This window comes from Ambystoma mexicanum, chromosome 3p, assembly GCF_040938575.1.
Source record: "Ambystoma mexicanum isolate Mex_15411 chromosome 3p, UKY_AmexF1_1, whole genome shotgun sequence".
In the NCBI taxonomy this organism is placed as follows: domain Eukaryota; kingdom Metazoa; phylum Chordata; class Amphibia; order Caudata; family Ambystomatidae; genus Ambystoma; species Ambystoma mexicanum.
Window position 1 is genome coordinate 175,831,656 of NC_090925.1, and position 72,089 is coordinate 175,903,744.

Here is a 72,089-nt window from a genome sequence, read left to right on the forward strand (position 1 = left end):
ATTCAACCCTTGATTATATATTTATAGATCATTTTCCATTGAATGCATGCTCTGTCTTTGAAAATAACTGGAGCAACCCCAATATGATAAAAATTAAGATTGATGTGATTTATGCCAGGGCTGCCACACATGGTCCTACTAATCTCAATGTTAATAATATAGGCAATATGTTGCGTTGGTCTCATAATACCTCAAATAAACTAAATAAAGACCTTAATGTCCTGTTGCAACAAACTACATACGGAGCGAAACGTACTTGCATTGGAGTCGATAACTATGCAAAGACCATATTACGATCTTTCTCTAAAAGCTTATCAGATGGGCACAGAACGATTAATATCAAGCCAGGTGACCACTTACATTAGTATAACGAACATCTTGCTATAGAAAAAGGAGACTTCAGAAGAGCGATTAGATCAGTTAAGATTTCCCAGAGTAAACAAGCCATCAAGACCTGCAACATAAGATTTATAAAGCAGAAAATACAGTAACTTGTGCAAGCAAATTAAAGCTAGACTACTACAGAAAGATGCTGAAATAATGCCAATATCTTAAAGGGGAAAGACTCTCGTCTCTTTTGGGAAACTGTGAACGCAGCAACTAACCCCCAATCTCATTACCAGGTCTATGCTGTCTCTGAATCTGCCTGGGTTTCCCATTTCAAGTCTCTGCACGCAAGTTACTCTCTTGCGATGAAAAACACTTATGAGACACAGAGCACCCTTGTTTCTGCTCTGCTAATCCCAAAACCAGATCCTGCAGAGATCTTGATATTGATAAAGAAAGCAAAATCCTCAGGGGCTCCTACCTCAAATGGCCTTTCCATAAATCTATTAAAAGAATACCAATTTCTCTGGTCCATTATTCTAAAAATTACTTTTGCAACTATTATTGGCATGCCAGTGATTCCTTTCTCTTTGGGCCGGTCGTACATTGTTTCCATTTACAAGCTAGGCGAGAGGACTGCTTCCAGAAGGGCTTCAGATGCTTCCACTCCACCAATATAAGTGGAGCTGTGCTGCGGGAATTACAAGAATCAGACTGGGGTACTCAAAATAAAAATATTTATGTCACGTTGATAGACCTGTCTGGAGCATTTGACAAAGTAGACCGTAAGGCTGCGCTCCAAATTAACGAAATGGGGGGTTCCTGAAGGCCTTCTGCGCTTAATCATCTGTCTATATTCTAATACAGCAATATGCATTAAACTAAATCAAGATGAACATCTTTCACACAGTATCCCAACTAATCAAGGCCTCAGACAAGGATGCGTGTTAGCTGCTAACCTTTTCAATCTTTATGTCTCTGATGTCAGTGAATCCTTTAAGCCTGCCACACTAAATCACCCCCAGGGTGGCACCTTAAAAACATTGTGGATCACCCATGCTGATGATTTTTTGCTCTTCGACCAGGCCAAGATCGGCATGCGCAAGCTACTTCTAGCATTTATCAACTATGCAAAGGGTAATGCCTTAGTGATTAATCCACAAAAGACAAAAATGATGGTGCTTTCCAGGGCTAGAAAACACAACTATGATAAATGGCTCTTGCAGTCTAAGGAATTGGAAGTGGTCCCGAGCCTGACATACCTAGGTTTCCACTTCTAGTCAAGTCCTAGATTTGCTGCAATACAGGCATCAGTAATCTGTAACGCAAAAATATAACTAATCAGCTGTCCTTCATTGAGAGAAAATATGGAGCTTACTCTCTTAAATCAACCCTAATATTTTACAACGGAGAAGGTAATTCCAAAGTTGTCCTATGGGATGTAATTATGGCCCAACAAACCTCAATTCTGGTTAGACACCTTAGAAGGAAAAATGTTGAGACAGATTTTAAGAGTTCCCAATGTGGTACCAATAGTGGCCATAAGATTTCAACTAGCCCTAGTTTTGTTAAAAGCCCATGTTCAGTGGCAGATGCTAGTCCTATATCATCCAATTCTTACACCTGCTCCAGGTTCCTTATATTCAGAAGCTCATGACGTTTGTCATCGCCTCACAGAACCATGTTTGCCTGGCTTTCTTTTGAAATTGAAATCTCATTGCGACCCGATACTTTCCATCTTAGGTCTAGACACCTCAACATAGAAATTCACACTGGCGAGGGTTAAAACTGCATTATATGACCAAGATTGGTGTGAAACAATTGACGCTTTGTCTCCTTGCAACATCTGTCACACGAATATAAGCACAGAGGCTTTGTTTCCCCCGTTCTTGTGATGTATCCATACAGATACTACAGCTCTATGATACTTAATCTACATTGGAACCTATTCCACACTAAGGAGACCCTGATCAGGAGGGGAGCCATCGACCCTTTAGCCTTCACATGTAGACACTGTAAAGACATTGAGATCATAAAAAATATCAAACACCAGTTTATGGACTGTCCAGGCTTACATTTCGAACGAATCTCCTATTTTAGTAAAACTGTGGATGCCAACAAATATTTCGACCTGACTGAATTGTGGAAAAGATTATTGAACCCGACATCATCATCTGACCCGGTTGCCATTGCTGCATTTCTAAAATCATGGCAAATTCCAATGGTCAAAGAGCGGTCTTAAATCGTATCTTGATTACTGTAAATTGTATAATTTTTTATTATGATGCCTTTTCACTAAGTGCACTTTTTATTGTTCCATTTCTTTTTAATGCAACATGTAATTGCCATTTGTTTATGGATTTTTTATATTGCTTTTTTGTCTTCTTTTTGTAAAGGTTTTTTATAAACTATTCACAAATTTAAAAAAATATTTTTTTTAATGTCCAGGGACTTTAGTTCCAACACAGAGTAATGTTGTTCCTTTGGGAACAGTTTGTGACTGGTGAATAATATAGGGTGTACTAATCCATTGCAAACCTGGGACAGGACTGCTCCTAATCCTCTGAGGGAGGCTTCTGTTTGTAAGATGAACTCTTAGGAAAAGTCGACTACCTTCATGATCTGATTGTGGCACAGAGTCTGTTTCAAGATGTTACAGCATATCTCATCTTCGTCATTCCAATTAAGTTTCTGGAGTTCAGCATTCTTAAGTTTATCCGTCAGCCTGGCTGTTTTATCTGAAAAGTTGGGGATAAACCTACAGTAATATCCTACTAACCCAAGAAAAGCTCTAAAACCTCTTTTGGTCTTAGAGGTTGGTGTGTCTAAAACAGCTTTTACCTTCTCATGTTGGGTCTGAACATTCCTATTCCCTACGAAGAAGCCCAGATATCTTATGGCTGACTGTGCCAGTCTGCACTTAGCTGGATTTGCAGTTAGCGCTGCGTTTATATGGACTTTCATGATGTAATAAAGATGGAAGCAATGGTCCTCCCATGTTTTGATATAAATGACGATATTGTCAATGGAGGTCCCACAGAAATCAAAGGTTTGTAAAATTTGATCCATTAGATGTTGGAAAGTGGTTGGCGCACAGTGCAAGGCAGAAGGCAGGACTTTAAATTGAAATAGTCTAAGAGGCGTGTCTGGCCCATATCAGGGACTTGCCAGTACCCTTTGGTTAAATCTAGAGTAGATAGAAACGGGGGTGCTCCGAGTTTATCAATTAAGTCAGCGATACGAGGCATAGAATATGCATCGAAATCCGAAAGGGCATTAACTGGACAGAAGTCTATGCAGAATCTCTAGGAGCGGTCAGGTTTAGTGACCAACACTTGAGGACCATCGGCTTGAAAATGGTGCAATAATGTTGGCTTTCAAAATTTTGTTGACTTCCTTGATCACTATTTGTTTACGTGCTTCTGGGAGTCGATAGGGTTTTAAATGAACCACTTTACCTTTAGGTGTTCTAATGTAGTGGTATGCACCTTTCATGCTTTCTGTTTTTTCTGAGAATACATTGGGAAAAGAGACTACTATGGGCCTCATTCCGAGTATGGCGGTAAGGGATAGCGGCCACCGGTAACGAGACCGGTGGCGGTGATCCCTTACCGCCATACTCCGAGTTCCCTTTGCGCCCTCGCCCTTAACGCCTGCTTTGAGCAGGTGTTAAAGTCGAGGGCGCAAAGGGGCCTCCAAGCCAATAACGGTGACCGTAATGAACGGTCACCGTTATTTGCATCTTCCCCATTCCCATTGAGCCCTATGGGGGCTCATTTGGGAATGGGGAAGAGCCTTGGTGAATGGGGAATTACTGCCCCGCCAACCTTGGAATGGGGTGGTAATTCCGCCATCCACCAAGGCGCTGCCGGTCCGGGTACGGCATCAACCAAGGCGTTAATAGCGCCATTGGTTAGCGCCATACTCGGAATGAGGCCCCATGTCTTCTAAATATTCTTGTTGTTGGATAGATAGCTTGAGAGGAATCCATTCGAAGTTATCTATCTCTTCAGGAACCAGACAGGGTAGTATTTTGGCATGGTGACGGGTTCTCTCTCAACTCTTTCAAGAGATTTACGGTATACAACTGGATTTTATGTTTCCTGTCCAGTTGGGTTACTTTATAAGTACAGGATTCCGTTCACTCTACGAATTCAAAAGGTCTGTGCCACTTGGACACAAGTTTGAGGTGGGTAAGAGGACCAGTACTTTCCGTCTGATCGAGAATTATCTTAAATTCACTTTTTTGTCAAATGTGGATTTTTGTGGGCTTTTGGCCTTTTCCATATGTGTGCAAACCAAGTCTCTAACCAATTTCATATGCTCTTGCATTCTGGTGGCTGTTTGCGAGTTGGTAATGGTGTCAGTCTAGAAAAATGGATACCTCTCATGATTGACGGCAAACGTATTTTGGTGGCCGTGGGCCAACCGTCTCATAAACATATAGGTTTCCGAGTTTACCAATGAACGACCATTTTGATGTAACAAGGATCGCCATTTTGTTTTCTAACAATTGCTCATTGCTTTCTGTTCTTATTGCTTCGCAGCACATTTTCTGCTTACACTGCTCGACTATTAAACATTGTTGTCTGAGCGTGAAAGGACAAGGCCGCAGGGCCGCGAGGCTAGCAAGAGTTCGTTCAAACACAACGTGGGCAGCGCCAGGAAGGAATGCCCGGTTCCCTCCCGAATGTAGCCTTGAAGCAGAACTGGAGGGCATTTAATCATTTCACAGCTGCCAGCCAGTCTCGTTATATGGCAGAATATGCTAGAATAAAGCAGCTAAAAGCTTGAATTATGCTCTTCTTAAGGACCCCCTTTTACTGAGCCCTGTAGAGCATGTCGGCTCCCAGGACACGAATAGCACCTCATAGAAAGCAAGGTCTGGAATGTGACTCTTCCCCCGTATGTAGCTCGTTTCCAAGAACAGAAGCACTGTGTTCTGTTCAACAACTAAAAGATGCCTACGCACTTGCAAATTGCATATTGTTACTAGAATAGATATTTCAAGGTGTCATAATTGTCAAAATTGTCCATCATCACACCGAGATCATAGAAACCCAATAAAGGGGGGTGTTAAACATGTCATAGCTGATTGTATGATATGCATTTTGTATATATGTAACTGATGTACGTAATTCACTCTCTTGCGTCCCTCGAGGTCTAGAGATACACGTCGCAGGGTGTGAGACCGAGTTGGCCAACTGAGACTATTTGCTTTGCAATAAACCCGAGCTTTGGGAATACAACCTTGTGTCTGGCGAATCTATCGTGTGTGGTGACTTGCCTTGTTTCCATAGACGTAAGGGACCCCTAGGGGCCCCTTTCAATGGGGGCCTTCTCTCGTTCTTCGCAGGTTTCCCAGAGCATGTCCAGGACATCTCAGGGCTCTCTACCATAGAGCAGTTCGAAGGGAGAGAAACCTGTGGGAGCTTGGGGGGGGAGGGTTCCTCACTGCAAATAGTGCACACAGGATCATTCGATCCAAGTATTTGCCATCTTTGTCTACCGATTTTTGTAAAATCAGTTTAAGAGTCTTATTGAATCTTTCTACCAGGCGTTCTGCACAATCCAGATGGCAGCAGACTTCAGCGGTCCAGGAGGGGGATTTAACCCATGACTGTGTGTTACACCCAATTGAACCCTTTTGACTTGAGATTAAGCATTGCCACCAGCCCTGATTTGAAAAAGACACTGGTGTGTCAAAACACGTGTCATCCGTAAAGGGCATTTTCAATTTAATATAATAAACCAGCCTACTCTTTACAAATACTCAGTGTGGTGCTTTTTTGAGGTGTGGAGAAGTCTTTTAAACTTTTGCTCCAAGGGGTCGGGGTCACCAGTGTCCCCTTTTCTTGCTCCACACAACCTGCGACACCTTCTCGAATTGAAACAATAATCGGGCGCATGGTAACTTTATAAGTTGGTACCAAACAAAAAACCTCGGAGTTGTGGTACAGCTTATTTCCATAGACGTAAGGGACCCCTAGGGGCCCCTTTCAAGATTGCGCCCGAATAGGGACCCTCCCCCACTTGTTCCATCGCATACATTGTAATTGAGTCAAGGCGGAGAACGGCGAGGACGGGACGATCGAGCCGGGATCAAGAGGTGTTCGGGGCGCCCTGTAGAAGTGATGAGAGATTCCTTTGCATATCTGCACACATCTGATCCTTGATCGATGTACCCGGCTAGAGAACAAGGAGGCGAGGGTCCCGAAACGAGGCGGAAGCCAAGAAATGCAGACACAACCTCATTGGTTGCATCAGTATACAGACGACTTGTGTCTGGAAGGACAAATTGATTTATAAGGTGAGTCATTCCCCGATTCAAAGTAATCCTGATATTGGTTGAGAGTTGACTTTTGCTAAATCAAATGCCCTAGGTAAGGTCGATTAACCAGGGGGAAGGTTGAAACATGCCTGGGGTATTGTCCACCCTAGCAGGGTTTTTCCGCTGTGGTAGACAATCTTTGGAAGATGGCCAAATTGTACCACCTGGGGGAACGCCGGCATATGAGATGTATGTGAAGTATGGAGTGGGTTCAATAATATTCTGTGAGACTTGGCATAGGCAAACCAGAAAGCAACAAGACCATCAGTGGCCGATTAATGGTATTTTTAAGATAGCGAGAATAGATAACTTGGAAAGGGTGTTGATAAGAAAGAAAGCATGTCGTGCAGCATTTTATATCGTTAAGGACTGGAGAAGGGAAGCAATGCTCCGATTAAAACTAGAGCGAAGCATGCGCGCAGGCATAAATCTAAAGGTGAAGTAGCGGAAGAAAAGGAAGAGGAGGAGTGGACTGATAGTCTAAGGAGGTCAGGTAGACGTGACCAGTTGAATATAGAAAAAATATACCCACAACGAGAATTGCACATAGCAGATGAATTGAAACAAAACATATTGATCCATACAAAACAAGGCCCAAGATCAGAAGCGAGGCCAAACACATCAGTAACTAGTGCCCAAACCCCGCCCGGAGCTCAAACTCTCCCACCTGTAGCTCAAGCCCTCCCACAGCCACAGACCGCGCACGTAACACTTCCTATTAGCCAAACAGGCCCAAAGCAGACACTCCCTGTTTCTGTTGTCCCATCCGCACCTCCCGCCTTAGATACAGACTTGGTACCGTCCGTCCCTCCCGGGGTGAAATTGAAACCACAGGGGCGAGAGGCAGGACTGAACAAAGTAGATGCACAAGGGTAACTCACAGTGCGATCAGCAAAGAAAGGAAGGTGGAATTGCAGCAACAGGAAGAAATGTATCTAGATGGGAATGATGGCACGGCAGCATTGGCTTTGATGTATGACTTCCGAAGAAGCAACGAAAGACAGGTAGTGTTGGAATGCATGGGTGAATATTTGGTGGAGAGATGGAAACAGTTAATTGGGAAATTACCACTGCAGCGATTGTTGGATTTGAATGCATTAGCACGCTGTATGGAGAGGGATGAAGAAGTGAGAGAACATGTATATGGACTTTTTAAACTTAAAAATGAATTAGATAATGATTATGCCGAAATGTTTACTGCACCTGTGTACAGGGGTAAGGATATCGGGAGACATAGGAAGGGAATGCAGGGTTCACATAATGAACGGCAGCAGTTACCATCGCCGGGGCAGAAGGCGATGGTGGACGGATTATCGTTGTTAAAACAGTGGGGGGAAGACTTGAAATCATGCCTACTGAAAACACAGGTGCTACTACAGCAAGTAGCAGGACATAATAGAGGAGAGGGAATGCACAAGGAAGGAGTAATTCGAATATGCATGGGGGACCAGTGGGACCAAATCAGTGTGCGTATTGTAGGAGGAAGGACACTGGCGAGCGCAATGTCCACATCTGCAGAATAGAAATGGGTCTGGTCAGAGGAGACAGCACAAAGGGCACCAAGGAGCGAATGGTCCAAATAGGAATAGTATGCAGCAGCACCACAATAATGGAGGTAATCAAAACCAAGCCCAAAACCAAAGGGCCCCTAAACAGAGTCAGGGACAGCAAAATCAACAGTATGGGAACCAGAGTGGGGGAAATAGAGGGAAGAGTGGGAACATTTTCGATACACAGCCAAACACGTATTACAGTAATAGTAATGATTACACATCGGACAATGTGTTATTTCCCCAATAGGACAGCCCAGGACAGGGGTCGGAACCAGTGTCTATTCCCGTGAATCAGAGAGGTCCCTACGTAGAAATGAGAGTCGGGAATGAGGAGCACCGCTTCCTTTTAGATACAGGAGCGCAAAAGTGTTCAATAGGCCATCACTTGGTTCTGGATATACCACTGTCAGGGCAAAAGAATGTTTCCGTAGGGTTCGCAGGTACACCAATCATAAACCCAGTGTCCCAACCAGTCCCAGTTACGATAGGACCATTCACTGAACATTGTCCTTTCCTTTTAACAGAAAATTGTGGGGAGAACCTGTTGGGATTAAATTTGTTGAAAAAGTTAGATTCCGTTATACATTGCACGGCAGACAGGGTGTTCTTAACGATTTGGCCACAAGATGACCCTGTGTCAGAATTCATGTCTGAAACTTTACCAGGAGAACTAAGTAAAGTGCCAACCTGTATATGGGCAATGCATGATAATGATGTAGGATGCTTGAACATAGAGCGAGTAAAGATCATTTTGAAAGAGGGTGTTACACTACCGCAAATTCCCCAATACAGAATTTCGACTGAAGGTGAGAAAGGATTGAAGAGTATTGTTACAGATTTGGTGAAATTAGGGGTGATTGAAGAAATTACAGGCAGTACATGGAACAGCCCGATTCTTCCAGTTTATAAAAAAGGAGGCAATGAAGTACCATACCGTTTCATAATTGATTTGCGTGTACTAAACAAAGTAGTAGATCCACAATTTCCTTTAGTGCCAGATGTCACTACAATATTGACAATGATACCTGTCTCAGCAGAATACTTTAGTGTAGTTGATCTAAAAAATGCATTCTTTAGCATTCCGGTGGACAAAGACAGCAGATATTTGTTCGCGTTCACATTAGGAGGACGATCATTTACATTCACGCGGATTCCGCAAGGTTACCCGGAAAGTCCGAGTATTTACAGAAGAGCATTGAAAGAGCAGGTAGACATGCTAGAATTACCAGTGGGTTGCATACTCCTGCAATACATAGACTATTTATTGTTAGCTGCTGACTCAGGAGATTTGTAAAGAAAGCACTGTATTACTACTATCACACCTAGCGGCATATGGCCGTAAAGCTAGTTTGAAGAAAGTTCAATATAATCGAAAGGAGGTAGCTTATTTGGGCTACCTACTTTCGAAAGAGGGGAGAAGGCTAAAGCCAGAACGCATAGAAAGTATTTCTTGTATGCCTATTCCAAAGACACAGAAAGGGGTCAGAGCCATAATAGGCATGGCTTCATATTGCCGACAATGGATCAGTAATTTTGCGTTAATTGTGAAACCGATGGTGAATTTGACTAGAAAGGATGCGGTTATGCCTCTACAGTGGGATGAGGAATGTCAGAGAGCGTTTGATCAATTGAAAACTGCATTATGTTCTGCTCCAGTTTTGGGCACACCAAATTATGAAAAGGTTTTTAGACTGTTTGTGTGTGAAAGTGAAGGATGTGCATTGGCGGTTTTGACACAGGAACAAGGTGGAAGAAATAGGCTGTGCGGCTATTTTTCTTCTGCGCTGGACCCTGTAGCGCGCGCACTACCACAATGTTTGCGAACTGTTGCGGCCGCTGCTGCATCAGTGAAACAAACAGAAGGAATGGTATTGGGGCATACTTTCATTCTGATGGTGCCACATGCTATAGATGTTCTATTAAATAGAACACAGACGCAACACCTCACCTCTGCTAGATTGACAAGATATGAGATTATCTTGTTTGCGCCCCATATCCAAATTATGAGGTGTAGCATCTTGAATCCTGCAGAATTAATGCCACTACCCATAAAAGAAATTGGTGACAACGAATCACCCCCCCATGATTGCTTAATGGTCACTGAGGAAGAAACAAAGGGGAGAGTTGATTTAAGTGATACCCCACAGAATGAGCCAGATGGAGAGTTGTTTTGTGACGGCTCTTGTTTTAAATTACCTGATGGAACGACAACTGCCGCCTACGCTATCACTACCCTAGAGAGCATTGTAGAAAGCAAAAGAATCCCCTACAACTCGGCACAAGCCACATAGATAATAGCATTGACCAGAGCCTGTGAGATTTCTGAAAATTTGAATGTGAATATATATACTGATAGTCAGTATGCTTTTGGGCTGGTTCATAACTTTGGTCGACTCTGGGCTGAGAGAGGGTTTTTGACATCACATGGTGCCAGAATTCAACATGGCCCTTTGATTGTACGATTGCTGTCTGCACTCACGTTTCCAAAACGCCTAGCAATAGTGAAATGCGAGGCACACAAAAAGGTAACATGCAAAGTAGGAGAGGGAAACTCGTTTGCAGACAGAATTGCGAAACAAACTGCCACTGATTTGAATACTAAAATGATGACAGTCCAGACTAAGGAAATACCCTGTATGATAGGAAATGGAATTGCCACTGTCAAAGAAATGCAGGCCGAAGCCACGGCCGATGAAATACAAGGATGGGCAGAGGGCTCTGCTGAGTTAGATCTGGATGGTTGTTGGGTGGAGAAGGGAACTAGAAACTGGATGTTGCCAAATTCTTATGTGACTGCAATGGTCACAATGGCCCACAGCCCTACTCACATCTGTGCGAAAAAGATAATACAGCACCTATCCACAGTATGGCAAAATGTAAACATAAAGAAGAATGCAGAGAGGTTGGTGCAGAACTGTATCACGTGTTTACAACACAATGTAGGAAAGGGAACATTGACTCCAATAGGCAATTTTGGCCAACCCTCTATGCCTTTTGAGGTAATCCATTTTGACTTTATAGAGATGGAGAGATGCCAAAACTTGAAATATGTCTTAGTGGTGATTTGTGCATTCAGCAAGTGGGTGGAGGCATATCCCTTAAAAGACTGCACAGCAATGAGCATGGCAAAAGTGATGCTTAAAGAATACTTTTCCCGTTTTGGCCTGCCCCGCGTCCTATGGTCAGATAATGGTCCACATTTTGTGGATGCAGTGGTGTTGCAGATATGTGCGGGTCTTCAGATTGATAAGAGATTTCATAGTTCCAGACATCCGAGTTCAGCCGGTCTTGTGAAGAGGCACAACGGGATCCTCAAGTCAAAAATAAGCAAGATATGTGCAGGAAGCAAGTTGAGTTGGGTGGATGCATTACCAATAGCGTTATTATGCATGCGTACGTCTGTACAGGCCAGAACTGGGCTCTCCCCGTACGAAATCGTAATGGGGAGACCGGCAAATGTTTGTTGCGCACCTCAGCAAAAACGACTTAGAGATGTAGAACATCCTGTGCTTAGTACTTATTGTGGCCTTTTAATGCAGAAATTGTGTTTTATTCATCAGCGGGTGCAGGAGGCTTTACCAGTGAGATACACCGGTCTGGGGCACGCGCTGGAGCCAGGCGACTGGGTGCTGCTAAACATTTTTGAAAGAAAGTCATCGTTAGCACCCAGGTGGCGCGGCCCCTATCAAGCACTCTTGGCAACGCAGACAGTGATACCGGTGGATGGACGGAAGTCGTGGATCCATGCCACCCATGCCAAAAAGATTCCAACTTCACTGAAAGACTTGCCTGACCCAGACCATTGGAAAGAGACAGCGGTCCCAGAAACTAAAGAAACTGTTGCCAGTAAGCCGCCACCAAATCTGCCCAAGCAAGAAGTGAAACTCGAAACAAAGCCTGAGATGATTGCCAAAAAGGGGGAAGGGCAAAGAGTGCCCCAACGTTGCCCAGCAGAATCTACATCATTGTCGGCTGACACAAAATCTGCATTGCAAATACCGGCAGACAGTAAACGTGTACCCCTTTGGCGCCCACCAGCACTTGCCAGCACGCCAAAGACTGAATCTGCATCACTGGCACGGCGCACACCAGCACCTGCAATAGCGCCACAGGCTGACTTTGAGCCTGGATCTGGAAGTGCACCGGCACTGTTCACAGATCACACAATGCCAGGAGTGAGGCGATATGATTTGCGGCCTCGAAAGACAAAGTGATCCACAGTTCTTTGATGTTTATGTCAACCTCTGGTTCCGCTCATGGACGGAGAAGGAACTAGAGGGGTAGAGGAGAGAAGCGTGAGAATTGTGCAAGTCGGACAATTCAAGACTCGCGGCTCCTCGGTGCGATCATAAAAAGTACATGTGTCCTGAGCCAGAGCGGACAAGCTGGGCGCACATGGTACTAAGGCAATAGATAACTGATCAAAAGTCCTTTGAGCAGTATGAGAAAAGACAAGTGATCTTGCCTAAAAACAAGTAAGCAAATCCAGGCTATAAAGGACTGGCAGAACTGAACTGTGACAATTCCGTTGAACTTATTGACCTCAGAGCAAGTGCAACGAAGAGAGATATCCTCGACGAACACTAATAAGGAAGAAGAAGGATGATGAAAAACATGTCGGGACCGGTTTCAGCCTCCTCCTGCACCGTTGCTGAGAATGAGTTAATTGTAAAAACTGTAAGCTTAAGAAAAACGCATGGTAAAAAGAATTATATGCTGGCACTGACAATAATTATGTGCTCTATGAGTGTGGTAGCACCAATAACGACAGCCCTAGTATTATGGTATGTGGAATCGATACACCCATGTTTTTACCAATAGTTAATATATCCACTACTGAAAGTTCGGTTCAGGTGATTACTTATACCTTGTCCCCAATGGAAGAAAGACACAGGGAAACAATACGTTGCTATTGATTATGAATATGACACATGCAATTTTAAAGAAAACAAATTGCTGGGTATGTGCCCATTTACCGCAGCATGCTGGGAAAGGAATAGGTTGGTATGTACAGCCATTACCATTAAGTTCTCCATGTAGTGCATCTTTAAGTGCAATGTTCTATGGGAAATGGAATAAGAGTGGTACGGGTCAATTAGACAGAACAAACATGAATGAGTTTGAAGAAATAATTATGAGGCCTGTGGGTTGTTCCATATTCCATAAAGCACAAGTGATGACCCCAGAGCCTACGAGAAAAAGTACGCGGAAAATAACACGACAAAATAGACAAGATGGATTGTCCCCACCAGCTAAAGCATCTGTAATGACGTTTCGTGTAAGAACAGACGGGAACAAAGATGCAGTTGCCCCTTCTTACACGGTGAATTATAACCCAAGAACTGTCCCTTTTTGTCTAAAAAAGAAAGGCTCCTATTCAGTCGGAACAAATACTGGATGCATGAATACAGTGGTATTAAAATGGGAAATAGAACCAATATATGTGGGAGATCCAGTTTATTTTATATGTGGAGAGAAAGCATATCCTTGGTTGCCCAGAAACTGGGGAGGTACATGTTACCTAGGTCTACTGTTCCCAGGAGTGTTCCTCTTAGAAACAGCAGACATGGCAAGACTATCCAGATCTAGAGCCAAAAGGAGTAGCGAAGGCGTTCCGATAGCGACTGACGTAGCAAAAACATTAATTCCATTTTTGTCCCAAATAGTGAACTCCTATAACATAAGGCAGCTGTCCAGAATACTAAAAAATACCATAAACACAATGACAGATATACTATTTAACATGACGTTGGAAGAAAAAGGAATCAGGTTACTGACGCTGCAAAATAGAATGGCTCTCGATGTGATCCTGGTTGATCGTGGAGGAATTTGCAAGATAGTGGGATCAGCGTATTGTGTATTTGTAGATGACTATTCCCCTACGATTTTTGAAGCGATAAAGAAAATGCATGTCCTAAACTCCAAATTCCCTACTGGTGAAGGGTGCTGGGGAATAGAGTCCTGGTTTTGGGGAATACTGCGTTCTTGGGGATGGAAGTTGATTGCGATATTAGTAGTAGTGTTTGGAATATTCATAACGTGCTGTTGTTGCATACACTGCCTACCTTTAGTTTGCACTGAGGTAACTGAGGAATATACGAAGGGATGTATGCATATGATGACAAGAAGAAAACAAACTTATGGTCGGGCTAACCAAGACACAAATGAGATGAAAACAGTGAAAGAATTAATGTCTATAGATATTAATGAAGATGATGATGCTTACAACAGCATGCAAAATTCAGACATAAATACTTCATCAGAGGAGGATACCATGAATGAATGAGACGTTTGGCATACGGCCAAAGGAGGGTTTGTCAGTCTAGAAAATGGATACCTCTCATGATTGACGGTAAACGTATTTTGGTTGCTGTGGGCCAACTGTCTCATGCACGATATGATAGACATATAGGTTTCCGAGTTTACCAATGAACGACCATTTTGATGTAACAAGGATCACCATTTTGTTTTCTAACAATTGCTCATTGCTTTCTGTTCTTATTGCTTCGCAGCACATTTTCTGCTTACACTGCTTGACTGTTAAACATTGTTGCCTGAACGTGAAAGGACAAGGCCGCAGGGCTGCGAGGCTAACAAGAGTTTGTTGAAACACAACATAGGCAGCGCCAGGAAGGAATTCCCGGCTCCCTCCCGAATGTAGCCTTGAAGCAGAGCTGGAGGGCATTTAATAATTTCACAGCTGCCAGCCAGTCTCGTTATATGGTAGAATATGCTAGAATAAAGCAGCTAAAAGCTTGAATTATGCTCTTCTCACGGCCCCCCTTTTACACAGCCCTGTAGAGCGTGTCGGCTCCCAGGACACGAATAGCACCTCATAGATAGCAAGGTCTGGAATGTGACTCTTCCCCCGTATGTAGCTCGCTTCCAAGAACAAAATTGCATGTTGTTACTAGAATAGATATTTGAAGGTGTCATAATTGTCGAAAGTGTCCGTCATCACACCGAGTTCAAAGAAACCCAATAAAGGGGGGTGTTAAACATGTCATAGCTGATTGTATGATATGCATTTTGTATATATGTAACTGATGTACGTAATTCACTCTCTTGCGTCCCTCGAGGTCTAGAGATGCACGTGAGACCGAGTTGGCCTACTGAGACTATTTGCTTTGCAATAAACCCTAGCTTTGGGAATACAACCTCATGTCTGGCGTATCTATCATGTGTGGTGACTTGCCTTGTTTCCATAGACGAAAGGGACCCCTATGGGCCCCTTTCAATGGGTGCCTTCTCTCGTTCTTCGCAGGTTTCCCAGAGCATGTCCAGGACATCTCGGGGCTCTCTACCATAGAGCAGTTCGAAGAGAGAGAAACCTGTGGGAGCTTTGGGTGGCGATTCCTCACTGCAAATACTGCTCACATGATCATTCGATCCAAGTATTTGCCGTCTTTGTCTACCAATTTTTGTAAAATCAGTTTAAGAGTCTTATTGAATCTTTCTACCAGGCCATCCATCTGAGGATGGTACACAGAAGTTTGTAGGGTTGTAATGTGGAGTAGCTCTTTGACTTCGGCCATAAGCTTACTCATAAGGTTTGAACCCTGGTCTGTTAGTATTTCTTTGGGAAAACTGACTGTGGAAAAAAACAGTAGAAGGTTTTTTAAGGATGTGCTGCATAGTATTATTTTGCATTGGAAAGGCCTTGGGATAACTGGTTGCATAATTTACAATCACAAGGACATATTTATCACCTAATCGAGATGCCTCTAGAGGACCAATTATGTCCATACCGATCCCTGAAAAGGGGATCTCTATGATTGGCAACGGGTTCAGAGGGGCAAGGGAAGGTAATGGGATGTGTGTGCTGGTCTTTTGACAGATTTTGCATGTCTGGATGAAGGTTTTGAAATCAGCGTGGATACCTGGCCAAAAAAAAAATGTCCCACTAATAGGCACCTGGGTTTTGGATTGTCCTAAATGCCCCACGGTAAGGTGGGAATGCGCAATCTACAGTACCACCTTTCGGTGGCTCTTGGGCATATACCAATTGTGTATTTACTAGACCTTCCGTAGATGTCTCTTCTATTAAGCAATCCTTGTTTTAAGAAGAAAAAGGTACTTCCCTTCTCTAAGCCTTCTCCCTCTGGGATTGCTTGTAGAAAGGCTTGAGCGAGAGTTGGATAATTTTGCTGGGTGAAGGCTTGGTCGGGATAGATGGTGGGTTCCTCTCCCTTGCTTTCTTCGATGTTAAGAGATTTATCAGCTTCCCCAAGGCCTACGCTGCCTCTTTCTGTTTCATCTGGTTCACTTTCTATAAACTGAGGGAATAGTACTCTTTATAAAATTCCCAGGGCAATTTCATCCCCCCAAAGTACCTCAAAAGGGATTTCACTGTGATTCTGCCGGAGAACCTTCAGATCTCCCCAAAAGTCAGGATCAATAATGCCAGATAAGACATCTATCCCAAACTTCCCTTGCTAGACCAGATTTTGGGGCCAATCGGATGTAACACCCCAGAGGGGCTATCAGGACCAAATCTGTAGGAATCATTCTTCTTTTCCCAGGAGGGATAACAGCTTCACTACTACTGCATATATCAAACCCCATTGATTACTTGGTGGTGATGGAAGGGTTAGAGGCACTCTGACTATGTTTTTAAAATTGTAGGGTTCCCCTATTAGTTTCAATTGAGTCACATCCTCACACCATATGTAAGGAGCTCCTGGTGGCAACAGTAAAGACAGACACAAGTGATTACAGTTCAAAGGTGTTTATTAACCTGTATATGTGGGTTGGGAAAATGCCTAATCTAAGCCTAAATCTAAAATGGGAGCAAGCTACGACAATCAAATAATAATAAGGCAGTCCTAGTGGCATCTTGTCAAATAAAAGGGTATAACGCTCACCTTAACTCTGCAGGAGCGCCCGGAACCTCTCTCCACGTGTTGGACAAGTGCCTGGACCCTCTGGACTCGAGGATGGTTAATCTAAAAGGTAACACAGAATGGGTATGTTATGGTCAGGTGGACTGCCTCCCCAGTTCCCACCCTGCACCCTGTGCTTCCCAGTTCCCACCCAGTACCCTGTGTTTCTTGGAAGTGTATATGTCTGGCTCACTGTGTAGATATTGAAGGATGGCTCTCCGTCCTGCTTTGTCTTCAGCAGGGGCGTTCTCTATTGTGGTCAAATCAGTTACTTCACTGATCTGTAAATCCAAGCCCAGGCCTGCTGCGACGTTGGAGATCTGTCCTTTAATGAATGTGAGCACTTCTTCTCTACGTTGTGTGTCCACGGTTTGGGATGTCCGTTTGCATCCAGTACTGGAATTAACGTTCTTGTCTGCTTAGCGCTGCCTTTTATCTGTCCTTATCCTTGCACGTACTGTTGAATTGCATGCCTTGCGTTACTTGTTGTCTTGTGTTTTTTCTTTCCTTTCAGGTGTTGCCGGAGCTGCGATGGAGCCGAGTGGGTCAGAACAGCTGTGAGCCGATTCGGGAGCCGCAGAAGTGGAAGAGTGTTGAGCAGCTGACTTGCTGCCAGAGCTGTGATCCGTTGCCGAGCGGTCGGAACAGCTGTGAACCACTTCGGCAGCCGCAGAGGGGGAAGAGCTGCAGAACAGCTGACTTGTCCGTTTTGTCCAGACTCGTGGAGATTGCTGCTAACCTGATGACCACGACTGGATTGCAGGAGCGGTCGTGAGCGATGATTGAAGTCTTCAGGCAAATGTTCAGGACTGCTCGTGAGTCGGGCCAGTGAGCGTTACGCTGCTTTGAGCCACTCCCAGCCACACCCAGCAGCTAGTCTGCTAGGAGTAAGTAGTAAACTTCACTGGAGCTGACTCCTACCTCCATCTTGGAGGTGCTGGATAAGGATGCCCCTCAATGGTGTCTTAATGGTGTCTTAATGGACATGTATTTGGTGCCAGGTGCGCCAGGCCAGAGTCCAACTGAGCCCCTTCCTGAGTGTGTGTGAAATAAGTGGGTGATATGCAAGGGAATAGTTTGGGCGCACCAACCCTGTGTACACTGCGGTTGTGACAAAGGGCCCATACTAAGAAAAACCTAATGCATATCCTTACGCTAAATACAAACAAAGAGTGTGGGATAGGATTCACATGAAAGTGTTCACAAATAATAAGTCAAGGTGCGGTAATCAGGTCTCCCTTCCCCACGTTTTGAGCACAGGACAAGGTAGGACTCTGGAGCACAGCACACGCTGGAGCTTTCCCAGCACAACTAACAGTTCCACTCTTAGCTTATCAGGGCCTTTGGTGGTTAAGTCTCTTTTCTACACAAAGGTCTCTGGACTCCGAGTACCTGATGTTGTCATCAAAATAATAAATAAAATGTCCTTTCTGCTTGCATGTTGGGTAATACCTTTTCACCCCTGGATCCCCCTCTTTCAGGCTCAGACCCGTCTGGAATGCCTGCTTCCCTCTGTCGGTTTCACCCCGTCTTTTTAAACAGTTCTCTGCGGGGTTAATTCTTGTCAACACACTATTCATTGGGACTTCAGACTTTGCCCTAATTTATCATCATCCCGGTTGGGTTCACTCTTGCCAACTTTACGATGTGGGATTCGCTTCCCTTAGCTTCACAATCATCTGTCGGTCAAAGGCTTTCGACTGTACAGAGGATTTTACTAGACCCCTGTATGACCACTTTGACCCCCTTCTCGCCTTTCTCCCAACACCTTCTGGTTACGGTAGTTCAACAACAGGGTAATTGCCCAGAGTTTCCCGAGTGAGCACCCACATGGTGCTAGACTCTTCTATGCTGGCTTTCCCCTTGCGTATCAACAGTTCTTCATGCATTCTTTTATCAATCGCTTGCTATTTTCGTTCAACACAGTTCGGTTTCTTATCGGCTCTCCCCTTGACTCACTGGCTGTGATGAACCGCTTAGCTTTTCTTGTCTCTGGGGTCAAGGCTGGTACCATGGGGCCAAGCATGTCTCCCCAACTTGGTTGTTAGCAGAGGAGGGCCCCGTGTACCGTTGACATCTGCTGCAACACACGCTGGCTATTGTTCGTGGTCTTACGTTTCCTTCTGCAGAGGTTTCACGGACCTTGGTCGGAAAGGGCAACCTCACTTCTCTCCTTGACACCCTCACGATTCGCATCGTCTTTCTCCTCCTCTTGAACTGCTGTGCTGAGTTAGCTCTCTCATTGTGCGGTCTGCCTTACTCGTATTGTGCTCTCATGCTCCACCTTTTATCCCTGTGGGGAAGGGAAAGGGCCGTCAGGTGTGTGTCTCGTCAATTGCTTGACTTTGGCACGTCGCAACGAAATGTAGAGACATGTACCTCTCTGACTCAAACACATATGTCGAAATTTTATAATTTAATCAAAAACAAAAGGAATTCATTGTTACCACAAACAAGCAAAGCTAGTAATAACAACAGCATTCCTGTAACTAAGAATATGACCATAAGCAATAAAGGCGATCAACTCAGTGTCATCAACACAAAGGACATACTAATTGGACATAAGTCTCCCAATCCTCGATCTTCACCCGGGCCAGAATTAGAGTTTGGTGCAGATTACACCATTGGTCAAGATTGATCGCCAATACCCTCCACAGCGAAATCGCCAAATCAGGAAAGCAGGCGTGTGGGTAGTCCTATTGTTACCACCACTGATTCTGGCGTTGTCTTGACAACATTCGAGGAGGTATCCCCTGACATGAAACTCATGATGGGATGGGGAACCAATGCATCCAAGAATGGGAAAGCAAGTTTAAATCGCTCTGCGCTTATGAAAATATTCCATCAAATTCTAGTGTTGTGCAATTTGATCTCAGATGATGTTGAATGGATTAAACTTCCAAGCTGTCATAATAATCAAATGCTTTGCAAACTTCAGTCATACATCATAGCAAAGCTACTATGGGACCATCAAACAGATCTTGCCCTACTAGGCTTCCAGCTATCTGCCTTTCGGTCCATGGATGAGGCCACCACATTCATTGAATTTCAACCGCATGATTTTGCTTCGTCAACTGAATGTAACACATCTGAACAACAAATACATGTTTTGAACAATACAATGAAGGAACAATTTGAATCATTCTCTCAAATTCTAAATGGGCTAGCTTGGTTAGAACCGCTCATTAAATCTTTAGCCAATTCAAATGTACAGGTGGAAAAGTAATAAAATACCACACTATCCATCTGCTCATGGAATTGCTGCGGATTCAAAAACTTGTCTGCATGGCACACGTCTTTAGTTGCAGTGGAACAACCATCGATTATTCTCCTACAAGAAACAATTTTGATGGCTGACATAACCTCAAATTCATCTCTCAACAAATCTATGCCTCTTCAGAGCTATTGGTCATCGAACTCTTAATCAAAGCTAAATCTGTCCGTACTATATTGGTCGCATCTCTATACTGGAACCCCAGCACAATGCTTCTAGATGCAATGATATTCAATTTAAATGCAGTATTGACAGAGGCTTTCATTAGGAATCTGAAACATGAAGTTATAATTGGAGGGGATTTCAATTCAACATTGCAGTCACATTCCACCACAATTCATGACAGCTATCACAATTAATACATTACCCTTCCCTATGAAAGAGGGCTATAATGGATGCATTTTTTGGACGAGTGCGATATTCACTTGGTGTTTCCCAATCACCATAGGCCACAAGCCACATGGCACGGGAGTAACTCTAGCTCATGTATAGACTACATTGCACTTTCGTGCGCATTAGCAGGGAAATCTAGCTACTGTACACTATATAATTCTAACACAAGTGATCATCAAATCTTAAAATGCAATATTGAAATCTCGACTCCATCCTATTCTGCGATCTCATTACTGGCACTACCAGTAATCGACAGATACACATTGTCCATCCAATGGAATCCCTCCCTGTGTAGACAATTAACTTACCTTGTCAATCGTGATGTTTGGATTGTCGGCGAGTCAAGCTCACTTAGTGGTGGAAATGTGGTTGCTGATGCATGGAATGTGCAGATGATACATAACCATTTTAGCAGTTTAGCATTGTCTGAGAACACCAGGAATACATCTTCGCATCTGAATACATTCTGCCCAGCAATCAACATACTGAAGCTTCACAAAAATGCTGCACTTAGACGATTACAAAAAGCAAAAGGGCCTAATTTTCCATACATAGGCTTAAAGAAATCAATCATTTTGAAATATAAAACGGAGGTGAAAAACATCAAATTTGAGCAGCTCTTGAAAAACAATCAAAATATGATCAATCTCTTATGCAAAAAAAAAAGAGAAATTTTAGCCACACAGAACCCCTTTGGTAAGCAAAGTGTAAGGATAGGCCGACACGGTAGGTGATATAAATACGTTTATTGCAGCGAGCCTGCATGAAGGACACACGGTCTTCACAGCAGCCTACCAACAGCCTCTGCTGTCACGCGACACCACTAACTAGAATCATCACAAGGTCGCTTGACAGCACGAGGCCATAAGTAAATAGAATTAGAATTAGAGTTTGGTGCAGATTACACCATTGGTCAAGATCGATCGCCAATACCCTCCACAGCGAAATCGCCAAATCAGGAAAGCAGGCGTGTGGGTAGTCCTATTGTTACCACCACTGATTCTGGCGTTGTCTTGACAACATTCGAGGAGGTATCCCCTGACATGAAACTCATGATGGGATGGGGAACCAATGCATCCAAGAATGGGAAAGCAAGTTTAAATCGCTCTGCGCTTATGAAAATATTCCATCAAATTCTAGTGTTGTGCAATTTGATCTCAGATGATGTTGAATGGATTAAACTTCCAAGCTGTCATAATAATCAAATGCTTTGCAAACTTCAGTCATACATCATAGCAAAGCTACTATGGGACCATCAAACAGATCTTGCCCTACTAGGCTTCCAGCTATCTGCCTTTCGGTCCATGGATGAGGCCACCACATTCATTGAATTTCAACCGCATGATTTTGCTTCGTCAACTGAATGTAACACATCTGAACAACAAATACATGTTTTGAACAATACAATGAAGGAACAATTTGAATCATTCTCTCAAATTCTAAATGGGCTAGCTTGGTTAGAACCGCTCATTAAATCTTTAGCCAATTCAAATGTACAGGTGGAAAAGTAATAAAATACCACACTATCCATCTGCTCATGGAATTGTTGCGGATTCAAAAACTTGTCTGCATGGCACACGTCTTTAGTTGCAGTGGAACAACCATCGATTATTCTCCTACAAGAAACAATTTTGATGGCTGACATAACCTCAAATTCATCTCTCAACAAATCTATGCCTCTTCAGAGCTATTGGTCATCGAACTCTTAATCAAAGCTAAACCTGTCCGTACTATATTGGTCGCATCTCTATACTGGAACCCCAGCACAATGCTTCTAGATGCAATGATATTCAATTTAAATGCAGTATTGACAGAGGCTTTCATTAGGAATCTGAAACATGAAGTTATAATTGGAGGGGATTTCAATTCAACATTGCAGTCACATTCCACCACAATTCATGACAGCTACACAATTAATACATTACCCTTCCCTATGAAAGAGGGCTATAATGGATGCATTTTTTGGACGAGTGCGATATTCACTTGGTGTTTCCCAATCACCATAGGCCACAAGCCACATGGCACGGGAGTAACTCTAGCTCATGTATAGACTACATTGCACTTTCGTGCGCATTAGCAGGGAAATCTAGCTACTGTACACTATATAATTCTAACACAAGTGATCATCAAATCTTAAAATGCAATATTGAAATCTCGACTCCATCCTATTCTGCGATCTCATTACTGGCACTACCAGTAATCGACAGACACACATTGTCCATCCAATGGAATCCCTCCCTGTGTAGACAATTAACTTACCTTGTCAATCGTGATGTTTGGATTGTCGGCGAGTCAAGCTCACTTAGTGGTGGAAATGTGGTTGCTGATGCATGGAATGTGCAGATGATACATAACCATTTTAGCAGTTTAGCATTGTCTGAGAACACCAGGAATACATCTTCGCATCTGAATACATTCTGCCCAGCAATCAACATACTGAAGCTTCACAAAAATGCTGCACTTAGACGATTACAAAAAGCAAAAGGGCCTAATTTTCCATACATAGGCTTAAAGAAATCAATCATTTTGAAATATAAAACGGAGGTGAAAAACATCAAATTTGAGCAGCTCTTGAAAAACAATCAAAATATGATCAATCTCTTATGCAAAAAAAAAGAGAAATTTTAGCCACACAGAACCCCTTTGGTAAGCAAAGTGTAAGGATAGGCCGACACGGTAGGTGATATAAATACGTTTATTGCAGCGAGCCTGCATGAAGGACACACGGTCTTCACAGCAGCCTACCAACAGCCTCTGCTGTCACGCGACACCACTAACTAGAATCATCACAAGGTCGCTTGACAGCACGAGGCCATAAGTAAATACAACTCTCCACATATCTTCCCCCTTATGAGGAAACAATTAAACCTTAGACTGCAATAACTAAATTGATTTAAAACAGACTTACAAATTAAACAAAGAACACCAGTAGTGGAAACAATTATGATAAGATCACACATCAAAACAACAATAAGCATAATATTTCCAATCTAAGAAATAAGCAATATGAAAAGTACACACTTGCCTCCTTCTAAGATCACCACACTCTTTCTCACCACACATATCTTCTTCGGACCCAAAAACCTACTCTCTGCACACTTATTCACCAACCTGGGATTTTTCACATAGACCATCTCTCCAACCTTCCCGTCTCTATCTTTCACTCTTTCTCTGGCATCAAACCACTCTTTATTCTTCTCCTGACTTACATTGATGAGTTTCCTAATCTTATCCCTATCTACTTGAACAACTCTGGCCATCCCCAGCCATCCTGGACAAAGCCTTGTCCCAGGTTCTCTGCCCTTCATGGACACAAACAGAGAGACCCCTGTCACTGAATGTGGCATAGTTATATATAGTTCCAAGTTAACAGGTATAACACTTCTCTCCACAGCTGTTTCAACCTCATAGCCATTTGCAAACCTCCTTTCAGATATCTGTAGACTCTTTCTACAAGGCCATTAGCCCTGGGGTGGTACAACGCAGTTCTAATGTGTCTTATTCCATAACTGCTCAGAAACCTCCTCATTGCCTCCGAAACAAATTGTACCCCGTTATCTGACACTAATTCCGTGGGCACTCCTTCTTTAAGAAACACCTTTTCAAGAAATGCAATCAAATATTTAGCCGTGACCTCCTTAACAGCGTCCCATTCGATCCATTTTGAATGATAATCTACTACCACAAACAGAAACCTTTAACCCCCTCCTGATCCCGCAATGGGACCCATGATGTCCACTGCTAACTTGGGACCATGGATGGTCTGGTATGACAATTGGAACTAAAGGAGTTTCCCTTATGATTTTGCTCTTATCACTAGTTTGACAGGCCATACAATCTTTTACCCATCTCTCCGCCATCTTGTCAATGCCTGGCCACCAATAGCTCTGCTGAAGTTTCCTTTTCATGGCCCCTGGGTGCCCCTGACGAGCAAACTTTTCCCCACCTATTGCAACCAAATAGGTATCAAATAACCTCTTCCATCTGTCCCACCTTATGGGCGGAGTGCATGGTTCAGACAGGAAGGGTGGAGGTGGGGACATACTTGCTGCAGCCATAATTGTTCAAAATTAAGCTTCTGCTCCCTGTTCAAAGCTAGCTCCACAGGCGTGATGTGACTGTTGGTACACTTCTGACAGACCAGAAAAAATGTTTACACTTCACTACCCTTTGTGCTATTGCTGAGTCTTTACAGGGACCCTTTGTTTCTGTGGCACTGTTACTTTTCTTTACTCAGCATTCAATTCTGAGTGGCACATTGGGTTGTTTTTCAGATATTCGATGCTGAAACCTGTGGCCAATGAATTTCAGAGTTTCATTTTGATGTGGACTGTAGAATGACACCCAGCTACTTCAAAATGAGTGGACCGCCCCCATTGGATGTGCACTTCATTTACATTCCCCCTTTCCTCCTCACCTTTATGGCTGGCAGCCAACGGAACTTGGGGGGGTCCAAGGCACGATCTATTGGCTGTGGCAATGCGGCTGCCTCCGGCGTTCATCACTGGGCTGGGGAGAATGTCCCCCGGCAGCGCCACTCCACGCACCTCACAGTGTTCCCAGACAAACACTGGCCGTTCTCAGCTGTGAGAAGGGAAGGCCCCTGCGGCGCTCCAGCAGCTCTCCTCCGTCGACAGCTGATCGCGCTCCTTCGATCGTGGTCCGCCTGCTGTCCGGCTCCCCTCCGTGGTGGGCTCGCAGTTCACCTCGTCACCACTGTAAGGATAGGCCGGCACGGAAGGTGATATAAATACGTTTATTGCAGCGAGCCCGCACGAAGGACACAAGGTCTTCCCTCCAGCCTACCAACCGCCTCTGCTGCCACGCGACACCATTAACTAGAATCATCACAAGGTCGCGTGACAGCACAAGGCCATACTTAAATACAACTCTCCACAGAAAGCACTGAGATTCATGCCTTTATATCTGGCAATACTTGGATTGAATATTACAAAAGCAAATATCGCTTACCGCAGAGATTCCCTAGATTTAATGTGCAAGCATTAGTTACATCTATGCTTCCAACATGCCCGTGGGAAGTGGAGGATGTGATATGGGCACTCAAGAAACTCAAATACTCAAAAGCAGCTGGTCCAGACGGCCTGCCGCCTTGTGTCTTGAAAGATGATCCTCACTTCTGGGCTGCTGTACTGAAGCGTTGCTTTGACACCATCTATCTCACAAGGGTGATTCCAGAATCATGGTTGACATCTATAATTATTCCGTTGCATAAGAAAGGCTCGACAGAAATCCCTGCTAACTTTCGACCAATTGCATTGATTGATGTCGCAGCAAAGGTCTTTGCCTAGTTAGTCCTAAATGATCTAAACCGTTTCACTTCTACTCATCAAACGTTATCATGTTTTCAAACTGGTTTTAGAAAATCTATGGGCACCCAGTTAAACGCTACCATCTTATCTCGCATTTTGGCATCCTCACATCAGTCAAAAAATGGACCCATCTTCATGGCATTACTCGACCTATCATCTGCATTTGATAGTGTAAGAAATGCAAGGGTTTAACATTCGTCCTCCTATCATTGCAACTATTGCACTTTTGCATGACCAAACTAATTACAGACTTAGAATTGACCAGACTGGGTTACTCACAGAAAACATTCCAACTGAGATTGGTGTAAAGCAAGGGTGCAATCTTGTAGCCATGCTGTTTAATCTTTATCTTGCTGACATAGATGCGCTGTGGTCCAATTCTGACACGTTTCCGGTAAAGCTAGGAGCACTGTGACTTAATTGGCGTGCCTTTGCCGATGACGTTATTTTATTTGCCCGCACACCCTTTGGACTTCAGAAGAAACTTCACTACTTCTCTTTATTTTGTTTTCAACCAAATCAAACATTTTGGTTTTCTTTAACAAAGAAATGTCACAAAATTTCAACAGAGCCAAGAAAGCAATCCGATTCACCGTACAATGGGATCGATATATCTAGGGTACAATCTGACCAACACCAATTCCATTATAAAGTGACACAATTATATAACTATTAAAATTGCTCCGCTAATAGCTCAGATGAGGATCATCTTTCATAAGCTTTGTAAATTCTCAATTTTGCCACTTATTGACTTCTACCTCTTAAAAGTAGAGGCAATAATAGTATATGGTCTAGCTCTCTGTTTGTTACCAATAGGCGACGATCTCAATAAAATTCAAGGCACAATTTGGAAGACTGTGTTAGGCCTTCCTAAAAGTGTTCCCAACGCTATAATTATTCATGAACTTGGATTGTTTTCATTGGCTTCTAAGTTGCAATGGAGCAGGCTTAGTAATTTCACAGAAATGATACAACCTTCCCCAAATGTGTTATATGAGGATTTAGCAGGGATGCACGCCAATGAGTCACCAGCATCTTTAGCGCTATACAACAACCAAATGCGGGCTGCACTCGTTATGATTGCGATGGTACCCGAAGATCTTATAACATGTCCTCGGACTGTAAAGAAAAAGCTATTTCAATTCGAATGGGCGTGTACATCCGATCGGATTGCATATTACAAATCATGTGGAGAATATGGAAAATTTAGGCAAAACAGAAGCCGCGCTTGGCATATCTCATGATGTTTACGTGTAGCCAAGCAAGGAGAACATACGTGAGGTTCAGATTAAATCTATTCCTCACTAAAGAACGCACAAAATATTGGAAAAATAATATTGACACAATGAATGATGGCTGTTGTAGATTTTGTAGAATTAGTGATGAATTGGAAACCTTGAAGAATATAGTTTTATATTGTAGCTTCTTTGCAACTTACAGGGAGTAGACATTGGGACAACACCTAAATTACAACTCGTCCCTTTTTCTTGAAGTGTTCTGGGTATTATGTATGTGGGTAAGAATCAATTCTATAAATCTGGCACTAGTATGCCTATTAAAGATTGTTGAAACAAAACTTGCCACATGGGAGGACCATACAGAGGTCCTCATCACGAGTTTGGCAGTAATCCTTAAATCCGGCAGTAGCGCTGTTAGCGCCGGATTTAAGGGTCTGCCAAATCAGGGCTTCGGCTGATTTCCCCCCAGCTCTGAGCTGGGGGGAAATCTGCCAAATTTCGCGCTCATACCGCCGACGGGAAATCCACCGGCGGTAAGAGCGCGAAATTTCCACATTAAGCCTAATGGGGAATGGAGCATTCCTGAATGGGCTCAATGGGGAATGGGGATTTCCAATTCCGCCAAACCCGTGATCCAGCGTTACCGCCCAACTCGTGATGAGGCTCAGAGACAGAAACTGATCAGCAATTGAATGAATAGTATGTGGGTTTTTTCCATGACATTGTTTTTTTCATAATATATTACTGCTCATATAAATGATTAATTGTTTCGAAGTCACATGAATAACGTAACCCAACACCAAGAGGTTTAATAATCTTCCACAAGGATATGCTGGAGTGATGTGAGAATCAATATAGTTTCAAATGTCTGTAAAAATTTTATATTGTAAATCTACTGACCGAATGCATGGTTTTGAGTATTTTAGCATAACATGTTTGTTTTTAATATCTTGCTGTATGTTTATGTTAAGACTTTTATAAGTGCAAGAGTTTATGGGATATTGTACAAATGTTTTGTAAAGGTGCTTGCAACAAACACAATAAGATTTTTTTTTTAAACTTCAATTGCTTGATTTTGCCTGAACCTAGCATTGGGACATGTCAGTTAAATGGCTTTGGTATTTGTCCATCGTCTTTCGTGATGCGTGAAAGTGTTGTATTGGAAAAGGGGGGGGGGGGTTTTGAGTGTTTGAGTATCCTACAGGGTAGGGTGGGAAAAAGTTATAATAAGAAGGGGCATACCCGTCTCACCCATCAGTGTCCCATTTCCACTCCCCAAAGACCCCCATCCATGTGATCCTCCCTCACTGGTCCACCCCCAGGAACTGGATCCAATAGCGATGGCCATGTCCTGGCCACCTGGATGACAGATCCCCGGGGACTAGTCAGAGAGACACCTTCAGGTTTCTCACAATATGTTCTATATAAAGCATTTACGTATAGGTGCTATATATAAATAACACATCATTATAATTGTTAGACAACTCTATGTGCTGCAGCCTGCAACCACAATATCTAAACCTGTACTACAGGCTAGCAGTGCTCTATATGTCTTATAAGCCACTGAATACTGCAACCCGGGCCTGGCACAGCAGCATCCTGTAATCCTGATAGGCCATCCAATGTTGCAGTCTTTTGCAGCCAAGAAGAGTCAGGCTGTTCCCCTTATGAGCGACCCAATACTACAGCATTGATCAAGTGAGGCGTGTAATTGCGAGTGTTCTTATGCTGAGTGTAGATCGACGCTTATCCTATAGAAACATTGAATGTTTTTAGTTGTAGGCTGTTTATCCCTTGGCAGTGTGCACTTGTAGCGCACACTGTGTCAGTATGCGGATATTCTATAATGTAATGTAGTCCTCTGCTACACTCTTTCAATAGAGTCGATGTCTAGCAGACCACCACTTCCAGTTTGTAACAATGGCTGCACAGAAAAGAAATCAATGAAAAAATAAATCTCTGGTGTTCTTTCTGAAACGGTAGCTGTTTTATTGCTCTTAAAACAGAAAGTTCCTTCTGCCGGGGCAGAGCAGCTGGCTGGAAATGCCTCGAAAAGACTGAAAATCCTCTTAAGAGTCGTATGGGAAGCCCATTGCAGGAGGTGTCCACTTCGCGGCGTATTTATGTGCATTTCTATGGTTCTTTCGACAGCAGTAAGCAGGGCGGGGAGAGTTGAGGTAACGGTGACCCCACCCCACGCCCCATCCCCAGTCCTCAGTGTGGATCAAAGTTCGGTTGCAGCCCCTCTTATTTTGATTCTGTTAAATGCTGTTTACGGCATGTAAGGCCCGCCCACACCCTCCTGAAGAACTCTGCCTGCGGAAAAGGGAGCAGGCTGTTGAGGCCATGGGCCAACGCCCCGTTGGAGCCCCTCTGACCTTTCTCCTGTAAAGAACCGCTTATGGAGTGTAAGGCCTCATCCAGTCCCGCGAAAGGACCCAGCCAGTGTAAGACGCAGCATACGACCACAGGTCAGGGCATGAGCTGTTGGGGGGAGAGGGGTGGAGGGGATTGTGGGTCGCAGCCCTGTCGGAGCCCCACTGACTGCTGGGGACAACCTTTACATTTTTAAAATTCCCCACGGCTCTAATCAGGCAGGAGGTCGCAATTGTTCACTCCCAGCGGCAGCCCATAGATGTAAAACATCCCCCTTTTAGGGTAATGGCCAGAAGTTGGAAAATGCTTTTTGGACCTTGATATTGTTAAAGAAATTCATCTGACAAACAGATTCATGCCTCTGACTGAGGAACCTACTGCATTCTCTTGTGAGATTGTGAGCCCCACTTAAGGTCAAACTTTTACAGGGAATTGTCATGGGCCCTAAAGAAATACAAAATGCCAGTCAGGCCTCCCTCTGAGTCGCCTACCACTTATTACCAACTAAAGACTCATTATCCCAGCCTAAGGAGGGGACAGATTATTATGAATAGAGAAATAAAACAGTTGTGACAAGTCATAAAATTACAATTAGGAACTTCTAAACTGATTTTAAATAAATTAGTAGTTCCTTGATAGATACGAACCAGAAAAGCATGAGTTGCAATTCACAATATTTATGTCATACATTTATTTCTCAATCGTACCAATGAGTTGATGTTAATACCATCCATACATCACATCAGGCTATTGGATTGTTCCCCGAGGAGGAAAGAAGGGCAAGTAGACTTATGTGTATCCCAGAATGAACTGAATGCCCCGCGGGCTTTCGGCCTGGTATAAACAAACAGGCAGGCACTCCATGCCGCTCAGCCTCTCTGGAGCCGAGAGAGACATGTCCTCCTGCCCAATGCATTGTGCAGAAGCAGCCTCTCCCAGGCGGGAGGGAATCAGCCGCTAATCCAATAAGAGCTTCGATTGGAGCACAAAACACCCGTTCAGGCCTCTGGACTTGTGCCCCAATCAGGCCAGAGTCCTTCTTGCCACCTTGCAGGGCAGAAGCCCATGCCAGGCGGCCCTCGATTCAGGGCTGCGTGGGAAATGTGCAGCATTCAGATGTTTTCAGCTTAATGGCCACATTCTGATTTCAGAGACGAAATAGATCGCCCTATATCGGCCGCCATGTATTTGCAAACGTATGGTCAGAGCCTCAGAGGGTACATGGAACTAGTGGATGGGGCAGGCTAAGCAAATTGGATTTTACTTAGGATCAGAGTTCATGGACTAGTTGTCACTTGCCAGGAGCGACAACAGGAGTGACAGCTTCCAGTTCCACTTCCTACACTGTCATATTAAAAGGAATCCATTCCAGAACGGTTACAAAGCAAAGGAGCGCCGCAGCTGCTCCCAGTCTCTCAAGCGCTTTGCATACCTTTTTGCAATCTGGTCATCAGTCTCTGAAGAGAGGGTCACGCTCACGCTGGGCTTCAACAAGCACAGAGCCTGTCCCACTCCAGCCCAGTGCCCAAAACGCTGTAAATGCAGGCCCTGGCATGCAGCGTATGGGCCTGAAAACCTGCTGGGGCATGAGCAATGACAGCAACACCCAAGTGGAGAGCTCCACGCAAGGTGCTATGCCTTATGCACGAGGTCGGAGGGACCAGCCGTGTTTGATTGGCTCTAGTAGCGCGGCACATGCAGCCAAGTGCTGCAGCCAATCAGATTAAAAGCATTGTATTGTCACTCCTGTATGACCTGTCCCGGTTAGATGAATGCATAATACATCATACGGATGATGAAGGGAGGGCAGGGCAGGCAAATGAATGTGCGCTGTGCAAGGTAATTAAAAGAATATGTGCAGCTTCAGAATCAAAGGGCCGTGGCCGCACAGCCGTGCATCTTATATGGAGCAGTGATCCACACCGGAACTTAAGGTCAGAATGCGCGTGCATGCTTGTGTGAATGAGTGAGTATATGATGCATGGGTGAGGGCTGGGAGCGAATATGAATGTGCGAGTGTATGGCGTAAGGGTGCACAAGTGAATGAGCAAGCAAATATTGTGTGTATGTGATTGGTGGTGCGCGCTTCAGTGTTTGTGCTGGCCCACTGAGATGGTGGGGGGATGATGGCAAAATTGAAATGTTCAGAAAAAAGTATACTGCGTCAGCATCATTGTTCACTGGGCATCTTTGAGAAAGTAGGCATGATAAGTGTTATTACGTGGTGAGGCTAGCATGTTGGTTTAGCCAGTCTACCTATTGCTTTGGCATGGCATCTTTACTGGGTATCTATGATAAAGCAAGCATGATGTGTTATAATATGGTCAGAATGGCATTTTGGTGCAGCAGTATAGCTATTAGTAGCAGCCAGTATGGACATGGTTTCATATTGTGGTATGGCATTCTTAATGGCAAAGCCAACTGGAGTATGCTATTACTTGGGGATATTGCCATATATTGACAGAACCAGCGTGGGCATGTTTTCCTATAGCATTTTCCTTTTTCATTTTGTATTGTTTAAGGTTTATAAAAAACCTTTATAAATTCAAAATAGAATAACACAGTTGAATAAAAGAAATACCTTGGAAACAGATATAAATAAGAGGGAGTAGTGCCTCTTCTTTTATTTTCAGGTGCTAGATGTTCCAAAGAAGGATGAGCATGGAAGGAGTCACCTCTTTTTACCCAATCATAGTCATAGAGGGCTTCTTGTTATCTTTTTTTCTGGGGTTAAAAACAAACCCCCCTCATCCAATTCTAGTTGGTTCAGTCCATTTTTACACAGGATCCTCAGATGTTTTGGATAACTTGGTTTCCCTCCCACAGAAAAACCAGTGTCCATACAATTTTTCATGTCAGAATACAACATACCTTCTGAGGAATCAATGATACTCCTATATAGTGAAAACCGTCTCCAACACACCGTAACTCTTACTGATAATAAACCCAGCTGATACCATATAGCCGATAACGGCACAGATTTAGTTAAAACACGTCCCCAAATTGCAGCTTCCACTAAGTCTGGGAAATGCTGCAGGGCTGCCCTAAGCGAGGCAGGGTAAATGATGTTACCATCAGCAGGCCTCGAGAGGGGCAGCCCAACCTCTCCCCCTCTCTGCTCCTCTCCTTCCCCCCAAATCGAAGAGACATGCAGTCTGTGCAACACAATGCTGAGGAAGGGTGAGGTGTGAGCAATCACCTCACCCTTCCTTCATGCAGCAAGGTGCTAAGCACCTAAGGAAACCAACAGGCAGGCAGGGATCAGGTTCAAAGACCGCCCCCCCACCGGGGGGCCAGATAGGCAGCTATCCGACCAGGGGCTGAAACATGACAGCCCCCACTACTGTACATATCAAAGACCCAGGGCTCCCTTCGGGTCTTATAAATACACGGCAGCATGCTCTGAGAAAACACAAACAGTTTGTGGACCCTGAACGGGGACCCAAACACACAGGAGGTGCACCGTTTACTCAGTGCCTTCCAAATCTTTGCTTCTTTACCACAAAACCCTGAGAACCCTACAAATAAGGGAGAGGAACAAAAGAAAAGAAGTACAGGGAACTGTACGGTGCCCACAACAAGTTGTGGGACATGAGAAAGCCGGCACAGGCCAGAGGGGGTAACCCCAAGACCCGGTGCCCAAAAGTATGTTACTATCATGATATGTGATTATTGTTATCTGCATAACCATATCTGTACAATAAAACCTACAGCCTTTTATTGCCACACTTGACAAACAATGTGTGGGACAAATTATTCTGGGTGAGGGTATGGGATCGGCAAATTATAAGTATGCATGCATATGGGTTCAACAGTTATAGGGATGTAAACAAACTTTCTGACCATAGTTCAAGGGCGTAAATTAGCTTTGGAACAAGTTTCCTTTCATAAAAACAAATCGCCGGCTTAGTAGAAAATCGTCCAAACCTCCCATCAAACTTTACTGATTGATTTGAGAGGCAATTTGTCTTTTGAGTTAAAAAATAACACATATTCAAATTTGAGGGGTGTGCAGTAATATAAACACCCAAATAAATAATACTAGAGGAGCACTTAATCTTAGCATCTGCCAAGACCCAACCCACCACAGATTCTTCCTGCCCTTTGACAACTTCAATATTTTAGTCTTGGTGGGATTCATTACAAGACGATTATCCTTAGCATAATTCGCAAAAGCTGACAACAGACTTTGCAAACCTACTCTAGTGTTGTCAAACAGGACAAAGTCATCAGCGTAAGCCATCCATGCAACTTTTTTCTTTCCTTAGCCCAGGGGGAGCAAAATAGGCAGGAGCCAAAGAATCATCTATGTCGCATACATATAAATTAAAAAGGAAGAGGGCTAAAACGCACCTCTGCCTTAAGCCATATCGGGTGGGAATCCTTCTAGACATTTCAGCATCCTTGTCCAGCCTAACTAGGATGCCAGTATTTCCTAATAAAATTCAATAAACACCTCGGCAGCACCCAAGAATCTAAATTCCATCAAAATCTATTACGGTCAACTTGATCAAAGGCTACTGAGAGATTGATTGAAGCCACATACGTACATCCACTGGTATCCTTCCATCCAGACTCCTGAATTGATCTTAACACACAGCCATTGATATTTGTGGAATATCCCTTTCAGAAGCCAGTCTACAGTTTGTTAATGCGTCCAACCAAGTATGCCCAATGTTCTAAATGATTCAACAAGAGGGAGGCAAAGATCGTACTGTCCGTATCAAGACATGAAATCGGACGGCAATTCCTTGGTTCACTCCTTGCCAAGCTCTTGTAAAAGGGCACAACTGAGGCCATGTGCGAGGATTCAGGAAAAATTCCTTTCTACAGAATAGTCTTAAATAGAATAAGCAATACATTCGCACAACTAACAGGATCTGCGTTTACAGTATTGTTAGTGAGCCCATTAGGACCCAGAGCGCAAGAACGTCTACATGATTTAATTACTTTCAGAACGTCGTCTACCTCTATCAACATAGACCAACTTGTTCTCTCAATAGAGATTCTGCCTGAAATATAAATGAAACCTCTAGCAAGATCGAGAGAGTGCAAGCTTTCAAAGTATTCCACTCAACATGATTAAAGGACAGCATTTAACTGTGCGGTAACTAGTGTGACATCCTGCCCATTCACCAACCATCAAAAAGATGCCACATCCCTTTTAATAACGATGTTTAACAATGCATCCGTGTCATTTTGTAATAGCTTTGCAGACATTTGCAATAGTCCGTATATTGTCGTTTTACTATCCTAGATTCATTTCATTCTCACACAGCACTTTGCAAGTACCCACATTTTTTATCTTTCTCAACCTTTGCCTCATTTCACGCTTTTTCATAGCCAGCTGCTCATCGTAATGATTCAAGTGCACCTTACCAGGCTCCCCCTTTCTATTAATGGAGCTATAGGAAACCTTATCAATAATAGCAGACAAGGAGGAACCAAAATGTTCCACGTTAAATACTTCCAGTTTCCTCTCAAATGTAGATTTATTCAATACACAGGAGAGCATATAATATAAGCACTGAATATAGACATCCGGCCAACGGATGCAATTTCGTCCAATATTAGTCCTTAGGTTAGTGGGACCACTGATTAATTTAGCACAGAACACTATTCTGAATGAAGCTCTTAGAATAGAGTGATCACTCCAAGAGTTATACAGAATTTAAAAATGATTACAGCTCTGAAATAAGAGATGGTCAACAAAAATATAATCAAGAGTAGATTTACAGTCCCCTCTTTGCCAAGTTGGTTGTCCTGATTTATCACCCCTAACTTGCCTGTTCACCAACTGAAGACCAACCAAAAAATAGGGCATCATACCCCTTCCTTCCCGCAAGCGATTTATGATGAACGGGTATATTATCGGGAGTGTAATCCCATCTCTCTCCATCTACATCTGGCATAATAAAATTAGCGTTCAAATCACCTACTAATATAATATGCTCTTGCTCTTCTTACTCTGCCAGTTCAAGATGGTAGCAACAACAACATTCAAGAACTCCTCCAATTTGCATACCTGTTTATGCCAATAAACATTAATTAAAAGTAACTGAAACCCACCCCAGTGCTTAATAACTCAATCATCAACATCCCTTATGGAAGATTAGGAACTATTTTGGCAGTGTGGTTCTGTCCTGAGCGGAGAGCAATAATGAGCCCACCTGCCGGCCAACCACCATGGCTAGATTTAGCCAGTTGAGAAAAAAATCTGGTAACTGTCTATTACTGGTTGATCAATTAACCAGGTTTCCTGGAGAAAAATACCATTAGATTCTTTCAGTAGAGCCACAGCTTCAATGTTCCTATAAAAGTGGATTCTCCCTCTTGAATTCCATGATGCCAATCCTTGATCAGCCTATTACCAGTAGCAAGGTCAGGAATCCCTCCTATTCCATAATGCTGAAGTGACGCTCAACGAGTCAACTGTCCTTGAATTATTATTCTCCAGCAGTCCACTCACTGTTCGATAACCGGAGCCAACTGGATTCATAGAGATTCTCAATGAACCTGTATACCCTTCCTCATTGCTCACAGAATTATGATCATCCCATAGTTCAACCACAAAACCCAATCTTTCCAACTTCAATCTTTCCAAGAGAAACATCTCCCATCACCAACTGGGAGGTAAAATATAATGTGCACCTATTTGTCCAAGTTCTGTCTGGAAACGCCACCCTTTCCAAATCTACTGATGACAAAGCAGCCAAACTAGGTATCTCAGAAAATATTAGAAGAACATTGTTTCTAATTAAACAAACGGGCACTTTATCTTCATGTGTGCTCACTAAAATCAACCTATTACCTTCCAGTGGCCCAGAGATTGTATCTCTCTTCTGGCCAGTTCTTTCATTTCACTTCATTGCATTGCCCATTTCCTGAGCATCCGAGCTCCTGGCATATTTCAGCACAATAAATCGCTTATTTATTAACTTATTTGGATAGCTACCATTCTTTAGTGGGTCATCCTCATTCATATGCATATGTTCATTAGACCCTCATTTTAAAGAATCAGACCTCTGGCTATGTTTAAGGTGCATCTCAAAACAAATCATTCTTGCACCAGAGTCTAAGGTTTCTCTTACACCTGGCAGGTGCACCGTTTTTAGCAATGTACTCACTACTTTATCCATGGGCTGCTGCTCTATTTCTCTGAACCCCTTTTCGGGACAAACAGACCACACCAATGAAGGATTTATCACATCCCTGGGTACATCCAAATCAGTTTGTATGCCTTAGGTTGTATGACTCCCCAACCCCCTAATATTACCCTGGTCATTTGCTTTTGTTTCCTTTTCCTGTGCAATACTCCAAAATAAGGGCAGATTTACTGTACCACCATGTTTACCCCATTCAGTTTATGTTGCTAAGGCAGTGCACCCCTCCTCCACTCAATGGTTGCACCAATGGACAACCAGTCTGAATTCCTATGGTAGATGTAATGCTGGTAGTGCAGACCTCAAGCATAATCACTTTATCAGATGTTTCATTTGCCTTACTCAATTCCAAACTTAAGAGTAGACCCCACTACCTCCAGGTACAGCTCTTACACACTTAAAAGCTTATTATTTTCTTCTACTACTGGAACCATTACTCAAGGTGCATCATTTCCCCCTTTAAATTGCTGTCCTCTACTCAATGTTTCAGTAATAGTTACATTTCTTAGAAATGTGTGTGATGACAGATTTTTCTTTTTGATACATTTTATTTTTTTCGCCTTCTTGTGTATCGCATTCTCCTTACAGGCGGCATCAACCCTGTGGACACGTGTGGATTTAACTTTACTGGCTTCTTATGTTTCATAGCCTCGGTTGGGGTTTTCTTGGGCGGAGACATTACCCCTCCATTAACACACAGAATCGATTGGTCCGAATCTGATGGTGCACTAAACCTCTGATTATGCTCAGGATTGCATCTTGGACAGGGTACCGAATGAGCCCCAAGCTCAGTAATCTCTTTACACACCACATTTCCTACTTCTATTGAGTTGTCAGTTATATTTATAGGTGTAGTATTTAAAATTCTAGAAAACACATCACCATTTCTTTCCAATAGCAGAGAGATGTCAGCAAGCGGGCCTTGCTTGGAGGCTACTTTCAGATCTTCTAATTTAATAAGAATAGAGTTTAGCATCAATGAGTGAGTTTTTGTCTCATCCCAAATATGATCATATAGTTTTACAAAAGTGCTTAAAACCATATTTAATGCAGTCACAGTGGGGGATGTGAGTCGAATACGCTCGTCTGCTTCTCTAAGGGTATGATGTAATACTTCGCCCCACCCCCCACAGAGTTCTGGATGTATTGAACTAGGTAGAATTTGATCAGTTCCGGTATTTTCAATCAAGTTGGTCAACTCAGTGGTGGAGCCCACATATGAGGCGTCACACGTCTGTTGGATAACACTAGCCAAATCAGGGTAGTCCTTGTCAATTAAAACAGTCCACATGCTCAATCAAACTTAAGTCGTTCCTCTCATTCATACGTGCCTGGTCCAAAATCTCAATGCCCTTAGTTGGTATCTCCGTACTAGTACCAGTTGGTTTTTAAAAGTCTGTTATTTTTTCCCAGCAATTGGTGAAAAACGTACAGCTGCAGCTCCTTGCGTTAAAAATATTAATTGATTATTTTTTATTGTTCCCCCATTTAATGTGATTAGTTTGTAAATGGTTCGTATAGCCCAGACCAGGCAGGATGGAACCCTGAGACAATCCGTCCTCCCCTAAATTATGAATTTAGGCAGCCACTATCACTTCCTCTTGATATTCAGAGATTTCCCTTATGTCTCTGTTGTCTCTATTATTAATGCCATTATCAACTATCACCTTGTCCGGTCAGGCATTACACCCCAGCCTTAAAATATTGTCCTGGCTCCTAAAGCCGGCTCGAGTTGCCATGGCCGAGAAAACCTTCACAGAATAACAATAGCAATATGTTAAAAATAGGAATTCAGCTCAAAGGGTTAATGGAAAACAACGCGAAAAATAAAACTACCCCGCAGTCACTGAATTCCCGATTAATTCCAGGCTTCTCAATGCAAAGTATTCAACTCAAAGGGTTAACAAAATATATAAACAACGAGCACGCAGTCACTGAAATCCTGATTAATTCCAGCTTCCTCATAGCGAAGGATTCAGCTGAAAGGGTTAACACAAAATATATAAACAACCACCCCGCAGTCACTGAAATCCTGATTAATTTCAGGTTCCTCAATGCAAAGTATTCAGCTCAAAGGGTTAACACAATAGATAATCAATGACCCTGCTGTCACTGAAATCCTGATTAATTCCAGGTTCCTCGATGCAAAGTATTCAGCTCAAAGGGTTAACAGAATATATAAACAACAACCACGCAGTCACTGAAATCCTGATTAATTCCAGGGTCCTCAATGCAAAGTATTCAGCGCAAAGGGTTAACAGAATATATAAACAACGACCGTGCTCTCACTGAAATCCTGATTAATTTCAGGTTCCTCAATGCAAAGTATTCAGCTCAAAGGGTTAACAAAATATTTAAACAATGACCCTGCTGTCAGTGAAATCCTGATTAATTCCAGGTTCCTCAATGCAAAGTATTCAGCTCAAAGGGTTAACAGAATATATAAACAATGACCCCGCAGTCACTGAAATCCAGATTAATTCCAGGTTCTTCAATGCAAAGTATTCAGCTCAAAGGGTTAACAAAATATATAAACAACGACCCCGCAGTCACTGAACTCCTAAATCCAGGTTAGTCCATTCGAAGTCACCAATAGCAGTAAAAACAGAGAGTAGTTAAAAGGAGACATTTCCACGAAGTTGCTTCAGTGTTAAGTGCTAAATGAAATCCGGGCTCAAAGGGTTCTACACCCGGCAGCCGCAGGGATTCTTTTCATCAAATATCATAATACTTCACCAATCACAAGAGGTAATAGCGCATGGTACTCGAGGCAAGGTTAACCCACAGCTAACTTGTAATCACACTTAAATGGAATTCACAGTGAAATTAAATTATAATTAAATTCATGAGTCAAGAGGAGTGTTTTGCCATGCAGAAAGCCAAATGGCCATGGATAGTGAACTCTCTTGGCAACACTACAAGAGAATCAACCCCACTCCGACCATACCAAACACAATAAACACTTCACAATACTTTGCACAGTGTTTAATCATCACAGGGCCAACCCCCCACTTTGAGCCTCTCTGATATTAGTGAAAGGAGATATAGGCAGCTGTTACACACTTTAACAGTGAGCCGAAATCCAGACGCAGGAAGCTTCCTCCTGCTTACTGCTGGCTTGTCCCAGAAAAGAGCTTCTCAGCTCTCAGGTCTCTGTTCACCCTGCGTGTCAACAAACTGCTGATAGTGGCACACTGCTGGAGTCTGTGGGCTCCAACCGGCTTTGCTACCGGTCTGCTCCAAAGCATGCAAATGTTCCGTGTTAATGGTCCGACTGTCTTTCTCCAACCGGCATGCCACCGGTATGCTCAGTTCTCTCTCTTCGTAAAACTCAGAGGAAAGGACCTATGCATGCTCACGCTCATTAGTTGACATGTCAAGCCGCACCTCAGCACAGGAACACAACAACAAATATTAGAGGCCGCTTCCGACAGGAGTGTATAGCATTATTATTGGAATTATGTGCAAAACAAACACGAGTATGCTCTTATGTGGGAACAATGGCATACATTGGTGCAGCCAGCATGGAACTGTATGGGCACAGACCTGGTGGGCAGAGGTTTAGGAGGCCATCCTAGTTTAGTGGAACAGGGGGAACCTTCTGGACAAGCTAGTCCAATCAAAGTAGATTGGCGGCGGTCAAGACTAAGGGTCCGATTCATGGAATTGTGCGCAGAAATGGCGCAAGGGCCGCGTGCCGAGAAGGACCATGCGCGAGCCGTGGTGCAGATAAAAACTTGTGCAGCACGCGTATTTATGGATTTCAAGAGGCATACGTAGCCATCGCGCAAGTAATAGCAAGCTGTGTGTGGAATGCCACCAACATGCCTCCACGCACACCAAAAAGCAAGTGAAAGGACTAACACAGCACAAAGCTCAGCGCCATGTCTGGCCCACATCCAGTAACCCAGTGAAATCACGCGCTAACACCTCACAATCCCTGGCCGCACATCCGCAAAAACTCATGCCCTCACAGGCAAGCCAAGCTCGTGCCCTAGAGAAATCGTGCGACAACACATTGCAATCCCAGGCCGCACCCCGGACAAAACGGGTGCCCGCACATGCAAGCCCAGCCTGACCCCAGCAAAATGCCAAGACAACACCTCGCAATCCCAGCCCACACCCCCGTGAAAATGCGTGCCCTCACATGCAAGCCAAGCCCGTACCCCAGCGAGATCACGTGACAACACCTTGCAAAGCCTGGCCGCACACCTGTTAAAACGCGTGCCCTCACATGCAAGCCAAGCCCGCACCCCTGCGGAAACGCGCGCCCTCACATGCAAGCCAAGCCCGTACCCAAGAGAAATCGTGCAACAACACATTGCAATCCCAGGCCGCACCCCAGACAAAACGTGTGCCCTCCCACGCAAGCCCAGCCCATACCTCAGCGACATCGTGCACCCCCTCGTAAGTGTAGGCCACACCAGTTACACAAATCTGAGCCCCCCCTAAACCCCCCTACACCCTGTGCACCAAACCTACCCACATGCCCACCTACTGCACATGAACAACTGTAGTACACACACCACATCCCAGCCCCCAACACCCATGACACCCCCTGCAGGCAGCCCCCTCCACAAGGGACACCACCCCCAGCACCCACCACCTGTGACCCCCCCTGCAAGCAGCCCCCTCCACAAAGGACACCACCCCCAGCACCCATCACCTTTGACAGCCCCTGCAGGCAGCCCCCACCAGAAGGGACACCCACTGCAGGCAGCCCCATCCACAAGGAACACAGCTCCCATCAGTGTGACACCCCCTGCAGGCAGCCCCATCCACCAGGGGACACCACCACCTGCACCCATCACCTGTGACAACACCTGCAGGTAGCAAGCCCCCCCCCAGAAGGGGCACACCCTGCAGGCAGCCCCCTCCACAAGGGACATCACCCCCAGGACCCATCACCTATGACTCACTCTGCAGGCAGCCCCATCCACAAGGGACGCCACCCTCAGCACCCATCACCTGTGACACCCCCTGCAGGCAGCCCCAGCCACAAGGGACACCAACACCTGCACCCATCACCTGTGACACCCCCTGCAGGTAGCACCCACCAGAAGGGGCACCACCTGCAAGCAGCCCCCTTCACAAGAGACAGCATCACCTATGACACCCCCTCTAGGCAGCCCCTTCACAAGGGACACCACCCCCAGCACCCATCACCTGTGACACCCCCTGCAGGCAGCCCCACCCACAAGGGACACCAGCCCCAGCACCCATCACCTGTGACACCCCCTGCAGGGAGCCCCCTCCACAAGGGACACCACCCCCAGCACCCATCACCTATGACACCCCTGCAGGCAGCCCCCACCAGAAGGGACACCCCCTGCAGGCAGCCCCTACCAGAAAGGACACCCATGCAGACGGGCCCCTCCAAAAGCGACACCACCTCCAGCACCCATCACCTGTGCCACCCCCTTCAGGCAGCCCTCTCCACAAGGGACACCACCCACAGCACCCATCACCTGTGACACCTCCTGCCAACAGCCCCCTCCACAATGGACTCCACCCTAGCACCCATCACCTGTGACATCCCCTGCAGGCAGCCCCAACCAGAAGGGACACCCCCTGCAGGCAGCCCCCTCCACAAGGGACAACACCCTCAGCACCCATCACCTGTGACACTCCCTGCAAGCAGCCCCCTCCACAAGGGACACCACCCCCAGCACCCATCACATGTGACACCCCCTGCAGGCAGCCTCATTCACAAGGGACACCACCCCCAGCACCCGGCACCTGTGATACCCCCTGCAGGCAGTATCCTGACAGTGTAACACATCACCAGTGCAACAATCATCTATTGGTCACCTGAAACTCTGTGGTGTGACTGCAGCATGGTAATCATCTGGAACATGTATCCTGCAAATGAAAATAAATGCATTCACTGGAGCTACATTCATGAGTGCAGCATCTTCACACATACACACCCACACTTCATGTCCTTATTCATCCCCCAACATGCACATGTGAATGCCCATGTGACAATGGCATGTCATCAAAGCACAGTCACTGAATGTGTGCACACGACAGAAGCAAACATACAAGAAATGTGTCCGACAGCCACAAAGAATGGGCAGGTGTTTCATAGTCTGAGCATGAGTGAGCTGGGTGGAAGAAAACCTGTCAGGGAACAATCACATGACCGGTCCAGGCATGGCTAAAGGATAGGGCAGTCGGAGAGTGCATGACTCGCAGACACTGGTGAATTGTGCAGCCACTGTGGAATATTAAAAATGTGTCACTACTGTATCACAGTGTTAGAGGTAGACTAACACCTGAGAGAAGTCATTCTGTGATTTCACATGCAGCAGAAGGTGTATGCACGACATGGGTGTTGCACATCAGTAACAAAGTCATATGCCATGTAGTTGCCCATGGAACACTCCCACAGTCAGCCCACCTTCCTCCACTCCAACCACAGTGAAGCCAAACACAGAGTGATGCAGCACATGTGAAAGCAAATACCATTTGACACTGCACACTCATCCATCTAGTTCACAAACCAACACCACTTGTCAGCTGCCTGTGGATCCTGCCCTCTCCAAACATTCCAGCCACAACTATACACAGGCATGTACACAACCAGACACATCACTGCCAATGGAGAGAAGTATGGTCACAAAGTAGAACTAGCAAACCGGCCAACACCCAAATGAACAGCAAGAAGCGAGGAATTTAACTAAGAAAAATATATATTATCATGAAGTATTAACATCATACATGTAAATGAAAAATAAAATAAAAACATTGTCATACCTAATAACTGTATACAATTTAAAAGGGAAAGTAATGTCAGAAAACCTTTGTAGAAAAATGAAAGGAACCCTACACCTAAATAACTATATGCATGAATAAAAAGGGAGGGAATTGTCCAAATAGTCTGCTACAAATAATAAAAAAATAAAAGGAAACCTACATCAAAATAACTACATACATGGAGAAAAAGGGGGGAAATGTCCAAATAGTCTGCTCCAAATAATAAAGAATATAAGCAAACCTACACCTTAATAACTACATACATGAGAAAAGGGGAGAAATGTCCAAATAGTCTGCTCCAAATAATAAAAAATAAAAGGAAACCTACAACTAAATTACTATATACACAGGCAGCGGGCTAGTCCATCTCATCCCCAATGTTGCTCAAACTCTCGACCAGGGCATCATCGATCACTGCGTGCATTTCCCCCAGGTGGGCATCCGTTGATTCCTGGAGGGCCTGCAGGGCCTCCAGCATATGGCGCTCCAACCCCTCCGCCTTCCTATAAATTGCCGCTAAGATGGCAGCCCGCCTCCTTGCTCGATGCAGTGGAACTTCCCCCCTGGTCATCGTCACTCTCGCCTCCCGAGCCCACTGCCTCGCTGCTCATATCCGCTGCCCGTAGCGCATGAACATGGAAGACATTCTGCTGCGCAGTTCCACATTAGCATCCTGCCTGATGCTGTGTACCTGCCCCTTGTGATATTGTGACCTGAGAATGAAAGCCTTCTCCTGTGCCCAGTGCCTGCTTAATGTGTACACCCTCCGGGCTGATGACGTTACACAGGGGTGTACGGCTCGTGCCCTGCTCATGGGTGCCTGCTCTGCCTCAATTGCCGGTGCTCCTGTCGGTGCCTGGATCGGCACAGTGACCAATTCAGCCGATTGACCCTCGACTCCCAACTGAGGCAGGGATGTTGGCTCCCCTAGATGGGGGAATATGGGTGGGAATGGTGCACAGGGGGCCCTGGTGGTATCTGGGCTGGAAGGCACCCGGAGGACGACTGGTGCACAGAGCAGGAAGACAAGGCGGGGGTCACATTACTGAACAGCCCACAAAGCACAAACTGGACCAGGATTGTTGGGAGCCACATGAGGAGACGTCATACATCTTGGTGATGATGTGCAAGCAGTGCACGGAAAGCCTGCACATCATCACGAATGGCGCCAGTACGCCTCACCACACTGAGCTGCAGGGGTACCACAATATCCTGAATGGCAACAGCCGCCGGCATTGGGGTGTCAATCTGGGCGGAAACATCCAACACCTGGAGCTGGGTCCGGGTTGATGGATGCCAGCAGGTGCATACAGCGGAAGCCGCTGGCCCCGTGACAGGATTTTGCACAGGTACCACAAGGGTGGCCTGCACATCCTCATGCCCCTGGGTCAGGACTGCAGTTGTCACACCCACCTCATCACCCCCGCCTGACACCATGGACTGTGTTTCTACGGCGACCTCCTCCCCCTCCTCCCCTGCCAACCTGGATGACTCCGGAGCGTCTTCCACAATGGATGGCCCCTGTGTTGCCTCACCTGTTACCCCCCCCCACGCTGCTGAGGAATCCACTAACACCTTCACCCTCTTGGACTTACCCCCAGCAGCATTCCCCGATGTTCTCGACATGGCCCCAGCCACCTCGCTCCCCGACGATGTGCTGTCTTGGGGGCGTGATTGGGGCTTGCATCTCTGCCTGGTGGAGGCATCCCTGCTGCCATGCTCCAAGCACTGCTTCCACCCTCTTCCTCTGATGCAACTGTGGAAAAGGAGACACTGAACACAAACTTAAGTGTATTGCACCAATGTGCGCATGGCAAAACAAACATTCACATGAAGGTCACTAGTCAAGAAAAACAACCATCATCCTCCACCACCACAAACATGTACATGCAATCCACATACATGCACATACATGCTTGTCTCTCACAACAGACATTCACATCAGGGTACATGCTTCACAACCAATCAATTGTGAATGCTACACACACATGCATCATGTGGTCAGACAAATTTCATACACACACATCAACTGACAATCCACAAGCAGTGTGATCAGCAATCACATCAGAGTCACATCAACTGTAATGCCACAACATGACAAAGTCACACATTTAAATGCACGTATTGCATCCAGCCATGAGTGAGGTCCAGTCATCCATTCACATCTTTGACACATACACATGAACACCATGCATGCACATGACATGGTCAACACTACCTCATCTGTCACACTTGTCACACCGGCACGTCTCAGACACATTTAACAAAACACGTTCACGATCTGAAAGGCAGCAGTACAACACACAATGCAAATGAAATCTCATTGGAATTACATATGGTTCACTGCACACATGTAGAGCACTGTCTGTGTCATGCACGCAGACATCCATACCAAAGGCATACTTGCTGTAAGCATAAGGTGCTCACTCCCAACATACAGGAACATGCACATGCGCTGTGGAGCCTAGCAACACATGGACACTCGCCTGACGACTCCAGACATTGCCGCAACTTGCTGACCTGGGTGTGCAGCGCCGGGTAGAACTTTTCCAGGACCTGCATGTTAGTGGTGTTCAGCGGCACCTGTGCCACTCTCCGGTGGCACCGGCCTGGAGGAAGTGCAGGGCCTTCCTGTGGGTCCTGGATTTTAGGTCCTCCCAGCGCTTGTGCACATGCTTGAAGGTGTGGGATGCCACCCCCTCAGCATTGATGGCATCCACTATCCCATCCCAGATCACCTGAGGTCCTTCCTTGCTGCGTTGCATCGATCCTTGCAAGAGGGCTTCATAATTCCAAGAACGTGCTCCACCAGGATGTCAACTTCCCTGGCCATGAAGCCGACAGCCCTCTGCCTCGCTGCCATGGTGTTGCCACTCTGGTCAGATGATGGTGTTGCTGACATGGCAAACCCTGAGGCAGGTGTGGGTGGGCAAGGAGGTCCTGGGGATGGGCTGTGGAGGGTTGGTGATGGTATGGCATGTTGGGAGTCTGGTATATCGGCTGAGGTGGTCACATGGCCAAGGACAGGAGCTCTGGCAATGGCTGTACAGCAGGCATTCAAAATGCAGGGCAGGTGGGCAGCAGGCACACACAGTGGGCAGGCAGCAGCAGATGGCTCGGTAGGAGGCAGCTCAAGGCAGTAGGAGGCAGGTAAAAAGGCTCGTAGGCAGGAGCGTGGATCTTTCATGTCTAACACGTGGGCAGCCGGAAACAGAGTGACGGTTACTTTGCATGTTTGAAATTAGCGCGGAAACGTGAAATCAGAGGAAAGGTCCTCAGTGCGTAACTTACATGAAACGCGCTGGGTGATGGCGTTCAGTACACCCGAATCGGGATATAGAAGTGCGTAGAAGCAGATCAGACCATACGTGTGATTGGGAGTGGACAGACGTGTGGATTACTGTTAATTTTGGGGTGCCATGCAATTCGTTCACTACTGGGACAGTAGGAACTTCTTATTTTGGTGAGGGATTTGCATCTGCGCATATGCATACTCCTTTTCTTTTTTCAGAGGCTAACAGTGAGTCACGTATGCATTTTTCATACTCTGGGTACCCCTGTTTTTTGTGTTGCTGGGAGCTACAGTGTATCACTTAATGCTTTTTCTTTATTATGGGAGCTAACGAGGTGTCGCGTACACATATTATTAGATTTGTGGGGTGCCTGTGTGTTATGCATCCTGCATTTTTTTTTCACATGGGGTAATCTTGAGCCTTGCTGGACCACAGAAGTACATTTTCCATCATGTACACTGCCCCCTGACGCTGATTGCCCAGGACAATTGCTTCCTTTTTACAAGTCCACCTGTACCATGAGTAGAAAGGCCCCAAGAGGGAAAGGTGGGAGACAAAAGTATCGAAATTGGAACAAGTCATTTTCCTATATAAGAGACCAAGAACATGGAGAACTGATGTTGAACTTGATTCAGTCTAACAACACGCGTGAGATCTGGCGCATTCTAAATAATAACAACACAAATCAAACAGATACGCTTGCTAATGGAGTGTCTGAGGAAGTGTGGGAACAACACTTTACGGGCGTTTTTAATCAATCCCAACAAGTCTCAGCATTGGACATGAACCACGAACCAACTCACTGGAATGTAGCAGAAACTGTGGAAGACATTCAAAATGCAATTTCTAAGTTAAACAACTCAAGAGCCGCAGGGCCTGACGGCATATCCAACGTACAACTAAAGACACATAAAGCCGAATGGGCCACTTTTATCACCATGTTGTTTGAAAGAATTGCAAAACAGAAACAGCTCCCAGACTCATGGACAAATGCAATTGTTGTACCAGTTTTTAAGAAGGGCGATCAAACTGATCCAGCAAATTACCGACCCATCGCCCTTCTTGATACAATTGGGAAAGTAATGGCAACCTTTCTACAACAGAAGTTAACATCATGGGCCTTTGACCAAGGAATCATGGACAGTCGTCAAACCGGATTTACTAAAGGAGTGGGAACAGAGATCAACCTGACAATAGTAAATCTATTAAAATTAGAAACTATATCAAAAAGAACAAACTTAAATCTGGCCTTCGTAGACATGCAACAGGCGTTTGACACAGTAAATCGAGATCTTCTGTGGAGTAAACTTAAAAACTGGGGATGTCCAACAAACATTTTACACCCCATAATGGCCTTTCACGCCAATACTGCAATACATGTAAGAATAAACGGAAAAGGAGAACTAACCGAAGCAATAAGCACGAATAGGGGTGTGAAACAAGGCTGCCCGTTAGCCCCAGTCTTGTTTAAATTATTCATTGCCGACATCCCTGATGCACTAACTAGAATACATCGTTTCTCACCAAAAATAAATGGACATCAAATCTGGTACATGTCTTATGCAGACGATTTAGTCTTAGTTGATCGAACACAAACTGGGCTTCAGCGGCTACTACAGGGTCTACATCAATACATGAAAGAAAATGAATTAAGAATAAATGTAAACAAGACCAAAATAATGAAATTTGGGCAAGCAAAGGGAAAAAGAAATCGAGACTTCGTTTGGAGGATCGACAAAGAAGAAATCGAAATTGTCAATGAAATAAGATATCTAGGAGTGCAAATAAACACGTCAATCTGTGAAAACAATTGGGCATCACACTTATTGCAAAAAATGAAGACGCTCTCTCTACAAGGAACAAGAATCCACAACTTGTATAGAAAGTTCAGCCTAATTCCAGTGCGGCAATTCTACGTGCAAAAGGTGATCCCAGGAATCACCTATGGGTCAGAAACAGCGTGGAACTTGGACCACAAAATCTGGGCAAAATTAGAGGGCATTTTTTGGCGAAAAGTGTTAAGTTTGCCTAATTACATCTCAATTGTCGCAATAAGACACAAACTTGCACTAGAAGAACTGTATGGCCGTGTAGTATGGAAATCACTGGCGATGTTAAGAAAAATGCTGATTGCAAATCCTGCACCGGCATACAAAATACTAGCGTGCAAAGACAACTCTGAACGTACAGGACTGCTCAAGAAATGGGTTCAAAAGCTCGAAGAAGTACTAAATGCAAGTGACATCAAACTTGAAATACTATTAGATCAGCCGCAAACTGCAAAAAAAAGCTACAGCAATGGTTTTGGATAACAAATATGGCCAAATTAAAAGATCTTTCATCCACACTAAACAATAGTCAAGTAACGAACAAAGTAAACAATCTGCCCCAGTACCTACAGAAATTTCCTTCCAGATACCATCGAAAGGCGTTTCTGAAACTGCGACTAAACGCTATAAAGACCAAACAAATGCTAGTGGCACGTCACATCGAAAAAACAGACGACGATGGTTGCAGATTCTGTAAGTCGCAAACAGAATCATCGAAACATCTAATAACAGAATGCCCAGAACTTAAGACTTTAAGATCAATCCACCTAGGGCAATTCTCGCCAAAAAATGACAACATGGAAGAATGGTGGCAAAGAATCTTAGCTGGAAGTTCTATCCATTTGACATGTTCAACAATAAACTTTCTAGATGCCTGTTTGGACAACGCAATTTAAGTCTGGGCTAATAAACTGAATTGGAAGATGTTGATTTTCTTAAAAACGTTCTGATAAAAATTAAGGAAAAAATGTTGTGATAAAAGTTTGATTCAAAACTAAAAATTACAATAAAAAAAAGGTGGGAGAGGTGGTTGGGGTTGGGGACGTGCAGCAGAAGCTGCTGCCCCCCCACTCCAGGGGTAGGGGATGTGCAGGGAGAGCTGTGGTTCCCCCCACCAGGGTCAGGGAGCTGCAGAGGCAGCTGCTGTCCAGCTCCCCAAGGTCAGGGACCTGCAGGGGAAGCTCATGTCCCCAACTCCCTGGGTTAGGGGCCTGTGTGGTAGCTGCTGTCGTTCCCCCCCAGGTTCACGGACATGCAGTGGCAGCTGCTGTCCGTCTCTCGAAGGGTAAGGGACATGCAGGGAAAGCTGTGGTGCCCCCCCACCAGGTTGAGGGAGCTGCAGGGGAAGCCGCTGTCCCAGAATCAGTGGGTGATGCCATGGCCCAGGCCACTAGTGGTCCAGTATCTGGTGCCCTGAGTGGTCCCAGCCACACAGGGTCTGCACCAGATGCCAAGAAGTCGAAGCATGCACAGCAGGAAGAGGCTCAACCCCATGGTGTGGCGCAGGACACTGCCACGTTGAGGAAGAGGAGCATCAATGATGAGGAACTCCAAATCCTTGTGGACTACGTGGGCGCACACCCTGTGACATGTGCACGCAGCAAGGGAGCACACATACACCTGCTCAGCGTATGGTGCATTAGCAGCAAGTCACGAATGAGATCAATGCCTTAGGGAATGAGAACTGCACTGCTTCTCAGGTCATGAAGTGGTAGAATGACCTCAACCGTTGCACCAAATCCAAGCTGGGTGCCAACCTCGCTACTGCTCTGGCAACTGGAGGAGGGTCACCAGAGGAGCAAGAGCTCACCCCGCATGAAGAGGCTATGAGCCGCTTCATTCATATGGATCAGGTGCAAGGCGTGGGAGACTACGAGGACACGTCCGGTGAGTGACCAAGCGTGTGCATCCTGAGTATGTGTATGTAGATAAAACAAGAAGTATGATTGTGTTGCATGTGTGCCTGCATTTGAATGACTTCCCTGGCTGAACCATGTCATGGTGTATTAACTCGTGCACAGTGTATTATAGAGTGGATACAACCCATGTGTCGTACATCTGTTGCACATGTCATTGCGACAGTAGTCATCACCCACCAGCATACACAAACATAATTCTCAACATGCTACCACAACGTGGCACATAGTTGCATCAGTGATGTCAGTGACTCTGCTCTGCTAGACAAGTGCTTGTGTCTGAAGCACATGTTACACATCATGGTGTACATTGTCCATTCACACATGTACTAGGTGGTTCCATGCTACAGATAACTGGCATAAAGACTACCAGCAGGCCTCAAAGTGTGGCATGGTTGACATTGCATTAATCAACACTGTGCACATCCCCGCTGCTGCTATGGCACTGACCCTGTTGTCTATTAGTTGTCGATTCATCCCTGTGAACCACCCACACTCTGCACACACTCCATGGGTCTATGCCCCAGTCCCTCTTGTGTGTCACTGTCCCTTCTTCCTATCTCCGAGTGCATGCAATTACTCTCTCCACATCACACACCTTGTCTAGTTGTTACTCTTACAGTCATACTCCAACTGGGATTCCACGCTCAGGCCATGTCCACATTGTGTGCATCCCCTGTGCCATTCCTACACTGGTGTGGCATGTAATTGAAGTGCACTTGGAAGTGAATGTGTGTGTACGTGTCGACATGTGATGTAATAGCATGTTACAGAGCTACATGACCATGTCCATTTAGCATGTATTTGTCAATAGTTTGCTTTCCCATGGGCCAGAATGTGCTTTCAGAGAACCATGTCTGTTGGCAATGTTTCCACTAGCTACATGGCCAGGGACATGGGATGTTGTTGCAAGTCTGCATATGCCATGATCATATGGCTTCTTGTACAAAGTGTGTCTGCGATTTCTTGCATGGTAACATGCCCGGCAATGTGTTGCAGGACATAAATGTGATACAGATGTTTATTGTAGACGCAATTAACATGAATCTTCATGTCTTTATATGTCCTTGTGCAGGTGATGAGGTACCAGATGCAGAGGAGGAGGTTGAGGAGGAAGGAGAGTCTGTGCCGGTCCCAACCACCAGTGGAGGACGTGGTGTGGCAGCCCAGGAGAATCCACTGGTGCTACAGACCATCCTGGGAATGTCTAGGTACGACACAGACTCCGATGAATCCAATATCTCTGGTACTGAACCGGATGTCCAATCCTCAATGCTGTCGGAGGTGAGTGCATCAAGTGTTGGAGCTGTTATTGCCTCTGAGTCTGTAGGGGGTCAGGTGCCCTCACAAGGCCGTCAGTGGTGTCACGGCCATCTGTGGTGGTTATGGCTGCAAGGCCACGCTTCCAAGTATTGGGTTCTGGTCGTGCAGCCAGAGACAGTGGCACCATAGCAAGGGCCATGTTCCCTTGGGGCAGGCAGGTGTGGACCCCGTACACATGGGGGACGTGTGCAGGCTGGGGAGACAGTATGGGAGCAGTCGGTGTTGCGTGTTGCGCAACAACTGGGTGCTGCCTATGAGAACTTGGCTGAGGGCATGGATAGGGTGGCTAGTTCCATGATCCCACCAGACACAGGTGGAGCTCCAGCTGCAGGCATTGCTCACACAGGCTGCACATGGAGGCCAAGAGTAGGAGCCGATGGGCCGATCGGAGGTCTCTGCATGCATCCTTGCTTGCAGAGGGTCGGACCCACAGGGAAGCCCAGAGGTGAGAGTCGTTGGCCCACAGAGCTTCAGTTGAAGTGGAAGAGGCAGCCTGCAGGACACAGTACCAACATGAGATGCAACTATCTTGCAGGAAATCCGTGCTTCCCGTGAGGTCATGCATGGTGACCTCCAAAACCTTGTGTTGCTGGTGCATTCATCAGTCTCACGCCTGGCCGCTGCCAGTGAGGACCAGGCCAGGGCACTACGTGGTGAGCCTCCTGCACCACTACCACCTTCTGATTCTACCCAGGAAGGTGGTCACAGCAGAGACATTCCTCCAGGTCCAAGATAGCTGTGCGGTCCATGAGCCCATGGAGGGAATTGTTTATTTTCAACGTTCACCCATGTGAGAGTTGACATGCTCCCTGCCCCTCCCACTACTGGGTGGGCCCCCCTAGTGAAGTCAACGTGCATGTCTGCATGGTGGTGCACAGGATGGCATGTGCAGGTAATAATGTGTTTAGTGTTCCGTTGCACGTGTGTGCTGTGTCAATGGTACTTCACAATGGCTGTTTTAATGTCTTCTCCCATGTTGTTTCACTAATCTGAGATGTGGCAGTGACTGCTGTTCCGGGGGAGACACCCTACATCCTTTCACGACCATGCTCCCATGCCCTCCACCTGGCACTGTCCTTCCTGTACTTGATTAGGAAACAGAGTTCCAGGTAAAGGTGTTGCGAGATTGACACCATGCTGGCACAGTCAGCGGGTAAACTTTAGCACTGTCTTGCATGTTCAGCATGCGTCATTGGTGTGCATGTTGGCAACGTGCCTTCCTTATCTTAAATGTCCTTTGCATCCTGACATGCCGGTATGGTAATTCAAGTGGTGCTCATGTCACTGTGTTAGCCACCTATGTGTATTCCCCTATGGGCGCACCTACTGTGTTGTACAGCATTTCATTGTACTCCTTGATCTGTCATTTCCTTGGGATTCCCTCTCTGTGTCACTCTGTGCCACTCTCTCTCCCTCTCTCTATTTCTGTTGTGGTACACTGTACTCCTGGACTAATCACTATCGATTTCCATTCACCCTGTGGCACCCTGTGTTGCTCCTGCACTGTGTGTTGTATGCATATTTTCTTTAAGTAATCATATGGTATCATGTCTGTGCATGTTGTTTGTGCTGTTACTCTGCTTAGTATTCAAATTAGGGGAAGCGTCCCCAGATGGTGTGCATCGTATACAAGGCAGGTGAGTTCCCTGGACAGATAAGTGCATGGCATTTGATGACACTTGTATGGTGTTTGCATGTGAGTTTGGCACTGTGTGTGTTCACTTTGGATTGACTTACCTTGTGGTCAAACACTATTCCGACACTCCGCTTACACTCCACACACTCATGGGTCTATGCCCCCTTAAGGGGGGCATGTTTCACACGGGGTTGCTTCTAATGATGGGTATGGTCATGTCCTTCAGAAGGATTGCCGGGGCCACTGTTCACTGATTATGATAACTGTGCTTTCTAACTGTGTGGGGCTTTCATGGTTGTTGGGGTGTGTGTAGCATGGTCAACTGTTTTGTCCTGTGGCAGGTGCTGATGTTTGGGCTGATGTGTGTCTCATAGTATTCGGTATCCAGTTATTTTTTCGAATGTAATATTTTCGAAAGTCAAAATTTCGAAAATATATTATTTCGAAAATCCATTTTTTTAATAAATTTTTTTCTACTATAATATTTAATTTCGAAATACAAAATATAATTCACATGCATTCTTCTTTAGAATATTGAATAATATATTGAACAGTAAAATGCATTGAATAGAACTGTTAACTATTTTCACTGCTAGATGGCGGAACTGTATAACATTTGTAATTTAACTTAATAATATTATTTTTATAAACGTAGTTCTTTGCGTAACCCTTACGCATGCGTCACGTGTGCGTAAGCGCCATTTTGCGAGTCTGTTCTCTACCGTCGGGTGTCTTTGCTGCTGCTCTTCCCATTTCTCAGGATTTTTTTTTTATCTGACCCTTTTTTTGGTATATTGCACGTGCTTTTGGGATTGCTTGGTTTCTTTCTTTATGGACCCTTGATTAAACTTATTTTTGCTGGAATGGTTTTTCTCGTTTTTTTGGAATGACCCCTGGATCAATTTCATGGATTATGAATTCTCGCCTTGGAATTGTTTTTTTATGCATTTTTGCCCACTTTGGACGCATCCTTGATTAATTTTATGGTTTTTGGATACTTTATTTGGAATTGGTTTTAGACTTTTATTTGCTACTTCTGATTTGGATTGCTTTTTTGGCCTTCAATCACTCATTTTCTTATGGATTATCGTCAGATAAAGTGGATTTTCGAAATGGGATTTCTTCTGAAAGATCGTTTATTTTGGTGAGTACCCTTACGTCCTAACACTTCAGATTATACGCTATTGCTTCTAAAAAGTCATATGCATTTTGTGTTTCAAAATTGTTCACTATACTTTGAATTCGCTGTTCATAGGCTCTATATTTTTTCTTTTTTACTCGTGCATTTTCCAGTGAAATGGTTTGAGATAACTTAAACTCTTGTCCCGATTGTTCTATAATTAAGTCCCGTAAGAAATGCCATAGTGTTGGGTTTTTGATATTGAATCTCTTGTTTATTCTGTTTTGCCACCCTTCCAGCATGTTGTTGGGTGGGTGAGTTTTGGGGGAGGTTGGAATTAGATGGAGCAGAGGGTACGTCCATAGTTGAGGGTTGTGCAGGTCGGGGGAATGTTCCAAGGGTTTGTGAGTGATTCAGGTTGAGTGTGCATGTTTTTTCTGTGAATTGGAAACTTTTGGAGTCCGCACTAGGGTGGGTGTATTTGTTGAAGAGGGTGCACGGATTGCATGAGTAGTAGAGGGGATGAGGAGGTATCCCCCCATGACATCATAATTTTTGTCAGACAAGTTAACCCTGACATTAAGGCATTGGGTTAACACATTTTTTTTTAGAAAATTTTGTTTCGATAAAATGGCCATCTCCATTATATTTATCTAATGTCGACACCTTTACATTCAACATTTTTTTTTCGAAAATGTTGTTTGTCGGTAAAATATTTTCGGTAATATCACTATAAACCTAGTATTCTTATCATGTCTAATGAGTAACACTTCAGATCCCTAGCAGGGTTTGTGGGATTATGGTTGTATGTCACATTTGGCCTGTCAAGATTATGGATCAACTATTACAGTGTGCACCAGCATTTGCAAGCCACAAACATGTTGCTATGTATGATATTTTGTGGGACATGTTGTGTACCAGCATATTTGGATTAGTGGTGTTTGTGCTTTCCCATCACTTTCACAGGCATGCTGCACCATGGTGTTTGCAGCTTGTAGTGCAACAAGGCTGGGTGCATGGTAATGCTGTATTCAAATAAATTCAGTATTTGACCATTTGTATGCTGTGACAATGAAGTCTGCATTGACCATGGTCTGGTGGTTAAGAGTGTACTTTTAGCATGATTTCATCGTAGATGGATGTATAACGTTGCTTTGTGTTGTGTGCTTATGTCTTCCATTGCAGCTCCCTCAGTGGGCAGCTGTACATTGTGACATGAAGCAGGGTTCTGGCGGTGGGGCAAGAGGTGAGTATATCAGTAATTGCCAACTCATCCACTGTATATTCTGCAACAGCTCCTTCATAGTACATTTGGAATGCACTTGCATCCCATATGTTTTGCAAATACACATGCCTGACTAAACGTACTTGTTCCAGGCTCTTCACACACAACCCTGCGCAACTCTGCCTCCCTACCACTCACCCTCATCATTCCTCATGCTCCTCCTTCACTCATGTCTCCCCTGAAGTACTCCATGAAGGTATCATCACAACTGGCGTGCCGCTGCACCTACAGAACCATCAATGGCACCATCTCCTCTCAGGCAACTGGTCTTGCTGATCTCTGCAACCAATCCTTTCCTGCTGTTTAGTTTCCATCCTCCATCAGGCAATCCCTTGTGCGCACCATGATAACTATGCCATATGCCGAGCCTTCCTGACCAGCAAACTACTGGCAGGTTTCTTTCTACGCCTTCCTCGGGAAACTGCTTGACAAGTTTGCACTCCCACAAATCAACACCCATGAGGTCATTGTGTGGATGTCCATGGACACCAGTGTGCATTGAAATAGTCCATAGCCACAGACACTGCTCTCCAGAGAACACAAATGAATAAATGGTAGCATCCCTCATTTCATAACCCCCTGCTCTCCTCATTCTCCTTGATTGCTCATCTTCTTTTCACACAGTGAGGCATTCGATCCTCATTGAAAGGCTCCATGAACAGCAAGTGGACTTGCTTAGCTAATTACTGAACACCCACCCATTCCTGCTAGAACATTCTGTGCCCTTTCTTCTACCGAACTTCATCCACCATCTGTGGCATCCTGCAGGTGTCCATTCTTTTGGCATGCATCTTTGACCTACACATGTGCCTGCTGCTTCACTTCTTTGCCTCATTGCACAACAAGTTCATGCGCTATGCTGATGACACACTACTCTTCACCAATGTTCCAAATTACACACCTGCATACTCATTCCCCATGACTGCCTTTCAGCCATCCTGGCCTGGTGCACTACAAATGGCCTCGCCTTGTACGCCATACTAAAATTAGAGTGTCCCTATTGGATCCCCTGCAGCCTACTTCTGGCATTCACTGTGTCCTTCCTCCATGGGCTCACTCTCTGCCCCTTCATCCCATAGCAGGAAGCTTGCATTCATCATCGACTACCCCCTTTCCTTTATGCCTCATATTAGTGATTTTGTGAAGAGGTCAGAGTTTCTGCTCTTGATGGTGAGAGTAACTGTACCTTTCCACACCTTCACAGAGAGGTGCATAGATCCACATGCTGTGGTTCTCTCCGGGCTACACTACTGCTACAGCCTACTCCGAAGTGTTGCTTACTCCACCCTGCGACCAATACAGCTTGCCCAGATTCTGTATGGAAGACTCTTCATTTGCCTCAGGCCCAGGGACCACATCTCTCCTGCAATATGAAGCCTTCAGTGTTTTACTGACTCTGCACGAATTATCATATGTACTCCTGCATAACTCTGGCAACGACTCCCTGTGTGTTACGCACTTTGCTATTGAAAGGGCTGTTGGTGAGTCACTTTCCTATGCGTGCTGCCTTCTGTGTAATGGACTCACTCTACCTCTGCATATTGAGCACAACCACAAAATCAAGTCCTTTATCTTATCCACTCTCTTCTCCCACTCTCTTCCGTGCTATTGGTACAGCAGCGTGCATCATGTACATGGCCCGGTTTATAGTGATATTTTCGAATGGCATATTTTCGAATGCCATTATGTCGACGCAATTTTGCCGAAAATCTTTTTTTGGATTTTTTTTGTTTTACTTTTATGTTTAAAATGGGGGGGGGGGGTCCCCCAACACCACTTGATTTTTTTTAAACACTTTCTTTTACTTACCAAACAAAAAAAAATATAAAATAAAAAAATATATATTCGAGAAAAAAGAAATTCAGCAAAATATGTTTTGACATAATGGTGTTTCGAAAATATGTATTCGAAAATGTGACTGGATACCACATGGCCCTTATGTGTCTTTGGTGCCCTGAACACCGACACGTATCATCTATTGTACAGTGTATATACAGAACTTGTTCACGGTCAGCATCACCATGTCAGGTAGCACATACATTTATGTATCGTTCATCTGACATTTTCACCACGAGATGTTCTACATTAACTAATCAGATCCTTTTCCCTTACCACCCTCACCTGTACACTTGCACGTTGTGAACACTCACAAGGCATTGTGAGGTGTCTGCACCTCACAGTTATAGTCTTAGTTTCTTTGTTCTATAGATTGTATTTTTGATCTCTCTCAGTACATTAGTGTCTAGATTTGTCTGTCCCCACCCTGTTGACCTGGGTGCAGTTTTAAAAATGTGTGTATATTGGATGAGTGCCTAAGCAATGACCAACACAAGTGTCAATTGATGATGTGCTTCCATTACTGTGTGCAGTGCACTGTCACAATACTATACAGGTGATGTACAGCCATATCATGGCATTGGTAGCCTTCCAGGGATGGGCCACGTTCTGTTGGTGATAAATTATTGGCATATGTGCTGTCTTCACATTTTTATGCAGCATGGGGAGTGAGGTGTGCATTGTGTATGTGACATTGTGTAATGAATTGGGATATGTTGCATGCACATTTGATGCATGCCATTGAGGGGGACTGCCAGTGTGGGCGATGTTGTTGGGTGTCAGTGTGTGTGTGTATTGTGTGTTTGGATTGCATGTAGTGTGCAGGTGTTTGTGCATGTGTGCAGGGAAACATAAAACATGCTGATGGCAGTATTGGGACTTGTGGTTTGCATGTGTTGGATGTCACTGAGGGGTGCACATGGCTCTTCTATTGATTCTTTTCATGTATGTAGTACATGAACAATGTTTCATGTGTTTCTTTGTCTGCAGATCCTTACATCAGGAATGATGGCTATTTTATGGATTGCAATTTGAATGCCAACTGCATGCAGAGGGGACAGGTAAGATCTACCTTTATATTGATAGTTATGTAATATCACAGATTCCACCTGTATGTTAGTTATTCAGATCCACCACTGCAGAAGGGGATGACTACAGTGGGTATGGTGCACAGGGTTCACGGATCACGGTATGGCGTGGTCCACCTCATTTCTTTCAGACCACCCATTCCAGGTGGGACTCAAAGCATTTCCTTCTTCTGTAGCTCTTTCAAACTGTGGCATTCCCCAGGGATGTGAGCTCTCCCCCTGGTTCTTATATGTGTACATGGCTGCCTTGGCACGTGTGATTAGCACTTTCACCTCTACCTTCCAGTGTAATGTGGTTGACACTGGACTTTCTTTCAGGCTACCCTCATCCGCCTCCTGTTCATCACTCATATCTGACTGTCTGTCCACGATTCAGTCATGGTGTGCTGCAAACACCCTCTGCCTTAATGCCAGCAGGACAGAGATAGTTTGCATTGGGAACCCTGCTCCAACTTTACCACTTTCACTCTGGCCAGACTCCCTTGGCCCAGCAGCCGCACCCACATACAAGAATACTAATCTTTGTGGTCATCTTCAACTCCACTATCTCCTTCTCTTGTCACATTTCAGATATCTCTCGAGAGTACAACTATCAGTTACACCGCCTCAGTGGTCCTGTGCCTTTTCTCACTTTCCCCCAGCAGGTCATTGTCTCCATAGCCTTGGTTATCTCCAAGCCGGACTACTGCAACCTCCCGGCTTCTAATCCACCCACTCTACGATTCGACCATAACATAACCACAAGAATTAACCTTGGCCTCAAGACCAGGGACCACATCTGTCTGGCACTGAAATCCCTCCACTGGCTACCCGTTTTGAGTAACTCTGCATTGTCCACAAGCGTTTATGGTGCCTGGGACCTACCTATCTGGAACGATTCATACCTAAATACTCTCCCTCCCGAACCCACCCCTCATGTAACTCTAACCTTCTTTAAGTGAGCCAGTTCTCGAAGAAGAGATTGGGAGGAAGATCTTTATCCTCAGCAGGGGCCTCCCTCTGGAATGGCCTCCCTGCCGCACTCTGTATAGAGTGTCACCTCATTAACTTCATGCAACTCCTCAGGAATTTAATCTTACACTCTTCCTTCTCTCTCCCTCTTCCCTGCTAAAGTATCCCTCTGCTCTTTCCCTCTCTCCCTCATTTTCTCCATAAAGCTTGATGACTGGCCTCCTAATGTACCTCAGGGTCTCACGGATCCATGGCACCCCTGGCAGTGTTTGGCACACTTGCCTCAGGGACCTGTACTAGCCTCATCCTAACTGCACTTGTGGAATGGCCCTAGTGAGTTGCATCTCTGTGCACTTACCCCCGCCTCCACCCACTGGATACACTTAGACCACCGCCCGAACTTGTTCCCACCCTCCACCTGCCATTCCCCTGTAATCGTCTGTGCACTTACTGGTTCTGATTGCACCATGCCTGTAGATCATCTGTCTGTTCCACCCTGTCCTCACTCCCTGCATGGTGGCACATTGAGGCACTTGGTCATCGTCGTCCAAAAGATTCACTGTTACATCCACTGTTAATAGTATACTATGCACTTACTCAGCCTGTACAGACTATTGTGTGCAGACTATTATGCATCTAGAAAATGAAGGCCCTGAACAAGTGTTATTTTTCCTTTTGTTCCATCCATTGTTGAGCGCTTTAAGACAACTGCCTTGTGTATCTGCCATTTATTTATCTCCTTTGACATTACATATCATACCACAGTCTGATGATCATTTTACATGACATATAGGATGGTTTAGGTGACAGATGTATAGTTTGGCATGGTGGTAGTGGCGTACTCCCTCTTCAATGTGTTTATTTTGGCAACACAAGATGAAAGGTCTATCAGTTCTAAGTGAGGCACACAATATAGCACTTCCAAAGGCACTTTCCCAGGGTGGTTTTGTGGGCACAGTGGATTGGCCCATTGTCATCATTGAATGGCACATGGAATGTATCAGGGTCATGTGCACTGCACATGGGAGGAATTTTCGGTGAAATACAATTGCAGAAGCTGTGTGCGTGCATCCTCTCCATGCGCACTTTGCCCAAACATACAGAAGCGGCGGAACTGTGGGTGTAGATGGGGTGCCACCACCATGTCCACCTTGACGCCACACCATGTTGCAACATTGTGCATGACACATGCTGCAAAAATGATCCTGCAGAGTAGTGGTGGTGCATATAGCAACACACCTACAGAGTGGTCAAGGGAGACTAGCCCCAGCCCCCTCACCTCTGACAGCACCCCCAAGCACCACAGTGGCTGATGAGTAACATTACACGAAAGCATACACAGTATGGAGAGTGTTGTGTGTTGATGGTCGTCCATGCATCGGCAGGCAACACCTCATGCATGACTGATGAGTGCATGCCACATCAACACAGCCACGAACCACCTGACAGTCACATTACAAAGGCATAGAAAAATTAATGCAAACCACATGCTGCCAATTAACAAAGAGACAACATAAAAGGTGGGTTTAACAACAGAAAACTGTATTACTCACATGCACACAAAATGAAACATGGATGTAGGAAGGGGAAATGTCCAAGGGCAAAACAGAAAATACTGCCACACACATGATCTATTTACACAGGATGCCGGCTCATTGCTCGTCCCTTTAGTTATCCAGGACTGACTCACATTCCTCCTCTTCCTCTTGGAGGAGGGCCATTGCCTGGTCCTGGATGGCTTGCAGGCATTCCCTCAACCTCCTCTCCAGCATCCCTGCATCCCTGAAAACCTCTTCCAGGACCTGGACCCGCCTTTGTTCCCTCCTGTCCACTGCCTCTGCCGTGGCAACTTGTGCCTCCCGAGCATGCTCCCTCTCTGCGACCAGCAGCATCATCATTTCCACCTGGAAACACACCATGTCCCCTGAGCGGCGGTGCTGATCCTGCCTGGTCACCGTTGACCTGTGTGCATCTTGTCTCCTCGATTGTAATTGGCCCAGGGAAGAGTGGCCCTGTCCAATGCCATGGTGCAGCTGCCTGTTGCAGCGTGCCCTGCGCATGCACAGCTGCTATATTGATGTTGCTTGATGGGGGGTTCGGTGCCAGCACTGTCCTGCTGTGCCAGTTGCCCCACTGATGCCCGGTCCTGTGTAGGAGTCTGGTCAGGCACAGCCATCACCTCCACTGTACTCCCTTGGACATGCACCTCAGGCAGGGACATCCCAATCACCAGACAGGGCGCAGTGGGCACAACAGGAGTACATTGGGCTGTGATGGGAACCTCCAAGGAAGGTCTCCCAAAGGATGACTGGGACACAGAGGGGGCAGTGGAGGTGTGGGTAGCTGAACGTGCTAGTGCACACAGAACACAGGAGAGCAGTGCACGTGCCAGCTGGGTCAGGGAGTTTCTCATTGAACCGTGATAATCTGAGAGTCCTTCATGAATTTACCTCACTTCATCACAGATCACACCCACCCGCCACGCAATCCCAGCATGCAGGCCCTGCTAAAGTTCTGAGGCGACCATCATAGCCCCAAAGTGGAGCCCGGCATGGGTGGAGGCATCTACGAAGTTCATCTGTCCTGCATCAGATGGATCAGGGACAGGAGGTTGGTCAGTGCCCTCCATGCTGCACTGCACATCCTCCTGTCCCTGTTCCAGGGTTGCAGCATGAATCCCCCCCTGGATGTCTCCACCCAAACCTGCGCGGTGGCTGTTATGGAGAATTCTGACACAAGTGCTAAATTCCCTCTACCTTAGAGCCCTCCAGCTCTTTTGCTATTTTTGGGGCTTTGAACTTTTCATTTTCAATGTGTTTTACTTTTGTGTTCTTTGGTTATAGAGTTTCAAAACAACTCCAGTGGCATCATCTTCTTCTGTGTGTCAGACAGCACCTTCAGTGCAGTGGCACAGGGGTGTCTTTTCAGACCCCCCAAAGGTTTAACTACCTTCTCTGGGACTGACTACAATCTCCCAGAGCATGTAAAGCATGTAGACTTTACTAGTCTTTGTAAATTTACTGACCCGGCACACACTATCTTCCAATAGATTGCTGGAGGTGTTGCTTAGCTTCCCCTGACTCAAAACACTCATGTAGCAGTAAAATGTTACCTTTTCCTATTTTAAATGGCTGGTGGCAGTGGTTTAGATGAACTACCATGATTTTTTTTCACGACCGCTAACAACGGTAGGATAAAATCGGGTCAGCCATGTTTTTCAATATAGCGCCAAAGACCTATCTGTAAAAACAGACTGCGGTCATCTTTTTCACTATTTCTTTAAGGAAAAGTCCTTCTTGTGTTTGTCTCTGCGCGCCAAAACAGATTTAATCCCTTTGTTCGTTGGCTTTTGGCGGGCTTCAGTGCTGAAGCCCTCCTCTGGTGCCAGAGTGTCTGGGGTGGACAGGATGTGAGGGAGGTGCCCGAAACTCCCTGTGCTTAGTCTCCTAGGAGACCTGAATGCCCTCTTGTGTGATTGGCAGGCTGGCTGTCCGGCAAGGACAGCCACCCTGCTGTGTGAGTGACAGCCAGGCTGGAATGAATGGGGAAAAACTGTTTAAAAGCAGGTCTCTGGGACTTGGAAAGCAAAGTCGACCACTCGAACGAAAGAACAGAACAGGAGAGGAAGGAAGAAGACTGCTGCAACTCTTGGACGACCGGTGAAGCCCTGCTGCAGGTCCGAATTGCCTGAAACTCAGACGACAGAGAAGCCCTTCAAGGTTAACTTCTTCCCTTGAGTTTGGTGGGAACAACCAACTCGCAAGCCACCTGGACACCGTCCTATGCTGGTCGAATTTTCATCAGAGTGCTGTTGAAAACTGGATAGCCAGAGGGAAGGAAACCAGCTCATGGACTTTAATGCACTCACACTTTAAACCAAGGGCTTGCTACAGCTTTTGGCCTCTTCTCTGGGCAGTGCAGGAACCTCCCGACATCCTCCTTCTTGTCCCCACGACTGAAGCTCAGGAACAGCGAGATCTGCTCGAAATGCCAGGAACAACTGCCTCAGCTATAGCTTTCTTCATTGACAAGGTACTGTGCAAATGCGGTTCGGAAATCTTTTCGGCCATCGAGAAAGTGTGTGAAACTTTCCTCAACTACGAAGGCTTGTCCTTCTCTAAACATTCGTGAAACTTTTTGCCTAGCCAAATCCTTTAAAAATCCATGGCAAAGACTTAACCGTTATCTACCAGAACTGTGCTATCCTATACAAAAGACTCTGAACCATTGACATTGGCCCAGGCCTGTTGAGAAGAATTGCTGGTTGTACTTAACTGAAACCCTTTGCCCTGTCTATGAATGTATTTGGGCTGTCTATTCTTATAACCTTGTCTTTTCCCTCCTTTATTAAGTATCTGAAGTGCCATTTTTCTCCTACTTCATTTTTTAGCTAAACTTGTTCATTTACTTACCGGTTGGATTTTTGTGGTGTATTTGTGTGTGATATTGAACTGCATATGCTATAGTAATGTTTTCTAAATGACTGAGTAAATAAATGTATATTATTTTACCAAGAAACCTTGAATAAGTGTTTGCTTGAATCACTGTATTGGTTGATCCTTTGTGTAACTTGTTCTACTGCTCACTTAAACTCTTGATATAAGTCTGGCTGCTCAGCCATCGCTATCACTTTACTGTGTAGTACAGGCTTGCACCAAAGGTGAAATTGTGCTAACACTTGTAGTCCTAATTATATGTAGTGTTTCCCCAAGGGTACTGCATGTGATTCTGCCCAACACTGGTGTACAGCGTTGAGGATACATTTACATTTAGAGTGCTACTTTGGTGACAGAAGAGGAAAAGGGGATTAACACGCTTGCATTTAAATAAAGAAATAAATAAAGGGGATTAACACACTTGGAAAGGAAGGAAGGAAGGAAGGAAGGAAGGAAGGAAGGAAGGAAGGAAGGAAGGAAGGAAGGAAGGAAGGAAGGAAGGAAGGAACGAAAGAACGAAAGAAAGAAAGAAAGAAAGAAAGAAAGAAAGAAAGAAAGAAAGAAAGAACGAAAGAAAGAAAGGTAGATGAAAAGCACAACTTGGGAAACATGAAGCTTCGCAGTAAGGCTCTACTGGACGATTACAGATGTCCAGAATGGCACGGGTCTTATGTTGAGGGAACTGAAAGTCAATCCAGGCTGCACAGCTCTCTAAAGCAAATAACCACACCCGTGTTACTTACAATAACGCAGGTGCATGCGCAAAGAACAAATCAAGCAAGCACATCCTCTGATATAATACATTCTTGGAAGCGTGGTCTAGAATACACCACCACAACAAAAAAGATACAGAACAGAATAGATGACCACTTCGGTGTAAGCAAAAGAACAAAAAGCTTGAACGACTTGCACAATGAGACTACAGAAACACTACTAAGAGATGACCAAGCGCACCAAGGAAGTCAAGAATCTCTACATTTAGACACTGTAGAAAAAGATAGCAGCACAAGAAATGCCCTGGATCGCCAAGTACCAAGGGTCACCTCTCCTGAGTTGAATCTAATTAACAACCTACAAGAGAACAATAACCCCTCATCATCAAGGCCTGCATGTCAACATACACCAGAAAAGGTCGAAAATGGACAAGGAGAGGCAACAACCCTCTCAGCGCTGAATTTCGTTCTTAACTCCCTGGTGACAGTCTTTGAACACCTCAAGACAGAGGTACAAATACAGGTGGGGTCACTTCTGGAACTGACTAAAGAGTCTGCTAATCTAGAGGCAACTCTAGTAGGTCTAACTACTACAATTACCACAAATATTGTACCACTTCTAAAAGATCTGAGAATAGAAACAGCGAAGCAAGGACTCGATCTTTCAGCCATACAAAGGGTCATTGAAGAAAAAAAAAGAGACGAGGAGACACAAAACACCCAGCTCTCTGAAATTCTACTATTGATGAAAACTTTCACTCAGGAAAAGTCTGGTGAAGAGAAAGAATACAGAAATGAAGAACAACTAAATAACCTCTTCGACGACACTCCACTGTCCGAATCAGTGCTAGAGGAATTTAGAAGACTGGCGCATGTCGTGGAAGAAGATGAAGTTGAAATAGTTGAGTCTCAGAAAGAAGGGCCAGTCATCCTGTCCCAGAAACAGAAGTTAAGTACATTAGAGTGGACTGAATCAGGCAAACATCGCTTGAAGGGCAGAAGGAAAGCTAAGAAAAGAGAAGCAAGAAGGACATGTTCTACAGCTTTCCCGATAACCCTCCGAAAAAATAAAAAAACACAGCAAGTACACAAAAGGAAAAAGACAAGACATCAGAAGAGAAAACAACTACCTTAATAGACTCAAAAAAATCAGAGGAAGAGTCTCAAGAAATCGAACAAGAAGCGCATGAGCCCCACTTAGGCACTAAGGGATCAAAAAAACACTTAAGTGGAAAAGGGTCTCATAAAATTCCCGTTGGTAAAAATATTGCTAGGAAGAAATCCACAGAAACTACACAGAAATGGCAGACCCTACACCAGACAGAAAAATATAGTGCAAGCGTGGGCCAGCAAACAGATCCTCAAATAATTCACATTGAATACCTACAGCATCTTGGGACAGAGATCAATAATCTTTCAAGTCTCCTAAATAAAAAAGATGAAGAAAAGAACAACATGAAGAGGACTCCCTCAATAAAAGGTCCTCCTTGGGCAACGATCTTCATGAAGAAGGGGCTGAAATCCTTTTCTAAGCTACCAAATGCCCCAATAGCGGAAGTAACCAGAAGAATTGCACCAATTTTCCTTAAACAAACTGCACTGGGACACTCCGCGCCCTCTGTGATGGCTGGGAGTAAAAACGGGCAGGGTAAAAAAAGGTGATTGAGGAAGAGTCAAATGATATGGCTACAAATTGTCCACACAGAGAACAACGATTGGAGAAGCCCCAAGACAAAGTGCCTTTTGACAAAAATGGGCCTTCGGAACAGGAAAAAATACAAGACTCAGAATATGCAATCCCAAAATTGTGGCTCAAAGCACCAAATAAAATACCATCACACAATTCACTCTGCAGAGGAGCAATTGTGGCCTATTTCAACAAGATCCCAAACCTCTATCTTTTCGGGACAGGAGACATAGAATATGTTAAATTCCCGAACAGAAGCAATTCAAAATCAGCAGAGTTGGGATTCACGTCAATAAAAGCATGGAAGGCCATACAAAACAACATAAAGGAACTGGAGAAATTGAATTTACAGGTCTTTTCTACTATTCAAGAGGAAATAAAAAAGGACAATGATGAAAATAGATCATCCAACACCGAGATGTCATCTCGACAGGAAGGAATTTTGCACCTCATCACACATCTTCAAACCCTACTGGGAGCAAGATGCCAATTTGATGGCTGCTCTGCCTGAGATTCTCACACAAGTGCTCCATAAATAAGCTTGGGGAAGCAGAATCTTTAGGCAAGACAAATTAACTGTGATAAATTGGAACACTCGTGGCCCAAAAACTTTCTCGACCGCAAGATCGAGAAATATCCTTTTTCATAATAAAGACATTGGGCCTCATTACACGGTAGGCAGTAAGATACCGCCCTTACCGGCATGGTGCTATCAACGTGTCCGCGTAGGCAAGAGGCTGCTAATTCCGTGCCATTACAAGTACGCGGACACGAGCATAGCGCCATGCCGGTAATGACCCTACCGCCATGCCGCTAAACACCCTGTAAAGACCCTTAGCGGCACCGATGAAAGCGCTGATAGCACTTACGACCTCCTGCAACACGGAATTAGCGGCGACCGCTAGCGGTCACCGTAAATAAGTTAAACCGGAAGTAGCGTCATCGCACAGGAACGGGAAAGAGCACGGTGGCCATCTTTAAAAACACAATCCATTGCCATCCTCTGCCCCAGGACCTGCATCCACACCAGTGCCATACAAAATCATCCAAGACCCCCTGACAATGCCCAAGGCAATCAAAAAAGGAGCGGACGGCCGCGGAAGGAGAAATACACCAATGAGGAGCTCATCATGCTCACAGACACGCTTGCAGCCAATGCGGATGTGGTGTTTGCAAATGACATGCAGCGTGAGACCCTAACAAAATAAAAGGCCATCTGGGCAGAGGTGGCCCAGAAAGTCACTGTGGTGGGCACCACCACCCGCACTGTAAAACATTGCAGGAAGCGGTGGGACGATCTCCGCCTCCGTGTCCGCAGCATACTGCCTGCCAATCGGAGCCTAGCCATGGCCACAGGAGGTGGTGGAGATTCACCTATCAAACTGAGGGAGTGGGAGGAGAACTGCGCGAGCACCATAGGTGTTGAATCCATAGAGGGAGTCGGCAAAATGGAGCGTGGTGCGCCCACAACATCAGATAGAGGTGAGTGTCCACAGAAAACACTGCACTGTGAAAGGTGAGGTACCCCCCCAAATGTGAGCCCTAAATCAGCTCATGGATGTGGCCACAAACATACATGCACACAACCCTGCCCATGTGAGGGTCACATCCCAACACACACACACATGCACGCATCACCACAGACATGTACCACCCAGACCCATGCATGAATGACCCACCCAACAGTCCTACGACCTGAATGCCCACAAATGAAGTCCCAATGCATAGAACAGCATGATGAACAATATCTGCATGAAGCACGTAGACCCATCACCAATGCCATTCCCCTATTTGTCCCCCACAGGCTCACAGACTGACAGCGATGAGCAGGACACTGCGACACAGGCTCCCCCTGACAAGAAACAAGCCAGGGGAAAGGAGTCATGGAAATTCGCCAGCACATCGATGGGCACAGGGAGGAGTGCACTCCTGCAGAGGGCCAAACACAGCAAGCCACCCACGTCACCAAGACGTGAACCTACAGCAGAAACAATTGCTGCACCCACTCCAGTGATCCCCCAACGCATGAACCACCCACAGAAGGGCCACTGTCTGCTGCCAACAGTTCCATTGGCGAGGCAGCAGCCACCGCACCGCTGTCCGATGTGGAGGACACCTGTGACTTGACCATGCAAGAGCACACCCCTAGCCCCCACCAATCAAAAGAACCAAGCCCACGGTCAACATCACAATCCAGCAGGCATGCCCAGTCTGGCGATGAAATCGTGGCAGGGTGCTGGAGCCCACCGGTGTCCTCACCTGATGCACTACCCATAGAACAGGGTGCGGCACCCACCCCACGAGCAGGACACAGTGGCCATGACATGGCCATCATTAGACAGCGGCAGGAGGAGAAAACAGTGCTGGTTGGCCAGCATGTTGATGAGGCAGCACATATGAGGGAGGAGTGCAGGGAGAATGCAAGGGAGATAAGACAGGGCATGGAAGCCTGCACCAACAGGCTCTGTGAGGAGATGGCACTAGTGAGGCAGGTCCTCACCCGCATAGCTGATGCTATGGCCAGACAGTACCCCCGACCGCCACAAGAACAACCATGCACCTCCTCCTCTGCCATCTCAAGGCAGACGAGCCCCCGGCTCTGGTCCTTGCGATCTATGCAGCACACACCCTTCCAAACCCCTAATGGTGGTGGTGGGGATGGGAACTAGGTCCAGCCCGATGTAGCTGACACATGTACAGCAATACAGCAACGTTGTACCAGCCATACATGGGGTTGTTGTGGGGGGAGGTGGGAAAGGGTGTTTTGGGAGTGTTGTGGGGGAGGGGGAAAGGGTGTTTTGGGAGTGTTGTGGGGGAGGGCGGAAAGGGTGTTTTGGGAGTGTTGTGGGGAGAGGGGGGGAAAGGGTGTTTTGGGAGTGTTGTGGGGGAGGGGGGAAAGGGTGTTTGCGTAGTTGGGTCCATGCACTTCTTTACCTCATAATATATTAAACACAATGGTGACAAGTTAAAAGACAGGCCTGGACCTTATCATTGAGTATGTGAGTTTTATTGGGGGACAGGGCCCAGTGTGCGCTTCACCACAGAACCCAGTGGACAAATACCCACATCCATTCAACAGAGTAGGACCATGTGATTCAGAATATTTGGTTGATCAGATGCTGACGCACATCGCGTCCCTCCTGGGCATCTCTGTCAGGACTCGACCGTGGCAACTCTGGCATTCATGGAAGTTTCACACTGTGCACGGTCGTTCCACGGTCCGCGGTATAGTCCTCAACTAATAAGGCCGCCTGGGCTATAAAGCTAGTCTCCGCCCACAAGATGGTGCGTTGTATCTGCCTTGGATAGCAAGCTCCGTAGCTGACTTTCTTTAGCTACGTTCTCTTTGCCCTCTTGTGAATTTCCCTTGTTGCCAGTGATTCCAGGGTTTCCCCCGCTCTATTCCTCCCTCTCGCTCAGCTTTCCTTTTGGCACTCTGCCTTTCAGTATTCCTTCATACTTACTTACCTGTAGCATTCTCGCTGTTCCGTGCTTGTGGTTCCGTTTTGACTCCGCCCCTTGCGACGCTTCGATTTCTTCCCTTATCCTTCGGGTTCTACTCTGTTACTGGTAAATCGGAACTGTTATACTCTTCTTTAGCATTCCTTTCTTACCTGCCTTTACTGTCCCTGCTCTCGGCAGACTACTGATACTACGAGACTTTAACCGATCTCAGTATACAGCCGAAGAGTTACTAATTGGACTGTTACCAGCCCAGCATTGATGCCGCGCCTGAAGCCACAGCGTCTCGAAGACATCTGCAGGCTGTTCCTACCTCTGAAAGCCCAAGACTCCCCAAGGACTACTCCAGGGTTTTTTGTGCCGTTTCAGCTTTTTCCCTGAAGATTGGGGGTTGGCTCCTCGGAGGCCCCCCGAGACAAGTCCCCATCCCTGTAAGGGTGGCCTCCGGGGGAGCCAGACCATACTTACATGACAGAAGGTCTAAAGAAAAATCAATCAAGGTATCATCCAGACTCACAAGGAAGCAGACAGCCACTCTGCAGAGCAGTGAAATCGAAGACACAGGTGAAGAGTCGGGGGAGGAAGGAGTAAGGCCTGACAGAATACAATGCCTGACCCAACAGATGGTGTCCCTGGAACAATATCAAGAGCTAGTAGCGGCTCTACAAGGCCTTACTATTGAAGTACAATCTCTCAAGACAGAGAACGCCGCACTCCGTAAACAAGTGGTACTGCACAGAGATGACCAAGAAGACTTACCTCCCATGCCCTTATCTTTTGGAAAGTATGATGGTTACCCTGGAGGGCTTAAGGAATTCTTAGACGCATGTCAAGTGTATTACGCCTTTCGACCACATGCCTTTGAAACCGCCAGAACCAAGGTGGGGTTTCTCATATCTAACCTGACTGGTAATGCACTTGCATGGGCCAACCCCTTTGTCTCTAACAATGACCCAGCCTTAAATGATTATGACAGGTTCGTAGACCGGTTAAAGGAGAGGTTCGATCGCCCCGAAGTACTTTACACCTCGTATGAAGCAATCCTTGATGTTAAACAGGGAACTACAGATGTCCAGACATACATCTCTCGCTTCTTAAGATTGGCAACCAAGGCCGACTGGCCGGATTCAGCTAAGCAGACTATATTTCGGAGAGGACTACAGGACGAGATAAAGGGCGAGTTAGCCCGTGTGGCTCGCCCTGCATCCTTTCAGGACCTCATGACACTATCCTTACAAATCGAGTACCGATTAATGGAACGGCGACAGGAGAGAAGGAAACCTCATATATTTACTCCAACCCTAACCCGACTCCCCAGACATCCAGCGAAACTTCAACCACCGAAGAACCTATGGAGATAGGTGCTACCAGAGGACCATTAACACCTACAGAAAGAAAGAGGCGTAGAGACTCAGGCCTCTGTTTATACTGAGGCTCTGCAAAACATCTTCTCAGGGACTGTCCAGAGGTACCTCCGAGACGGAAGGAAAACTTCAGCCCCTGGTCTTATGCAAGGGAGGTCACGGGGGAATCACACACAATCCTTGCAATCTCACAAGAACCATCGCAGCCAGAGAAGACAACAGTCTAATGGTCTTTCGAGTCAAGCTGTGGACCACTGGACCTGATTCCTTTGAAATCTTTGCCATGTTAGACTACGGGGCAGCTGGGAACTTTATGGACACAAAGTGGGCTCATGATCACCAAATAACCCTTAGACAAGAGGAAAGGCCCATACCGGTTGAAGGAGTAGACGGTACATCACTGTCTTCAGGACCCATTCATACCGAGACATACCCATTACACGTAGACATTTGTGAACACCATGAGCTCATCGAATTCGACTTGATCCGAGCTGCCAATTTCCAATTGGTGCTGGGAATACCAT